Source organism: Mytilus galloprovincialis, chromosome 13 (genome assembly GCF_965363235.1).
Source record: "Mytilus galloprovincialis chromosome 13, xbMytGall1.hap1.1, whole genome shotgun sequence".
Lineage (NCBI taxonomy): Eukaryota > Metazoa > Mollusca > Bivalvia > Mytilida > Mytilidae > Mytilus > Mytilus galloprovincialis.
The window spans coordinates 63,628,097-63,700,185 of NC_134850.1; the positions used below are offsets into that span (position 1 = coordinate 63,628,097).

The window sequence follows — 72,089 nt, forward strand, 5'->3', positions numbered from 1 at the left end:
ACAGAGGTTGACATTTAATTCTTTTATCCCCATAGAAAGTAAAATCAAAAAGCTTTTTCTATTAGATTTTCATCAATATTACATTTCATGTTCAGCAAACAAATGCATTGTATTATAAAAACATCTTTTGTATTTACGACATATGTTCTGATCATATTTAGTTTTCATTATCACGCTTAATTCACACGTAGAATCAGAGTCCTTAATGTAAAAAAATAATGACAGTGAAGATATCCATCTGAATTTGAATTTGTGGTAAAACAAAACAAAAATAAAATATCTAAGGTGCATATCTTCAAAAAGGTTTTCATCATAAGACAACAGTCTATACACTATGTGGAGTTCAAAATTGCCGCAAGTCTAGAAGAATAAGGATAACATTTAATAGAGGGAAAATTGGTCTTCATATAAAACCAAAGAACAAAAATGATTGGACTCTAATGTTGCCCTTAAAATTGCAAAAATAGATTTTCACATGCATTCATCCTTTCAATATATTATGTTTAATCTTTTGTTCCAATAATTTCAATAAAAAATATAATCTCAACATGACGTTGCATAAATAACGTTTCAATGTTCCAATATAAAATCAAGAAGATGAAGTATGTTTACCAATGAGAATATTATCCACTAGAGACCAAATAACAAACACGAGTGTCATTCAGGATATCGAGAAAACCTAACGGTGGTCAAGTATTACGATTGGATCGTAAAAGCTCTGGTATATAGGATCGTGAAGCAAATATTAACGAGAAAACATATGCAAGGTCAATTACTAAAATCATTTTATGAACCTTACGGACATGTTTACCAAAAAAATAAAACTGCCTGTCAAAATGGTTATCCGACATGATGAGAAGTATCTATACAAATGAAAATTTAAAAGTAAACCTTTTTTTAAACTGCAAAAGGCAATTTTCCCCTCGACATTTCAATGGCGTTAAAGATGTAAATACACCAGATCTTGTGTAAAATTAGAATGACTAAATAACTTTTCTTTGAAAAATGACTTTCCTTTTTATTGATTAAAATGATTTGTGAAATTAGTTTATGTTAGCATGATGCGAAATTTTGAAACAAATGAATTATATACAAAAGAATATTGTTTGGATTATGAAAGATCTTGTACTACTTATTTAAGATGGTGATAAAGTTTGTGAAAGATTTGATGCTACTAAAACGTTCAAATCATTATCTAATTATAGGATAATTAATATTTTGACTTGATGCATAAAATACTGGGTTTGCATCACGCATTATGGTTCTCTTTTGTTTGGGAAAAGGCCTTATATCATTCAAATCCAATGCATCTGATTATCTTATAACACCACCGACTAAGTAGTGTATACCAAAATCAGTATGTTTGTCCGTCCATCATAAGTTTTGATTTCCTAAACAAATTAAGAGTACGAATAGAATCTAATCACCTAAATCGCAGTTCAAATATAAAAAAGAAGATGTGGTAATGAGACAACTGTCCACAAGAGACCAAAATGACACAGACATTAACAACTATAGGTCACCGTACGGCCTTCAACAATGAACAAAGCCCATACCGCATAGTCAGCTATTAAAGGTCCCGATATGACAATGTAAAAGACTTCAAACGAAAAAACTAACGGCCCTATCTATATCTAAAAAAAAATACCGAAAAACAAATATGTAACACATAAACAAACGACAACAACTGAATTACAGGCTCTTGACTTGGGACAGGCACATACATAAATACTGTGGCGGGGTTAAACATGTTAGTGGAATCTCAATACTCCCCCAAATCTGGGACAGAGGTATAACAGTTCAACACAAGAACGAACTATAAAAATCAGCTGAAAAAGGCTTAACTCATCAGATGGACAAAAATACAAGTGGACGTTGCCGGGTAATTGCATATCCCGACAACAGAAAGACACTAGGAACAGATCTGAGAGTACTCGCAGTTATCTGACAGCTTGTTTAAAGCCACTAACAACAAAAAATCATGCATCTAAGACTAAACTATCAATCCGTACACATCCAACATCCAATGGATTTAGTGTAAAGACGTCATAAACAGTCAGAGAAAAACATGACCTTGTGCAATGCCAATTTACAGGTATCGACAGATTGTAGATCCATGAATGTATATATGTATATAACATACCAGTAATAGTTAGTTTGCTTTTTAATTTACTGATAACAAAATCAATATTTATACCAATAAAAACAATATTCAATGATCGTATTACAGTGTTGAATTGGTAACCTTTTAGAATAAGTTTATGTAAAGGAGCGATAAGTTTACAAGGATCATTTCTAAATTTCCGGGAACGGTTAACAACATTTCCGTAAAAATGAGGATGTGTTATCCCGTTGCTGCATGCACTATCGATTGCGTTTTTCGATTTCCCCACTTAGTTACTACAATGAAGTATAGTTTTTTGTAAATGCTTATGAAACAATCAGTTAAAACTAATCTTATCTTGGTGCATTTTTGGTTATGTCAGCGCAGTCGCAATAAATAAACAACAAATTAGCCGATATTGTCATATGATGTACACAGGAAAAACATTACATATAACTGAGGATAACAACCATTACACGACAAAAAAATGTGCACACATGCATACATTTCTAAGGCGGATGCATTTAGTATTATAGATCTTTTATCTTGAAAATCTACTTATTAAATAAAGGCAATAGTAGTATACCGCTGTTCAAAACTCATAAATCTATCCTGACTTGGAACAGGACATTTTTAAAGAAAAAAATGGTGGGTTGAACCTGGTTTTGTGGCATGCCAAACCTCGCACTTTGATGGCATTGTTAAATATAACATTAAAATGACAACATAATAATACAGGACTACAATACAAATAAATGGAGAACGTATTAGGCAAAAAACACATGAATAATAGATAACAAAAGGCATCAGGTTTAAAATTCAATACGTCAAAAACGCGCCTCGTCCACACAAGACCTACCGGTGACGCCCAGATATAAAAGTTCGAAAGTCAAAAAAAGAGGGGTTACAAAGTTGTACAGCTCTGAGGTTCAAAAGTTGAAAAAGATTGTGCCAAATACGGCTTGGGTTTTCTGCTTGTGATAAGAACATCCTTATTATATAAGACCATCGCAGAAAATAGACACACCCGACTCAGTCCAGGCCTGAACGCAAAAAGTCATAACAATGACGTCACATACGAAGTGGTGAAAAGGCACAATAGTACGTCACGCAGACATTTGAATTTCTGAAAGAGCACAAAAATGACGTCATATTTGAAAAATTATATCTAAAAAATAAGATAGAAATAGGATTTATTTAAGATTATAATAGAACTAAATACTGATTTTACATTTAAACACAATGCACATTGCAACACTAATTAATAGCAATTAACTTTATTATATATGTCCGGTTTGTTTTGAATCTTACTTCAAACATAAAAATCGTACAGATTACGTTGAACAAAATCAAAACTAATAAATGAAGGCGGTTAATTGCTTTACCTTTAAGGAAAATTGTTGATAAAATGAAAATTATTAAAGCATTAATGTTCGTTCTCTTCATAATAATAACATTGAACTAAATACAAGTACTTATAACCAATATTTTTTCCGCGGATACCTTACTAGCCATTTGTATAGGATACCGTACAAATCTTTTAGTCCATTTCGCGGAAATTTAATTTCATGATTTTTAAAATTTTTTTAAGGTAGTTAAAAAAAGTAAAAATCCGAGTGAAATATTCACGACGATTGAATTTGCGCTATTTTTCTACTCGCAAAAATCAAGAAAAGAAACCGCTCGCAAAAATTATCAATTGGTAAAAGCTGAAAAGCATCAACCATTCCTCATAATGCTTGTGTCAGATGGAAACGACCACACTAAAAGAGGGTGAATGGGAGTAGATTATTTGTAATTATCATGACTCTTTCATAAAGGTACATCAGTCAGTTTGAAGTAAAATTTCGGTCTCAATTAATTTATCAATCTTATAAAAACTATTAATACTAACAAGAGGAATATAGTTGCCTATTCAAATCGATTTATAAAAAAGCTAGTTGAAGAATTTCGACCAAATGTTCCAACCATAAAAGTTTAGTTTCTCTATCGATGGTTTTCCCAGTAATTTAAACTATATTTTTTATAATATGTTTGGTTTACCGAATATTTTGTTTAATTTTGTCCTTTGTTCGGCAGATTCCATAACTTTTGTTACAGTTCTATAGATTAGAGATACAATTTATATAGGTTAAAAGGGTAAACGTAAGTGTAAATTTTATTCAGGTGTTTTAAAACGCAAATGTCCGTTAGATCTACAGGTTGCATTTCTGTAAATATTGACAATGCAATTTCCCATAGGAACTCCTTTTACGGCTAAAACTGTACCACTTTTACTATGAAGTTTTGAAAAAAATCTTATCCTAGAATTGAAAGTTCATATGCACCACATTTTTTTTCAAAGGTCAAAATATAGGGCTGTGCGGCATATTTTCAACGTTTATATGCCCTGAACTTCTCAGAGTTTAAACTTACACTAATTTTCTTAACTACCCCTACCTCGAATGAAAGGTTACCACAGATTTCAATGTAAACAATATGCACGTGTTTATTTACTGGTAACATTCCCAAGTTCTGTCTCTGCGATATGGAACACAGAGAGCATAACTGGGAACCAGTATGTAAACAAAATTAATTTTCTATGAATATTCTATTACTCCCCAAAACAGGCGTGTTTTGAGAAACAGCTGTATTTACAAAGCGCAACCTATACAGACATTTATTCAAATAGAAAACTCTCTAAAATCAGTTTTTCTCACATTAATACTCATTTATCAGAATTAAAGTCTTAAAGAAATCACTGTGTATACTCTAAGTTTTTCTTTACTATACATTTTATACCCCCTCCCCTGTTTCAATTTTTTAAAGAATTTGAAAACAAGACTTTAATTATTGCCAGCTTACCCTATTTGCATATTTTCTGATAAAAAATGCCTAGAACCTGTTAAAAACTGTTTTGATAACATATTGAAAGCATATCAGAATATCAGAAATGTAATGTTTAGCAATCAATCATTTCAACATTCAAGATTATATAAAGTATCCAATCCAACCTCTATCTCCAGTCCACATCTTACTGTATGCCTATTTGTCAATTAAAGAACACATTTTCTGCCTCAAATGGTCAATTTAGAATTCTTGTCACAACAGTATCATATGTAACCATATATCTGACACAATTTAGCTACTATATATATAGAAGTGTTCAAACAAAGCCATATTTGCAATAGTTGTATGTATGCAGATACCAGTCTGAGATATAAATTCACTTAAAATGTTGTATAGATGACTGCTAACATCTGATTTTTGCATAACTTCCAAGCATAGTTATTGTTTTCTATATCAAGAACTTTAAAATCATAAAATCATAGCATTTACAAGTTAAATTATTTGTTTTATGACCCAGGGGGTAGGCAATTTTCTATGTTTTTTTACCCTGGAGCCTCAAATTTCCTAAATCATTCTGCTATTTCTAGCAATTTGGAATATTTAGTACATATTCAGGATAGAACACACTATTGTAAGTTTTCTTGAGATATTTTTGTTTTTCTAGCTTGTATTTATTATGCCGTGGTGACAAAAATGCAGATTTAGGTGTTGCGGCTTACTTTTGGATTATCGAAAGGACACAAATACCCAATAAATAATATTCAGGAAGGATCTATGAGTTTCAATGACTGCGAAGAGTAAATATAAGCACTTCTTAACAATTTAGCTCACAAATATGCAAATATTATGATTTAATTTTGTATCCAGGACTTTAAGTAAACTATTCATACTGTAAACTGTGAATTTATGCTGAGTCATCATATTTAAGGCCCAGGATGCTATCAATCTTCATTAAATATTTATAAAACTTCTTATTTGAGTTAATTTCTTTAAAATCTGTGAAATAAAGCAAATTTGGTTTAATTCTGAATGTTCCCCTTTTTCACCCTATATAGGTTGCATTTCTGTAAATATTGACAATGCAATTTCCCATAGGAACTCCTTTTACGGCTAAAACTGTACCACTTTTACTATGAAGTTTTGAAAAAAATCTTATCCTAGAATTGAAAGTTCATATGCACCACAATTTTTTTCAAAGGTCAAAATATAGGGCTGTGCGGCATATTTTCAACGTTTATATGCCCTGAACTTCTCAGAGTTTAAACTTACACTAATTTTCTTAACTACCCCTACCTCGAATGAAAGGTTACCACAGATTTCAATGTAAACAATATGCACGTGTTTATTTACTGGTAACATTCCCAAGTTCTGTCTCTGCGATATGGAACACAGAGAGCATAACTGGGAACCAGTATGTAAACAAAATTAATTTTCTATGAATATTCTATTACTCCCCAAAACAGGCGTGTTTTGAGAAACAGCTGTATTTACAAAGCGCAACCTATAGGATAAAGAGCAAAAACGACCTGCATTTGTCTAGCCACGCCTTGTCTTTCACGATCTCGATGATGCGATACCTGATCTTCCTGGATCAATTGTGATAACAAAATTGTAGTAGTGACATTTTTACGACTATTGAATAATAGTAAAAGTATCTTTAAAGTATTTCAAATTGATTGTATTTATTATAAACGTTTAACTCTTGAATTTTGATAAAGGAATATTATTATTTAAATCCTAATCTACACTTAACTTTTTATAGTCAGTTCATCAATATTCATAAGGTTCTTACTTTAAATTACGTATCTGATTGGTCATTGTGAATTCGCGGTCAATTTATATTTTGTATTGCCAAGTTAGATTTGAACGAGATTGACAATTACAGTCGCATGATATTGTATCCCGAATTTATATTACCTGTATTATTGTTTTCATTCATTGTGGACACAACATATTACCTGGTTGATGTAAGTTAACTTCTTTGTTATATAATTAATATTTTCACATGTAAATTATAAATTTAGCAAAGTTTCTATGTTAGAAAAAAGTAAAATCACAAAAAATACTGAACTCAGAGGAAGATCAAATCGGAAAGTCCCTACTAATCATATGGCAAAATCAAATTACAAAACTGTCATATTCCTGACTTGGTACAGGCATTTTCAAATGTAGAAAATGGTGGATTAAACCTAGTTTTATAGGGCTAAACCTCTCACTTTGTTGACAGTCAACCAAATACATCTTTAGCGGGGGTTTCAAAGATAATTACTTTGTACTGATAAGAAAATGATTTGAAAGCTTTTTTCCAATATATTAAACATTAATGTTGCGTTTATGAAAAGCTAATGAATGCGTTATATCATTATTACGTGTCGTTTTTTATATATATTCAGAATAAGTCCTAATTTACGAAAATATATATGTAACGAGATGTGGAATGAACGTCTAGGACAACGCATTCTCACAAAGATAAAAACAAACTACATGTAAGGTATATATAGGTCTTTCGGTCTTCAACAATAAAGAGCATGTTTTGTTCTAAATTGCCTAGAGTCTGGCAATTTATGGTGTCATTGGGCAGTTTTTCTGTTCCTTTGCCAGGTTATCGTCTCCTTGACACATTCTCCGTTTCCATTCTCAATTCTGGTAAATGCATTTAATAGGGACTTTGGCAAATTTGACAAAGACAAATGAAGGAAGTATGATATGAATAACGATACTAAAACAATGAATGTAATCAGTTATCCATCCCTGTAACGTCATGTTTATTCTTTCTTCGTTAATTTTGATATAATGATATTATCTGAACAGTTTTGCCTAAATTGCAGTTTTCATAATGTTAATTTGTATTGCTTTAATTGAAAATGACAAACACGGTCTATTATCTAGAAATTGTACATAGAGTTTTTAAATGGCATATTCCATCCATAAAATTAAAGTTGCAGACATACATCCAGCAGAGGATATACGTTTGACTTACAATCTCCTAATTACTTATCCATTAACATGTCATGCATGTATATTGTCTAACTTCTTTAATATATATATTTATTTATGAATTTGTGGGTTCGGTATATGTTTGTTGGAACTCTTCCAAGTTTGCAGGCTGATAACATGTTACGCTATACGGGTTTTTTTTCTACACAACGGTGGAGGCCTGATGCATTTCAAATGTAATCAGGTAAATGAAATTTCAGGAATAGATTACCTTAGCCGTATTTGGCACAACTTTTTGGAATTTTGGATCCTTTATGCTCTTCAACTTTGTATTGTTTGGCTTTATAACTATTTTGATATGAGCGTCACTGATGAGTCTTATGTAGACGAAACGCGCGTCTTGCGTACTAAATTATAATCCTGGTACTTTTGATAACTATTTACACCACTGGGTCGATGCCACTGCTGGTGGACGTTTCGTCCCCGAGGATATCACCAGTCCAGTAGTCAGCACTTCGGTGTTGACATGAATATCAATTATGTGATCATTTTTATAAATTTCCTGATACAAAACTTTGAATGTTTTGAAGAACTAAGGATTTTCTTGTCTCAGGAATAGATTACCTTAGCCGTATTTGGAACAACTTTTTGGAATTTTGGATCCTTTATGCTCTTCAACTTTGTATTGTTTGGCTTTATAACTATTTTGATACGAGCGTCACTGATGAGTCTTATGTAGACGAAACGCGCGTTTGGCGTACTAAATTATAATCCTGGTACTTTTGATAACTATTTACATCACTGGGTCGATGCCACTGCTGGTGGACGTTTCGTCCCCGACGGTATCACCAGCCCAGTAGTCAGCACTTCGGTGTTCACATGAATATCAATTATGTGATCATTTTTATAAATTTCCTGATACAAAACTTTGAATTTTTTGAAAAACAAAGGATTTTCTTGTCCCAGGAGTAGATTACCTTAGCCGTATTTGGCACAACTTTTTGGAATTTTGGATCCTTTATGCTCTTCAACTTTGTATTGATTGGCTTTATAACTATTTTGATATGAGCGTCACTGATGAGTCTTATGAAGACGAAACGCGCGTCTGGCGTACTAAATTATAATCCTGGTACTTTTGATAACTATTTACACCACTGGGTCGATGCCACTGCTGGTGGACGTTTCGTCCCCGAGGATATCACCAGTCTAGTAGTCAGCACTTCGGTGTTGACATGAATATCAATTATGTTATCATTTTTATAAATTTCCTGATACAAAACTTTGAATGTTTTGAAAAACTAAGGATTTTCTTGTCTCAGGAATAGATTACTTTAGCCGTATTTGGCACAACTTTTTGGAATTTTGGATCCTTTATGCTCTTCAACTTTGTATTGTTTGGCTTTATAACTATTTTGATATGAGCGTCACTGATGAGTCTTATGTAGACAAAACGCGAGTCTGGCGTACTAAATTATAATCCTGGTACTTTTGATAACTATTGTAAATGACTTCAGATCCGATGATTTCAGGCGTCATTCCACCATTAATTTAGGGATGGTTATTAATTATATTGACTCTCAAAACATAAAATACAATTATCCAGATTGAAGGTCATAATATTTGCCGAGGACATGTCTACCGATGATTGAAATGTATTTCGCGACGAAGCCGGCCTTTCAGCTTCAAAACAATATAGTTTGAAATTCAATTTTGTAAATTTTTGCTCTATTTTCTATATTCTTAAAAAGATGTCTTTTCTAATGAAGGTTAACATGATCAACACGACGGGTGCCACATGTGGAGCAGGATCTGCTTATCCTGAGGGAGCACCTGAGATCACTCCTATTTGTTGGTGGGGTTTGTGTTGCTTGTTCTTTATTTTTCTATGATGTGTCATGTGTACTATTGTTTGCCTGTTTGTCTTTTTCATTTTTAGCCATGACGTTGTCAGTTTGTTTTCGATTTATGATTTATGCATATTTGCTGTAACAATTTACTAAGTTTACAGCGTGTAACTTAGTATCCCTCGTGTTAGTTTACCTAATAGTTTAGGGAAGCACTATTTGGTAAGATATAACTTATTCATAATATTAGTATCTATACTATAATTAATTTCACAATTATATATAATAAATAGTGTGAATACACATACAGATCTTTGTTCTCAGCTTTAGACTATAAGCTCAATATGTATCAATTACCTCTGACTATAAATGCTGTTACTATGCTTTATATTTTGAAACGGATATCATTGTTAGTATGTAGTTAAAATCAAAGTATGCTGAGTCTTCAATTGTGTACCCTATTACTAGATTTTCAAGACTTATAATGTTTTTGTCTATACCTAGGGAGTTCATTAATTTCATTGCTATATTTAGGAAGTCTGTATTACATAAGCAGTTGACAAAAGGTGTTCATAGTTATCTTTTTTTTTATACAATGCTTACATAAGTTGTCCTCAGTAATTTTTGACTTTTTTAATAGTTCATAACATGGCAGAATATAGTGAATAAGTTTCCATCTAAATATTTTTTTAATCTGTTAAGCCCCAGTCCCACTAGACCACTACGCTCATTGCGATCTAAAAAAATTCAGATCGTGGTGAGGTCGCGGTATAAGCGGCATGAAAATGTAAATTTTCATTGCTTTCACGATGCTACTACGTCCTCATTACGCTTCTACAACGATCCCGCTACGATTATATCACGTTCTCATCGCGCTTATTCTCCGACCTCACTACGCTTATCAAGATCTTTCTATGCTCATCACGTCCTCACTACGACCATACCTCGAGTTATCCGATTACAACACGATCTTACCACGCTTTTACTGCGATTATAGTACTTTCTTATCACGAGTATCCTACGTTCATACCGCGATCTTACTACGTTATCAGTAATAACGTCAACATCGTGTTCCATATCAATACAATTCCATTCCTTCTATTTCTGATTAAAACATAGATTTCACGGAAACAATACAATCATGCCACCAAACCTTCAAGATTACGTGGACGTGGTGGTAGGGGTTGATGTATAGGCAGAAGGGGCTCTGATAGTAATGAATCCTGATCAAGAAGAGATTTCGGACCAACCAATCCAACCTAAATTACAACCTTTTGCTGGTACATAAAGTTCAAATAACGATATTTTAGTGAACGATAGCAGAGATGACACAGGCAGATGTGTCAATAGATATAGGAAGATGTGGTATGAGCGCCAATGAGACAACTCTCCATCCAAGTAACAATTTATAAAAGTAAACCTTTTTAAGCAAAGGTACGGCCTTCAACACGGAGCCTTGGCTCACACCGAACAGCAAGATATACAGGGTCCCAAAAATTACTAGTGTAAAACCATTCAAACGGGAAAACCAACGCTCTAATCTACATAAACGAGAAGCATGGTTGAGCCGTTAGAGAAAATGGACAAGAGCTACACACAGACAAACAAAACCTGAATATATATAATATATTTTATGTGGAAATGACAATGAGAATGATGGTCGTAGTATAAACGTAGTCAGATCGTAAGAAGAGCGTGATGAGGACTGCAAGGGCGTGCTAGAATCGTGCTATGGTCTTGAACAGCGTGGCGTAAACGTTGTATAGTCATAGTGAAGGCGTAGTTGGGTCGCGGTGCCAACGTGATGGTCGTAGTGAGGTCGTAATAACGTCGCTGTGATACGACCTTACTGCGATCTACACGATCGTACTACGATTATCAACATTTGCATTTTTTTTCACAGATCGTAGTGCGATCATGGCCTAGTGGGACTAGAGTATTATCATTGAGATAGTCGAAAATAAAAAACAAAGTTATTTTTGAACTTGTAACTTAAGTTTTTGTCAAATAATTTTTCCCACATAAGAAAATCGTTTGGTTTTTCATGATTTTCTATTGATTTGAACATTTTATAAAGTTCTCTTGCGCTCATTAATGAAGTTATTGTTATGTATCTAATTTGTAAGTCGTTAACAACTTTAACTTTAGTTTTGATGGATTCTGCAGTACGAAGATTTCCAATTCATTGGTATAGCTTTTTTTAACATATATATTTGCTTTATCCAATTTTGTTTATATTTAAGTTTAGATAAGATAAAACTTAATAAAGCTCCTTGGCTTGATGGATTAAATGTTGAATTTTACAGAATATTTTGGGAAGAATTAAAAACTTTTATAGTCGCTACTTTTAATTATTGTTATGAAAAAGGAAAACTATCAAACATTCAGAAAGTAGGTTTAATGTCCTTGATTTATAAAAAAAATGACCCTCTTTCATTAGATAATTATAGACTTATAACTCCTTTAAATTATGATGCAAATTTATTCGTGTATGCATTAGCACAACGATTAAAACCCCTGCTACTAAAAAATCATACAAACTGACCAAAATGGATATGTAAAAAATAGGTATATTGGTTTAATATTCGACAAATACAAGATGTAATAGATTACTCTGAAACTTTTAGAATAGATAGGGCAATCTTATTCCTTGATTCCTTTACTTTACAAACACATTTGACTCGTAAGAATGGGAGTTCATGTATGAGACTTTAAAGCAATTTGGCTTTAAAAATAATTTTATTAGGTGGGTTCAGACAATGTACTCGGATATAAAAGGTTGCATTATTAATCATGGGTGGGTTTCTACGCGATTCAGTGCTTCTCGTGGAATCCGACAAGGATGTCCACTATCATCATTACTTTTTGTTCTAGCAGTAGAAATAATGGCAATTAAGATAAGGGAAAATAAAAAAATAATAGGAGTAGAAAGAAAACTATACGGTAAAAGTTATACTCTGAAAATTTGCCAACGTCTAGCTGATTACAAATGTATACTACTTTATTTCTTCAATCAAAAAAAGATGTCACTCTTGCAATTAATTTAATAGAACTTCTTAGTACTTTCTCAGGTTTAAAACTTGAATAAAACAAAAACTGACGGGATATGGCTAGGCCAATTGAAACACTGTCGTGATAAATGTGAAGATATAAATTGGTGCACTACACCTATTAAAAGTCCTGGAATTTATTTTGGTCACAATAAACAAGAATGTCAAAAATTAAATTTTGAAAACTTTTCAAATGTAACAAAATAATATCTGATTGGAGTAAAAGAAATCTCTCTAGTATATGAAAGATAGTCATCATCAAATCACTTGCTTTGCCAAACCTAACATATATTGCATCAAACACTATAACATGTATATGTATAATTCCTAAAAAAATGTTGCAAGATTTTAAAACTTTGATATATAATTTTATATGGAAAGGCAATAAAGACAAATAAAAAGATCCAAACTTTCAAAACATTTTTTGGTAGGTGGACTAATGATGACAGACATTGATGCTTACATAAAATCACTGCATATCAATTGGATTCTAAAATTAAGCGAAGATAGAAATGATAGTTAGACAATCGTTCCAAAATTTTATTTTAACAAATTAGGGAAAAATCTTCCTGTATTCAAAATGAATTAAAAGAGTATTAAATAAATTGATAAAAATAAGTTACATAATGTGCCAGAGTTTTACAAGCAACTAATTAAAGATTGGATTAGTGAAAAAGAAGGAAACACAAAATATCCAAAAAGTGTTTTTGAAATTAGAAAACAAGTTTTGTGGGGAAATGATAATATTAGGTTTAACAGAAAATGTCTAAACTTTGACGATTGGATAAAAAGCGATATTATTAATATAAATGATATCATTGATGAAGAGGGTAAAATCTCTGAAACTATTAAATTCTTTTTGTTGTGTCTTATATGTAATATAATTCAACTTTGGGATGTTTTATATAATACTGTTTTCTTTTCTTTGCCTTTTTTCCATGATTGTGTCAGTTGTTTTCCGTATGAGTTGTACATTTACGCATTGGCGAACTTGCAAGTTACTTACAATGTCATACTGTACCCCTATTTTCGACAGTTTCACTTATTATGCCTGTTTCTTTTTTTTTTTTTTTTTTTTTTGGTTCACACATCTTTGTCAATATAATGGTCACTCAAGTGAGAGGTTAGGGTAGATTTTAAATCAGGTTTAATCCATCATCTTCTCCATAAGAAGAGGCCTGTACTAAATTAGGAATAAGACAGTTGTAACTCACTCGTTTGATGTGTTTGATGTTTTGATTTTGCCATTCAATTAGGGACTTTTCGTTTTGAATTTTCCTAGCAGTTTTTTTGTGAATTTAGTTTTTAGAACTTCTTAAGCGGGTTTATAACTGGTTTTGACGTACAAGTTTTGTGTTAGTATTTGTTAATGTTATAATTTGCATAGACTCATCGGTGATGCACGAGACCAAAATTGACAAAACGTAAAGACAAAGCTGGGCAACGAATAAGAACTTTGCATGAAGAAGACAAATGTTTTATTTCTTTAAATATAAGCATATATTTAATACCCAAAAGCTTTCAAATGAAACATATTCATTATGTAGAGCTAGAGAATTAAACACATACATCTGCTTACCTGTTAAGTTCCTTTGAAAAAAGATAAACTTTGTTTATCATAAATATAAATAAAGGGTGATGTCGTGTTTGGCTCGTATCCAGGCTTTGGTGGAGAGTTTCGTAAAATGTGTTTTCCCGTGTTTAGTAGGGGTATTTAGGGGTTTTGTTTTAGTTTGAGGGAAGATGTTTTCAGTTTCTCTACAATTCATATGTTCAATGTTTTGTTTTTTGGTTTCCACACGAACTGCTAAATATTCACAACAAACATTTGTCTTTACAATATGTCAACTTTAAGTCGCCTATATTCTTGGCTCGTAGTTAATACATATAACCAGGTTGCAAGAGATAAAAATCAGAACCGTGTTTAAAAAAAAAGCATCAAGGTATGACGAGAGAAATAAATTACAATAATTTGATGTCGAAAAGAGACAAGACATGGATTTCAGATTTTGGTCTCAAAATTGTAATTCCATCTTTAGTGTGTTTAGATCTAACAAAACCCAACCATGTGCTTGGAGAGTTTCAAAAATGATATCTGATATATTCCTTGCGTCGCAACTACAATCCCCTTCCCTTTCATGAATGTGACAAACCGAATTAGACTATTTACCTGATTTGTTATCACATAAGCAACACGACGGATGCCACATGTGGTGCAGGATCTGCTTACCCTTCCGGAGCACCTGAGATCACCCCTAGTTTTTGGTGGGGTTCGTGTTGTTTATTCTTTAGTTTTCTATGTTGTGTCATGTGTACTATTGTTTGTTTGTTTGTCTTTTTCATTTTTAGCCATGGCGTTGTAAGTTTATTTTAGATTTATGAGTTTGACTGTCTCTTTGGTATATTTCGTCCCTCGTTTACTGGAATTCGTCAAACACACATATGTCGCAATAAACTAGTAAATAAATCCATGAATATTGTTCTAATTGGTAAAACTTTTCATTAATTGTCATTTACTTTAAACTACATGTAGCTGTCATTAACTGTGAGTATTCGTAGATCTGTAATTAATATATTTTTGTTTTATGGGGGATTTGTGCGTACCATTCCACGACCGCTTTGTATTTTTAGATTGTTAGGTAAGTACCCGTTCACGTCAACTACGTTTTTTTTAAATTATTTGCTGTATTTTCATTTGTCCCCATCTGATGAGTTAAGCTTTTTTTTTAACAATTTTTATAGTTTGTTTTTAGGTTGAACTGTTACACAAATGTTCCAGTTTAGGGGAGGGTGGAGCGCAACATTCTTTTTGTGCCTGTTCCAAGTAAGGAGCTTGTAGTTCAGAGGTTGTCGTTAGTTAACCGCTGTTAATTTGTTTTTCGTAAATTATTTAGTTATAAATCAGGCCGTTGGATATCTCAATTAAATTGTTTCATACTTTGCATATCAAGGCCTTTTACAGCAAAATGAAAAGGGCAAATAAAATTAAAAAAAATAACAGCATGAAACCTTTCACAAAATAGGGATTCAAAAGGCAAACTGTACGGTCTGTATACTAGGGAAACATTGATGATGCTAAACAGTGTTTTATCAATAACCATCATTAACATGTTAATTGTTTTCGGCTGCAATTATCTGTAGGCAAATAGAATTGCATCCTTTTATGTCAAATGTTTATTTCTGGAATCAATTATAAAAAATACAGTATCAAGAAAACCGAAATTATATGAAAATTCAAATCGGAAATGCCCTTATCAAATGGCATCTCATAAACTCAAACACATCAAACTAATGTAAAAAACAATTTGCAAATTCCTGACTTGGTGCGGGAATTTCCTTATGTAGAAAATGTGGGATTAAACCTGGTTTTATAGCTAGCTAAACTTCTCATTTGTATGACAGTCGCATGCAGTTCCTTCATATAATTATTGACAACAGCAATAAAGTGAGATATGTAAATGCGCAAATTTGTAAAATAAATATTTTTCTCTAATTCTTCGTCAATTTACCCCTTTCTGCACCCATTGTATAAAAAAAATTTAATCAACGTGCGGTTCGTTTGATCTCAGTTCTTCATTGGTTAAAATCCGATTATGATGTCGATTTTTTTTTTGCTTTCCTCTGTATTTCATATTGTGACCGCATGAAAAAGGCGACCATGCCTGATGACGTCAAATTGAAAGAACACATCTTTTTGTAGATCATTCGAAAATAAGAAATAAGTTTGCCTGTATATTGTTAGAAAATCATTAGAGAAACAGATTCCACCACCAAATCTCGTGTTATAGGATATGTATCCACTCTCGACAGTTAACAGTTAACTCGCGTTTGAAAATTTAACTGTCTCGAGTGGATAAATATCGTATCACACTCGATGCAGTGGTAGAATCTATATATATCTGTCATCGGAAACGATATATTTATTGTTCTCTACTCTAGAAAAAAAGAGATAATTATAAAAGTAATGGCGACCGAAGTTTACAAATCTCGCACATAGATCAGGAGAAACATAAATTAATATAATAAACCGATACTAAAAAATCATTTCAAACTAAAAAATAAGCTGTCTTGATAATACATATAACAGTCTTTTATATTTAATTTTACTATTACGCATATGATTTTGAAAGATGATTAACAATAGAATTGGTTCAATAACTCATAATTTAGATCTTAGAATTTAAAGAAAATTTCAACTGTGATAACGTTGTGTTTATTTGCTGGAAACATATTTGACAATTATTTCAATAAAAACTGAGGGAAAGAGATTTCCACCAATTGCGACGTTAGTGATGAATTTGTAACGTCATACAATGCTCCTCAACTTTGTACTTGTTTGGCTTTATAACTATTTTGATGTGAGCGTCACTGATGAGTTTTATGTAGACAAAACGCGCGTCTGGCGTTCCAATTTATAATCCTGGTACCTTTGATAACTATATACAAACTAGATTGTTAACATAATTTGACAAAATGTATTAAAATTTAATATTCTCTATGTCTATTTTCTTTCCTTTTCAACACCAAATTTTCTTTCGAGGGGTGGCGCCATGAATAAAATCATTTAAAAAAGGTGGAAAAAGGTTACAAATATCAAGAAAAATGGACGTGAATAAAATATATTCCTTTTTTGGGCTAATATATTTAAAGCAGATATACACATTTTGTTTATTATACTTTCAAAACCATACATTTAACAATACATACACTCTAGATTTAGTTAAACGAAAAAGAAAAACGTTTATTGTAATATAAACTAGCGTTAGTCCTTAAATTCAGTAATAATCAATAACATAGTTAATCATTGCTTTTAATTTTAATATAGATCATTAATTCTTATTTAAGTTTCTGTATTATTGACAACCAATATGTGTTCAGTGATGTAAAAAAAAATCCACATTAACTTCGAATATAAGTTAAATATGTAAAATATTGAAGGATAACAATCATGAGACAAACCCTATTTGTATCAATCAATATTGCAAAATCAATTAGTATGTTAAACTTTTTAATACAAACACAAATCATTATTATTCTATTTACAACGAATCATTTTTTGTTTTTATTATACATTTTATTAAGAGATAACGAGACAACAAATAACGAAATGTGTGTTTGTTTTTCCAGTAAAATATTTAATCATAGTAAAAAAGACAGATTTGTAATCGTGTATAAAGTGGTTATTTGACTAAACATATATTTTTTTTAAATTTTGGAAGTTAAATGGATGTATTTCTGTCCTTTTTTTGTTTTTATAAAACATGATTTATATTAGGTGTGGGTTTAAATTGCCACATACAAAAATACACCTCTATTTAGGGTTAGCTTACTAGGCGGTATGGGTTTTTCTCATTGTTGAAGGCCCTACGGTGACCTATAATTGTCATTGTGGTCTCTTGCAATGTACACTTAATTTAAAATTAAATACTATACGGTGTTTGCCAATGTGAACATCAAAATGTGACTATCACTTCACATTGATTTTTCTATATAGGTTGACACAGTCCAGACATATAATATATCCAACAACAAACACGATGACAATAATTCCTGTAGTGCCAATCACTTTGGACGAATATCTATCATCAGGTGCACTGATAAGGGTTCTTTTGTATTCTGAAAAGAAAATCAAACAAGAAAAACATTTGTTTTTCAAATGTAAACGTATGAGCAGTTACATGTTCATGAATTATTATCAGGGACTTACATCATACATCCTTACGACAATACATTTTGAATACCTCTCACTACAACCCATCAACTCAAGCACATAGAACATTTTCAAAGGTTGTTTATTTGATTCAATGATGAAATTAAGTGAACATTCAAACGCATAAGGTGTGAGAATTGACATTGCAAACCAAAATAACCAACGTAAAGACACACAAGTTCATGAAACAATAAACATAAAAAAAAAATTGAGATTTTGCAACATAAATTCCACCGACAAAATGATTAAGATGAAGATAACCTAGTGACCAAAGTACAACAAAATATTCAGAAGAAGAATAACAACAAATTTTATCCACTGGATTGACGAGAAAACCAGTTTATAACAATAAGAAGAAACGAAGCATAACATATAGGTGTGTCCTAATGGTGTGACAAATAGATGTTCGAATAAATCAAATGGCAATGTTTACAAAAGCAATTGACGTCGTTTTTATATTGTTTTCATTATAACTTATCCAACATATCCAAAGTTGTAAATATAATGTATTTGAATTCAAATCTTACTGCTTGTATGTTTGTGGTTGATAGTAAGAAGCTGTGTGATTGCACTGGCAGTTGCTCGCAGGGTCGTCATATCCGTTGAAAGCTCTGGTATAGTAGTTTGTACTGTAGACGGTACGTGCTGAGTCGTGGGAAGCGTTGTGGCAGATTCAGTAGTGTCTGTCTGGGAAGATGAATATCCAGTGGTTGTGATTTCTGGGCATGGATCATAGCAGAACTTTGCATCGTAGAGCTGAATGGGATGTGAACAAACTGGGAGAGATCGGCAAACTCTTGTTTGAACTGTGAAAAATATGTTTAATTCATGTCAATAATACTTGCATAACGAAATAATATTTTCGTAAAAAGCCTTTGACTGTTATAACGAAACAATTACAAAACCGTCTGGTATACAGTAAATTTAGATATGTGAGTGTGAGAATTGTTGCGGTTTCAACTAGAATAGTGGCATGGCTCTCCAGAATTTTGTTTACAACTCGAAAAGAATGAAAGGTTTAGTTAGTGAACGGTTTGATATTCGCTTGCTTTAAGTCGTTCTTATGTTTAGATCCTCTCAAAGTTTTGATGATACATGAATTTGAGTTTCTGTATGATATGTATAGATTATTGCATGGCATTTTTCATATCAGACCCTTTATCGGCCCAAGGTTATGATATCAGCCCAAGAGCCGCAGGCTCGAGGGCTAATATCATACACGAGGGCCGATAAAGGGTCTGATTTGGAGAAAAAAATGACATGTAATTATCTTTTTATCATATACTTCAGCAAAAGAAATACAGACAAGAACTATTAAAATTTAATATTGTTTGCCTTTGCAATTTCAGATGCCATTTAGAGACAACAACAAAAAATTTAAGCTTTAATTGTTTTTATTGATATTACAAGCATTTTATTTATCTTCTCACAACAATTATTATGTTCTTCAATAATAGTGTCAACTTATTTATGTCTTTCAAAACATGTTTAACTTAATTCATTTAATGCTCCTCAACCGTTTTATGAAAAGTTTTATCACTTGCCGTTTTCCGCAGTCAGTTGCCATTTTCAAACAATTTTCCGGAAATGCACGAAGTTGCATGTGGTAAACGTCACGGAAATTAACGGAAAGGCATGTGATAACATTCCGGAAGCAGTCAATAAAGGTACCTTTATCAGCCCGCTATGGAAATTCTTATGAATCTGGTGAATAAACCTTGTAATCCTTTCATAGATTTTTGATATTTTCAAATGTTATTGAACAGTTAAATTTTAATAATATTTTATACAAGTATATGATAAAATAATAACTCTCTGCAAGTATGTTTAGTGGATATATTTACTTAAGTTATTTTTTCTATAATTATTAAAGCAATTTGTTATTAAAGACGACATATTTCTATTTTCCATCTAATCTACATAGTAAAAACAGTTATCGACAACATTACATGATACTAGTATTTACCTAATGTAAGTACTTACATTTTACGAAAATTGCTAAACTATCTGCTAGAATTTCGTCCATATTAGCTATGATATATATAAAAAGGCATCATTACAAACTTAATATTGGAATAATCGGTAAAAAGCAAATATAAATACTTACAAAGAAATACTTATGGAGCCACATTTGAAAGAGGATATGTTTACCCTTCCGGATCACATGAGATCAATCCCTTGGTTTTTTTTTGTGGTGTTCGTGTTGCTGTCCTAATTTTTTATGTTGTGTATTGGCAATCAAATGCACCTGGTTATTTTAACTTCCATTGGTCTTTATTCTTAAAGAGAGCCGATTGATCTAAAAGAATATTCAAACACATATGTCGAAAAGCGTAATGACAATGCAATGACGAAAAACTGCAAAAATGACAAACAACAGTTAACAAATAATAAATATTCACCAAAGAAAAAGGTTCAATGAAGCTGCATTTATCAGTACATGTGAGGCTTTCATCAATGCTTACATCTTTACAACACGACCCAGGATAACAGAAAGGGAACCGAAAATTAAACGAGAAAAACAACGACCTTATCTTAGCTTATATATATCATTCAACAAAAAACTCACTGTGACAAATAGAAACTTATGACACAGAAATTGTGGTTCTTTTATATAGCATCTAGCTAAGAACATGAGAATGCTATGCGCCATTTGTCTTTAATTAATAGTTATGTTATTGTAAATCATATCGCATTATCTGACTGTACAGTCTTTTGGGGTTCCATGTGAGATTAATGTTAAAAAAATATCTGCTGCATTATAGTTGCTGATATTCGACAAAGAGGAATGCTTCAATGTTTCATGCTTTGTATTTTCCGGTCTAAGGCTGGTAATTGTACAGTTGAAAAGGTTTCTGCACACCTACATATTGTATACCAAATGGAAAACTTGGCTTCTATGATTAGTTGTTACAATCATTTAGTATGTCGATGTCACAACTGGTAGATGTTTCGTCTACGAGGTGTATACAGCCTAGAACTTTTGTTTTGATACTTTATGTAAATTTACTGTTTATCGTCACGAGTGAGTAGACGATACGCGCGTGTAAGTATATCAAATTTTAAACCTGATATACTGGATTTTGGTCCAAATAATTGCCAAATTAAGGAAAGATGAATGAGAATTACAACGAGCAAAGGAATCAAAAAGAAAAAAAAAGAACTGAGCAAAAACAGATGTGTTTTATTTTTGTTTTAATTTTGTTCGGATATCTTAATTTACATATGTACAAAAACGACTTACCAAATTCAGATACAGATAAATTTACGGAAATAAACCACATGGCACACTAAATAAAGACACGTAGAAGTCATAAAACATTTACAATATATACCCTTGTATCAATATAACAAGGACTGGAATCATCTCCAATCTTGCCAATCAGTAAATAAATTGAATAAGGACTAAATTAGTTTACTTAAACTCGAATGCGTTATTGGTCAATACCTTTGTACGTTATTTTATATATTTAATTCTGACAAAATATTACTTTGGTGCTTGAATATACCTATTAATTGTGAGAATTTGATAATGATGTTTTTTCTGTCATTAACCAACTTTTGTATGTATGTGTAACGTACCTTCACCAAACTTAATCTGTGTAGAAAACGGACTAAAGAGAATGAATGGTTTTTGAGAAAGATGGTTTGTCTCGTACTGGCAATCGCCGGTGGATAAAACATCCGACACCATTAGCCATCCCGAATCCAGACAGTGTCCGCTTGTATCCCATGCAGCATTCACATAAAAACGTCGATAATTTACATTGTTGGTATCTTCAAGGCTGTAACCATCAACAATTGAAACAATAGTATAATGTCTTGGGAGATAACAAATGCTCTATGTAATCACATATAACTTGGGGATATGTTCGTTAAACAGAATGTGAATTGCCAATTATGGACATTATTTCTCAGTAACTAGTTTTAAATTTCAACATATCAAACGGACAAATATGATTGTTTAGACCTTAAAATTACTTTCAGTAGAAACAAATATGTGCCGTGTAAGGCCTTATATCAATTATATATACAAAGGTAAGATGTATTTCGTATTAGTATAAAACTGATCAACTGATTTTAACTCAGACAATCAACGATTTTAACTTCGACAATCAAAGATTTAATGTATTTTAATATATTGCTCAAATTCAGTGCAGATTCCTTCTTATTGGACTATTTTTTAGAGCGAGTAAAGCTTGTTTATATGTACTGTATTACTAACCCTTGTAAGTCGAAATAAAAACCTATTTTGTTTGTATCAGCTCCTTTCAAATCAGAATAAGAACTTGATAAAAGTTTATCTAATGAAAACCAGCTAGTGCTTGTTGATCCAATGCCGTCAAAGATCAAGAATGCTTTAACTAATCCATTTTTGTAGATGAGAACTTTAACCTAAAATAGAATCGATGTCGTTAATTATTTTTAAAGTAAGACATCTTTAATGATTATTTTTTCGAACTTTCTCTGTAAATGGGATTCAATAACATTAAGTCATTGTATTAAGGAGTAAATACAGATACAAACAATTATACACAGAAATGGAGGAAAGAGTGAGAGAGAGGGTTCCTAATGCATCATTTTAGTTCTTTTTGTCATACAGACATGTGTATCTACAAACGTTAAAAGCTGTTTCTGTATGATTGCGATGCTATAGAATACAAAAAAATATAATAAATTTGTTATAGTGTCAATAAAATATATTCTATAGTACGTGAATGTAGAAAATGTAAAATAAAATCCAATCATAAAACTGAATTCATTTTGTTAAATTCTTAAATAAATAATTACTTGTTCAATTCCAACAGAATTCCAGTTGTTCATAATGACCGATTTAAAGTGTTTAGAAGTTGATGTAAATAAACGTGCTTCGGGATCATCAATATTTTGTGTCTGGCTATTGGTGAATAAATCATAAATGCCACCAGAACCTAAAATTCAAATATTCTCTTTGATACAAAGCTTTACTCAAGATAACAAAGTCTATTACTAAACATACTTTATATCTAGCAAAGCACTTCTATAATTTTAATTAGAAACTGTATAGTTCATGTGACATTTCTTTTTGGTCAACTACTACGGTCTTCATTATAACATTAGCAGTATTGTGTTGCCTCAATCGTGACTAACTGTAGCTAGAACTTTATATGTTGCTTTCTTTGCAATATGCATACATGGTTTAATATGCTACGCTTTGAGTTCAGATGCTAATTTATCCTACCTTTATCACTTCCTTCATGTCTCATTTGCAAAGGTTTTTAAAACCATATGATGTACTAAACCCGCGTTTGCCTTACCAAATGATATGCCTAGTATCTTTGATGACTTTTACCTTATTTTTTTTTAATTTAGATATAACACAAAAAAATTTCCCTTTCATCAGGTGTCAATGTATCCTATATACAATAAGCTTAGATAGAGCAAAAATCTGATCCCTTACTTCACGTATAACTTGACCCTAGATATATAATAATCTTAAAGATAACAAATCTTATATTTTACTGTCATGTTTTTTCTAGATGAACTGATGTTAAATTGAACACCCTTTTCTATCATCTATTCACATTAAATAACCTTAGATGAATTTACAATGTATCTTACAACCTTATAATAGCACCGTCCTAAAACATGTCTTGTTATTTGTAGTATCCGGTACCAGGCAATATGCGGTATGGACTTGCTCATTGTTGAAGGCCGTACGGTGACCTATAGGTGTTAATGTCTGTGTCATTTTTGTCTGTTGTGGACAGTTGTCTCATTGGCAATCATACCACATCTTCTTTTTTATAATAACTAATTTGTTTTTGTTATAGACAATGTTACCTCCAGTAGCTATTTTGAAGACAAGATTCCATTCACTGCTTGCATTGGTTTGAACTGTAAACAACAGTATAATCTTTAGTATTACTGAAACGAGAAATAGAACATCAAACATAAACACCTTATTTTAAAAATGAATACATTTTGGTGCTTCATACACTGAATAATAGATGCTAGGTTATGATAACAGTTCTTTACTGATGTTCAACTTCTAAACCTCAATCAATAGAGAAAACCCAAGATAAACACACATGCTTGTATTTTAGTATTCAATTTTCGCTAATGTGCTTGTGTATATGCCTTTTTGTGCTTCTTTATTACATATATTTTTTTTTTATATAGATTTAGAGTAGCACACAATGTTGACTACTGTACCCATATTTTTTTACACTTTTACCTTTAAAGTCCGTTTGTTTTGTTCAATTATCGTTGTCAATATAATGAAAAGTTTAATGCGACTGTCATACAAGTGTGAGATTTAGCTAGCTACAATGTATCAAACCAGGTTTAATCAACTATTTTCTACAAAGAAAAATTTCTGTACCAAGTCAGGAATAACGGAATGTGACAGTTGTTATTATAATCCTGGTACCTTTGATAACTATTTACACCACTGGGTTGATGCCACTGCTGGTGGACGTTTCTTCCCCGAGGGTATCACCAGCCCAGTAGTTGACATGAATATCAATTATGTGATCATTTTTATAAATTTTCTTTTACAAAATTTTGAATTTTTTGAAAAAACTAAGGATTTTCTTATCCAAGGAATAGATAACCTTAGCCGTATTTGGCACAACGTTTTGGAATTTAGGGTCCTCAATGCTCTTCAACTTTGTACTTGTTTGGCTTTACAACTTTTTTGATCTGAGCGTCATTGATGAGTCTTATGTAGACGAAACGCGCGTCTGGCGTAATAAATTATAATCCTGGTACTTTTGATAACTATTATCATAGTTTGATATGTTTAAGATTTTGATTTTACCATTGAACTAGGGACTTACCGTTTTGAATTTTCCTCGAAGTTCAGTATTTTTTCTTATATTACTTTTTCCAATAGATCAAACCCTTTTCAACATGAAGTAACAAATAATTAGAACTCATATTTATTTGGATCAATATCTTAAAGTAATGCCTCACGGGTGATCTATTACATTATTGGGTTACTATTTGTTTGTGAATCAGCTGAACAACATCAACTAGTAGAATAACCATGGTTCAATAGTCAAATATTTTGTGTATATTTCGGTTAAAAACCAAATTTTACGACAAAAGAGATGAGTTCAGCTTACCAATTCTGAACTTTCCATTTCTAAGTAGCAACATATAAGCAATAAACAGTTAGGAAAAAATTCAAATGTATTGCCCTAATAAATTTTACCATCCCCCTATTCATTGCTTTCTTGCACTATTTAGCTTGCTGTTTGTGTCATATGTGCATGTGTATGTAATCAGAAACTTCCATAGATTTAATATTCAGTATATCAAATGGTAAAATATCATTTCTTTTGGGTGAATCCATGGCAACAATCTGCATTTATTTGCTATAAAATATTGCAAAAAAGGGGGAAAAAGATGTCACATATTTTCCCAAAGTTTGACTAAAAATAGAATTTCAATCGCTTGAAGTAATAACTTATCTGAAACAGTTTACATATATCTTTCAGAAAATCCGATGTCTTTCATCTCTTTTTTTTTTGTAAAATTGCGTCAAAAACGTCGTGTAGAAAAAAAAATGTTTGTAAACAATACATTTATTTCTTTACCATTGGCCGGTCTGGCTATGCAAATACGGAGAGTCAAACAGAAAATAGCCCATAAAACATGTAAAAAATAATAAGCTTATGAACCATCTTTGAAGGCTTAATTAGTACTCAGTTGTCTAAAAATGAATTTTATTACACAATAACTTTCATATTTGAAAAATCCACTGGGCTCAAAATGCGAAACCAAACATATAACTGTGTATTGCTACCTAAGCAGCACCTGTATACGGGGTATATATCTCCCAATTGATACGATATACCCGTGCTTGTTTTTCCCAGCATGATTTTCTTGATAGAGGTTGCTGCTCACAAGATAGCTACTAAACTAAGAGTTCCAAATGGTGAAGTTGAAATCATCCATTGGTAATTTTTACGGACGCCATCATAAGTTGGTTGACCGTTATGGAATGACTGTTTCACAGAAAATATCGGATATGTTCCTTACGTCGTAACTACAATTCCCTTCCTTTTCATGAAAGTGACCTTCCGAATAATACTTTTTACCGGATTTGTTATAACATGAGCAACACGACGAGTGAAACATGGAGAACAAGATTTGCTTATCCTTCTGGAGCACCTGCAATTACCCCTAGTTTTTGGTGGGGTTCGTGTTGCTTATTCTGTAGTTTTCAATATTGTGTCATGTGTACTATAGTTTGTATTTTTCATTTTTAGCCATGGCGTTGTTAGTTTATTTTCGATTTATAAGTTTGATTGTTCCTTTGGTATCTTTCGTCCCTTTTTTACATTTTCCCCAAAACTTATATAACATTTACACTGCATCTTCCTATTACAGTATTTAGCAAAGCAGTGGGTAAAATAAATATTTCCTGCTTGAATAGTTTAACACTTTTTTAGGGTACATTATAGCTTGCTGTTCGGTGTGAGGTAATGCTCCGTGTTGAAGACCGTAGTTTTATCTCAAATTGTTTATTTTTTCAACTGGTGACGTAGATAGAGAGTTGTCTCATTGATACTCCTAACACATATACTTATATTTATGCAAGGTTTTTTGTGTCGTCCTTTATGTATCCATGTAATCTTAATTTTGTGTCAAATTTAAATGACATGTGGTGTTGTCTTGTGAAAGTCCTATTTTACAAGTTGTTGTGATTATAATTTTGTTTAGAAAACTAGTTTTGACCACTTTGATATGAATTATATCCAACATTTTCCGCATTTTTTGTTTCTCTTTAAAAAAAAATCTAGCGGTTACTCATACAAAAGAATGACAAAGACATAAGGTCAACTTCCACTGATCTGTTTATTTACAAGTTTACATTAAAAGTTGTTTAGTTCTACTGAAATGGATTTTTTAATGTCGTTTTAAAAAAAAATCCCTGCAATTTAACATCGTCATCACTAAAATTGATTAAACTTAAGTCTATAAAATAAAGACAATGAATGATGTAAGCAAATTACAATTTAGATACTAGTAGATAAAAACTGACCAAACTAGAAATAACAATTATGAATTGTTCTAGGGTGAACATGTCAAATTTGATCTGTCGAACAGCTGGTGGACTTCATACGATAGCTGGTTTTTTGTTCAGATTGTTGTCTCTTTGAGATATTCCCCATTCCATTTTCAATTGCATTGGTATACTGGAATCTCTTAAAGAGTACAAAAGGTAAAACTGAACTCTGAGGAAAATTCAAAACAGATAGTCCCTAATAAAATGGCTTAATAAAACGCTCAAACACATCAAACGAATGAACAACAACTGTCATATTTCTTGACTTCGAAAAGGCATTTTCTTATGTAGACAATATTGGATTAGACTTGTCAAATTTTTTTATGTTTAGAAATGTCCAAAACCTTTTAAAGTTAGAACTGTCTAAAACTATTTTGAGGTAGAACTTTGCCCGTTAGAAACTGTTCGTAATGTGTCAGGAGAACAGTTCAACAACTTTTTCTGTAAATCTATAATACATCTCATAATAGTTTAGTAGATTTTTAAGAGATACAAATAGACGAACGAACATAAAGATTAACAATGTATAAACAGCTTACAATTCCTCTTATTTTCTTATAATTATCAATTGTTTTAAACTATTGTCTTTGGTTTAATTTATCGCATGTTTTCAATTGCTTTATCATTTCAAGGTGAAACATACCATACATTTAAAGTGTAGTAGTATAATATAGGGCGGCTTACCTGTAATTCTTGCCATTTCCTAGGTTTTTGAAATTATTTCGAAACAAACTCCGACATATTTTACACTATAAGTAAGATGGGAAGAAAGGCTTACTGCACATACATGTAACTATTTGAAAAAGAGACTTTCTTCTTGTTTGGTTGTAGTAAGAAACTAAAATTCTACACTTAAAACATACTGAAAACATTTTTAAACTTTGTTTTCATACTCAACACACTAGAGGATAATAATGAAATCTCGAACACAAGATGAACTTATTTCTGTAGAACAATATTTTCTGATTGATTTTCTATGTAGATTTATCAGGTAAATCATTTTGTCGGTCAAATCAAAGTACCTATGTTGTTTTATGTAAAGTCAAATATAACAGATTCATATCATTCTAAAAGCGACATTATAAAGTTCGTTGTAAATGCGAGAAGACTCAATTCATTTGCCACTTTAAATTGTGTAAATATTTTTCCCAGGCGTAGTAACAATAGATATCTCATATTTTAGGATATTATATTGGATTTTCAAGTATTCATTTCCTGACACAGAACATAAAGTGCAAACAACCATTTTAATAAGTTAATGCATTTTTACATTGTAACCGATTTGAGTTTCCATAACTCTATTTCTATGTTCTTACATCAGGAGCTTGTAATGTTGATGTTGTCGTTTGTTGCTGAGTGAAATATTTGTTTTTCGTGTATTTCTCTGTGCATTAATTAGGCCGTTAGTTTCTGTTGTTTGAATTAATTTCCAGGACCTCTTATATGTGACTATATAATATGTGGTTGCTTATCATCGAAGGTCATACGTTGACCTTTAGTTGTGAATTTCTGTGTCATCTTGGTCTCTTGTGAAGAATTGTTTTATAGGCAATCATACCACATCTTCTTTTTTAGCTCACCTGGCCCGAAGGGCCAAGTGAGCTTTTCTCATCACTTGGCGTCCGTCGTCCGTCGTCGTCGTAATCTTTTTACATTTTGAACTTCTTCTAGAGAACCACGGAATGGAATAAAATCAAACATGGCATGAATGTTCCTTATGAGGTGCTGACCAAGTGTTGTTACTTTGTAGCCGATCCATCATCCAAGATGGCCGCCATCGGGGGACTTAGTTTAACATAGGACTCTATGGGAAATGCATACAAATGACTTCTTTTAGAGAACCACTAAATGGAATAAAACCAAACATGGCACGAATGTTCCTTATGAGGTGCTGATCAAGTGCTGTTACTTTGTAGCCGATCCATCATCCAAGATGGCCGCCAGTGAGGACCTAGTTTAACATTGGACCCAATGGGAAATGCATACAAATGACTTCTTTTAGAGAACCACTGAATGGAATGAAACCAAAAATGACATGAATGTTCCTTATACGGTGTTGACCAAGTGTTGTTACTTTGTAGCCGATCCATCATCCAAAATGGCCGCCAGTGGAGGACTTAGTTTAACATAGGACCCTATGGGAAATGCATTCAAATGACTTCTTTTAGAGAACCACTGAATGGAATAAAACCAAACATGGCACGAATGTTTCCTATGAGGTGCTGACCAAGTGTTGTTACTTTGTAGCCGATTCATCATCCAAGATGGCCGCCAGCGGGGACTTAGTTTAACATGGGACCCAATGGGAAATGCATACAAATGACTTCTTTTCGAGAACCACTGATTTGAATGAAACCAAACATGGCAGGAATGTACCTCATAAGGTGTTGACCAAGTGTTGTTACTTTGTAGCCAATCCATAATCCAAGATGGTCGCCAGCGGGGGACTTAGTTTAACATTGGACCCAATGGATAATGCATACAAATGACTTCTTTTATTGAACCACTGAATGAAATGAAACCAAACATGACATGAATATTCCTTATAAGGTGCTCACCAAGTGTTGTTACTTTGTAGCCGATCCATTATTCAAGATGGCCACCAGCAGGGGACTTAGTTTAACATAGGACCCAATGGGAAATGCATACAAATGACTTCTTTTAGAGAACCACTGAATGGAATGAAACCAAACATGGCATGAATGTTCCTTATAAGGTGTTGACCAAGTGTTGTTACTTTTTCGCCGATCCATCATTCAAGATGGCCACCAGCGGGGGACTTAGTTTAACATAGGAACCTATTGAAAATGCATACACATGACTTCTTTTAGAGAACCACTGAATTGAATAAAACCAAACATGGCATGAATGTTCCCTATGAGGTGCTGACCAAGTGTTGTTACTTTGTAGCTAATCAATCAACCAAGGTGGCTTCCAGCAGGGGACTTGGTTTAACATAAGACCCTATGGGAAATACATACAAATGTCTTCTTTTAGAGACCCACTGAATTGAATGAAAGCAAACATAGCATAAATGTTCCTTTCTTAATGAGGTGCTGGTCAAGTGTTGTTACTTTGTAGCCAAATTTTATCTTTTTATATGATTTCAAAAACCCAAGTAGAATCAGGGGAGCGATACAGGCTCTTGAGAGCCTCTAGTTTTATTCAGCAGTAAATAAGTAAATAAAGTATTACATGTCGCTACTGATTGGCATATACAAATATTCATCCTCGTCATCTGTCAAATCATACAAGTCTGGTTCACTAATTTAGATAGTATTCAATAACATATAAGCAAATGAATAAATAATAAAAGAAAATAAATAACAAAAATAAAAACATGATTTACGAGTTGCTCATTTGAGCTAAGTCAAGGCTACTTTTTTTTTAAATTTCAATTGATTTAATTCGTAATAAAAAAGACATTATACGTGTAACAGAAAGACAGATTCATATATATTGGCTTTCAAATACTCGTTTTTTAGCGTTCCTGGTGTAGTTGAATCGATAATGCGCCTCTGACATGTCCGACGTATGCAATTTATAACTTGTTGCTGCCTTTTGTCATTATCGAGGCAATATTTGTGCTGGTGAAATATCAGTCTCTGTGGATTTTATCAGTTTATTTAGTATTCATTACTTCGGTTATGGCATGATTAATAACAAATCTTTATAAATATTTCGTATATAAATTATTTATAAAATCGACGAATTGTTTACAACGCACAACGTCCGGAATCCCACCCGTGTATATTCAAGTATAAGCATCTACGAATACATGTAGCTTGCATTTCAAATTGTAGATATCATCAATATTTAATGTCCAAGTATAACAGTCCATTGTACATGCCAGGCCTTAAGCAATGTTAAAAAAAGAACTCATAAACAGCATCATTAAACCAACGACGTCTAAAAAGCTTGTAGAAATTCTAATGTTAAATAAGTATAAGAAAAAGTCATATAGCCTTTATTTGGTTTCATTAAAGCTTTATTGATAATTTTATTATGCAATTTTTTTTTTAATTTTAAAATCTGATTTCATACATAAAAAAGAGGTAAATAAATGGAGAATCTGCACCTCATGCTTTATTAACAAACATTTTTTTTTTCAGATATAGAAATAAACGTTTTGAATATAACCATTCAAAAAATTAAACTATGTGTATTCAATTAGATATTTTGAACAATACTGTGTGTTATCGAAAACACAATATATTCTAGGCTTAGTAACATTATCAACACAGCTATCAAAGAAAAGATTTGGATTGTTTGTATCTTGTAGTGGCGGTCTAACATAGTCATCTCTTCCACAACAAGTTTTACCCGCCAAAACTGAATACACAAACATAAATTTATGTCCGTTAGAATCAGATTGAGCATATCCATCAGAATACTTGGCATCTTTGGCAAAATAAGTTCCTTTGCCTAATAATGTACCAACTCTTGTGCCTGCCAAACGACAATCTAAATTCTGTTCCACAATCAAGTCTACCTTGTCAGGGAGTGTACCATGAAACAAATTCTGTTCGTTTGCACAACCGATTCCGTATTGTTTCTCAAGTTTTTTCTTCTTCCTGAAAATCGAATTTTGTATTTCATTTTATGAGCGCATTTTTTTTTCGTCTTATTCATATAACAAAGTTTTCAACAAAATTTTCGAGTTTATACGTGTAGAACGCCACATGCAGGGTGTGTGCAATGTTTGAAACGTGGTGGCGGTTTTGAAGCGAAGAAAAAGGATAAAGGTAACTGAAAATATCAAAATTTCTTTTTTGAGAATTGTTAAAACAAAATAATGAAATGCATGGAATGAACCGAGCCAAAATAAATTTCAAGCAAGCAGACATTTACAGTGCTCTGGTTTCTTATACACCTCTCCCTAGTTTTCTGTGCTGCATGTTGCGTTCTACACGATGGGTTTTTTGGCTTATGGGTGAACTATCCTAATTGACCTGTGATTTTCGATGGAAGCGTGCCATAAGGCATTGTGACGTAAAGATTTTTCCTTCGTGACGTCAAATGTATCGAGAAATCTTATCAATTGGAAGATCTTGTACAAAAAACATTCCCTTCAAGCATTTATTTATAAATATATGAGAAACAATTAAGTTCAAAGCACAATTACCTGTCGTTTATTTGTTGTAAGGGCAATTTATTTTCATTTATTGCATTTACTCTAAAAATACAATACAATCTAGTAAGCTATGACAATATACAAAAATAACCCATATTTGGAAAGACAAAAACTAAAATATAATACATACACTTGGTACATTTCCCAATTGAATTTGTCTTGGATTCTTTGTATTGACACGATTCTGGCCTGTGGTAATGTATTATCAAACATCTGTTTCACATCCTTCCACTGTTGTTTCATTAGATCAGTTTTCGAAGGTTCTATATTTACTCTCAAAATGGTTTCCTCACCCATATCATCCCAGTCCGCTGGAAAAGTAAATCCTGATTTTGTTTTTGCAAATGACTTTTCTATGACTTTTTTGGCAAGTCTGAAAAAAAGATGTTTTCAGTGTCATTAACTGTTAAATGTAATGAATATCAAGTGAATATACATTAATTTAATGTAAGTATACATATCTACTTTAACTTCAATAATTGTTTTTGATAACGTTAATTGCCTTATTTTTCTCTACATGTACTGAAGTATGTCCAGTGCACGATGTTTTGTCGATATTGTTAACATCGCAATGTCAACTTTATAGTGTCGTTATTGTGTAAACATTGTATCCTATCTTTATGTTCTGTACCTTTGTGTTTACATTGTCCAAATCGTATATTCGTGATGTTAACAATGTCGTGTCAACATCTTGTTTATGTTGTATATCGACTCTTCTGTTTACATCGTATACATGGTGATGTTGACAATATCGTTTTTACATTTTTAACATTGTATAGATGTTGTGAACCAAGTCTTTACTTTTGTGTTTTCATCGTTCACATCGTATACATCGTGATGCTGACAATATCGTTTTTACATCGTCAACATCGTAAAGATGTTGTGAACCAAGTCTTTACCTTTGTGTTTACATTGTTCACATCGTAAACATCGCAACATTGTCAATATCGTGTCAACATCGTGTTTATGGTGAATATAGAGTCCATATCTTTCTGTTTACATCGTTCACATCGTATACATCATGATGTTGACAATATCCTTTTTACATCGCCAACATCGTATGGATGTTGTGAACCAAGTCTTACCTTTGTGTTTACATCGTTCACATCGTATACATCGCAATGTTGTCAATATCGTGTCAACATCGTGTTTATGTTGTATATCGAATCTAAAACTTTCTGTTTACATTGTTAACATCGTGATGTTGATAATATCGTTTATACATCATTTTCATAGTCATAATCGTATAAATAATGTGTACCAAATCTATACCTTTGTATTTACATCGTTCACATCGTATACATTGTGATGTTGACAATATCAAAAAAGCTTTTTTATTCATTTATATAATAATTATTCAATGAAGTTTGTCGATAACATGTATACAGTTTGCATTATTATGGGGTTTTTTTAACAGCAAATCATTAAAAAAAATGTGATGTTATAGCTCTAATTTGACACAAAATAGTGTCAACATAGTTTATATGGCGATGTAAATAATGTAAACACAAAATCGTTTTAACATTGTACACGATGTTTATGATGTCAAAAATTTAAACAATATATAAGAGTTAAGATAATGTAAACGATGTTGACGCAACATAGTGTTAACATTGCACACATCGCGATGTTTACGATGTCAACGATGTAAACAATATATAAGGGTTAAAACAATATATACGATGTTGACACAACATCGTGTTAACATTTTATACATGCGATGTTAACGATGTCAATGATGTAAACAATATATAAGGGTTCAAACAATGTATAGGACGTTGACACAACATCGTGTTAACATTGTATACATCGCGCTCTTAACAATGTGAACGATGTAAACAATATATAAGGGTCCAAACAATGTATACGATGTTGACGCAACATCGTGTTAACATTGTATACATCGCGATGTTAACGATGTGAACGATGTAAACAATATATAAGGGTTGAAACAATGTACACGATGCTGACACAAGATCGTTTTAACATTGTATACATCGCGATGTAAACAATGTAAACACAATATATTTTCTAGATTGTATACATCGCGATGTTAACGATGTCAACAATATATAAGGGTTCAAACAATGTAAACAATGTTGACACAATATCGTGTTAACATTGTAGATATTGCGATGTCTACAATATTGATTAATCATCGTGCACTGCATGAACGCATTCACTTTAACTTACGTTTTTATTAAAAGTTTCTCCGTTTCATCTTTAGTTAAGTCTATAGGTGTTTTACCATTCTTATTTTGTATCAGTACGTTAGCTCCATTCTCAAGAAGGAAGCAAAGCACCTGAGTATCATCAGCCCCTCGCCTTTTCCGCATCATCTACATACAAATGATTCATAGATTAAATATATAGTGAATGTTTTCCGGAACTTTTATTAACTTATATGTGTGCTTCATTATATCATTATAGAACGAAATTCAAAACAGAGTGGCTGTGGTCATTGATTGACACATTAAATTCATCCATTGACTGGGACAATTTACGTGAACGTTTGTCTGTAACGACCACTGTTCACGACGTACCTACGATAGACATTTAAACTGTGGGGTCACCAAAGGTTTCTTAACGCCTTTAATTATAAAATAATTCGAAAAATTAATCAGGAATAACCTTTATGTTTTGATTTAAAATAATTGATATAAATCAAAACATCGTGTTATTTCTGATTAATTTTTCGAATTACTTTATTAAGGTGTTGAGAACCTTTGGTGAGCCCATAGTTTAAGTGTCTTTAAAAAGAACAAAGTGAGCAGTGGTCGTTACATACAAACGTTCACCTAAATTGTCCCAGTCAATGGATGAATTTAATGTGTCAATCAATGGCCACAGCCACACTGTTTTGAATTTCATTCTACAATGTTTACAGTGTACCAAGTTAAAAGAAAAAAAAGGTTTTACGACTCACTGTCCAATTTCAAACTCTGTCTAGGTGCTGTGATTTTTATCAGTATGTAAAAAAATCATAAAACTTGGATGAGAAAAACTTAAGTTCGAGTGTGGAAACGAAAAAAAAATATGTATACCAATTTTAAACGAAGCATAATTCTATAACGGTAAATTCGAACTTTGTCTGTGATTTGTGGTGTATTAGCCTTGTGTATGAGTCCATTGAAGGTAGCAATACACAGTTACTTGTTTTGTTTCGCTATTTTGGCCCCGCTGGATTTTTCTAATATGAAAGTTATTGTGTAATACAATTCATTTTTAGACAGCTGAGTACAAATTTAGCCTTCGAATCTATAATACTAAAATTACGAGGTCCAATTTGTCAGCCGTCATCACGTAAAAACGACGAATCAAAGAATTCAACTTTATATACAACTAATATAGTACAAAGGTGTAGATTAAAAATTACACCACTCCAGGCCCTTTTGTTTTCCACGTAATTAATATTGCCAATAATTAGGAAGTTCCGGGTCGAGTCCGATACCGATACCAATAGTATAATCACCTGTTACCTATTACCTTATCTGTACGTTCCGCATCGGACAGGCGCACCACCAAACGGTGTAATCAGGATTAATATGCTACATACACGGGTCATAATCACAGGGTTGACACTACTAAATTGTCAAATTGTTACCTATTGTAGTATTTTAATCCGTAAGACTTTCTAAGATAACAATACGAATACTAAAAATCTGGACTAAAAATAAGTTTCAATTTGTTAGCGGGCATGACGTAAAACAGCGAATCAAAGAATTCAACTTTATTTATAACTAATATAGGACAATGCTGTTGATTAAAAAAATACTCCATTCCAGGACCTTTTGTTTTCCAAATAATTAATATTACCCATAATTGATAAGTTCCAGTTCGACGGGTTCAAACAGAAAGATTTGAAAGCAGAGAAAATTGTGTATCTTATAATCGGCATGACTGTATCAGGTGATAGTACTAATACTAAAATAAGGCTTGCGCATAGTTATATACTTTAATTCAGTCACGGACCCGCGATATCACGGGTGTGTTCTAGTGGTTTATAAGAACATCAAGATTATTTTTTACATATTTATTGTCTATTTTCTGTTTGACTCTCCGCATTATCATAGCTAGATCGCCCATCGATCTAGAAATTAAAGTAATACTTACAAACACTTTTTGACGCGATTTACAAAAAATTTTCATTGGATTTACTGAAAGATATATGTAAACAGTTTCAGAAAATGAATTACTTCAAGCGATTGAAATTCTACTTTAGCCACATTTTGGGGAAATTTGTGACATCTTTTCCCCCTTTTTGCAATATTTAATAGCAAATAAATGCAGATTATTGCCAAGGATACACCCATAGAAATGATATTTTACCATTTTATATACTAGATATAAAATGTATGGAAGATTCTTAGTACATACATATGCACATATATATGACACAAACAATAAGCTTAATATTGCAAGAAAGCAATGAAAAGGGCCCGGGGATGGTAAAATTTATGAGAGTAAATTTTTGTTTTTTGTCCTAACTTTTAATTACTACCTAAATTTGCATGAGGAAAATTTCCGTTCGACTGTGGAAACGACACGGACGAAGAGACAAAGTAAAACATATTTTAATGCAACATCGTTTGTAACGTTCATTTTAATTGGACAACATCACCACTTTCCATGGCGCCAATTCACAATTGATGCTATGTAAACGTATGCGCAAGCTCATACGATGTATAAAAATGTAGAATTTAAGATTTAACGTTGTTTTCTATCAGTTTAAATAAAGGCAACCATATTGTTTTTAAGGTCCAAAGGAATCAATTGGCGATTTGATAGACGCAAATACTCGTTTACTAGCACCGCTAACGCTTCGCCAGCAAACTTAAGTTTCGACCATCAAATCACCAAATGATGTCGTCTGAGCTAAAGTTACAGTAAGGGACGACTTCAAAAGATCGATGTAGGATACAAAACTTAAATCAAATAGTTTGGGGGTGGGGGGAGGGGTTAATATTCTGCAAGTTTTGTATATCTAAAATCGATTTTTACATATATCCCTATTGGTAAATCAATTTTTCCCAAATTAAGTTAAGAGGGGGGGTGGGGGTCAGTGAAAAAACTATGTGAATTAAGTTTTTTTATCCTACATTGAACTTTTGATGTCATCCCTAAAGCTTTAAGTGCCCCCACTGACTATTGAGGAGACAAAATAGTTTGCCAAAGCTGATCCTGAAATCACCCTAATTTTGAGGGGGTCTCTCATGATTTTTATACTATTTTTTTTTTATTGTTTCTTTTCAATTTTATTATTTTTCTTCACTTATTCATTGTAAAAGTATCGATTGTTCTATTGGTGTTATCTATAATTGATTTTCAATATCATACGCTTTGTATTTATTCAGGATATAAACACAAACACATATACTATATAGACGCTTGTCATACAACGTAAATTGATTTCGGAATATCTATTTAGATTTGTTTTGTAGTTGGGTGTACCACACGTCCAGTTTAGTTCAATCTGATACCTACACTAGAACTTTTCTGTGTCTGAAGAATATGCAATGCTGTGTCGCCGCTGTTGTCCTGCGCATTTACCGAACACTCTGTAAACAAATGTTATTACATAAATATATATATATATATATATATATATATATATATATATATATATATATATATATGAGTCTGAAAGATTGTGTAACAATACCGATAAATAGATGGAAAACAAAACACTAAAAAGTGTTGAATATCATTGCACAAAGATGGAAAAACTGAACAGATGATATAAATTATACAATAATTGCAAATATTTCGGCTCAACAAATGGCCTTCTTCGGTGACAAAAGTTTTAACAATAATGAGATATAATGTATAAGGTGTAAACATAGATCACTAATAATACAGGTAAGTTTTGGTCGATTGATTTTAATCCAAAATCCTGAATATAATAATATTAACACTAGACTGTAAATTTAATTATTTCTTTCTATTGATTCCATCTGGATGGAGGACACCCAGTGTTTTTATCCAAAACCTCTCCCGATTTTGGATAAAAACACTGGGTGTCCTCCATCCAGATGGAATCAATAGAAAGAAATAATTAAATTTACAGTCGGTTTTGGATAAAAACACTGGGTGTCCTCCATCCAGATGGAATCAATAGAAAGAAATAATTAAATTTACAGTCTAGTGTTAATATTATTATATTCAGGATTTTGGATTAAAATCAATCGACCAAAACTTACCTGTATTATTAGTGATCTATGTTTACACCTTATACATTATATCTCATTATTGTTAAAACTTTTGTCACCGAAGAAGGCCATTTGTTGAGCCGAAATATTTGCAATTATTGTATAATTTATATCATCTGTTCAGTTTTTCCATCTTTGTGCAATGATATTCAACACTTTTTAGTGTTTTGTTTTCCATCTATTTATCGGTATATATATATATATATATATATATATATATATATGTTTTTCAATAAGAACATTTGAAATGATTGCCTATCAGACAACTCTCCTTCAGAGACAAAATAATATAGACGATAACATTTGAAGATCTTAAAAATATATATATTTAAAAGAAAGACACATTGATTGCCTGTAACCCCCATTGGATATTTGTTTTGTAATCTGGCTTAATTACTTATGTCTGCTAGATAGTTTATATTCCATATACACAGTTTTGTCCTTCATTGAATATTTTAAATCAAGTTTTTTGCATTGAATTTCCCCTTTCGAATTTTTAATATTAGATTTTTGTCCTATTATAAATTGCTAAGCAAGCTACATATACATTACCAAACTTAATTAGTTGTTCTACTGATTTTAACGTTCCACCACTATACACTGCACTCATAAGAGGAGTTCTTCCTTTGTTATCCTTGACATTAATATCTGCTTTTCCGGTCTACAAATGGAATGTAAACAATAGTAGGAGACTGATCAAATATAAATCAGATGGTGATGTCATTTATCAATATGTTTAATAGTTGATTGCATATGAATAGCTTTACGTTTTCAACCATGTACTCTTACAATATTCCATCAATATCCATCATTTGGAACTGATGTATGTATATTCTGTACAAAATGTAATAAGAATTGACATTCTTCAGCAATGAGAGACATAATGTTGGTTTGGGGAATAAGTTTTTTTTTAAGTTTCTAACTGTATTTTAATATTTCTTCAATAGCATATTCTTAAATTACTTAAAAGTTTTTGTTTACTTACATACCATTGTTAATATACTTTTACATTTGTTTTATCACAAAAATTCAAGAATATTAATGTAGGATAGATTATAAACTTTATAAAATAGAAATCTGATACCACACGTGAAGATACATACTGTAATTAGACAATGTGATATCTCTACTTTGTTGGTTGCAGCTGCAAGATGAAGTGCTGTACGACCATCACTCATCTTATCACTTGTACATTTCTTATTAAGTCTGACCATCAGGTCCACTACGCTAAAACATAATTTAATCATTCGTTAACATTTACTTTTTTCTCATAGCAATAGTTTATGTGTACAGTATGTGTTTACTAAAATCTTATATTGTTATAAAAATAGTAGTTTTGAAAGTAATTAGAGTAAGCTTAAATACACAACAGGTGGATTATGACTATCATAGAGAGTTGTCGCAATGACAATCATACAATGCATTCAACTTATTGCTCTGCCTTTTATCAAATATACATTATGAAAATCAGAAAAGAAGATATAACATTCAAATATGATACATCTGGCCAAACAGTTGACTTGAGTATATAAATATGGTCTCCCTTTGCAGTTCTCCCGTTCGTTAAGTCCAATCCTTCGTGCATGTTACTGTAGCATTGTTGTAAATTTGCACACACAGTTATGTCTGGTCGAAAGGCGGGCGTTTAAAATTCCGATGCCATGTTTAGACTGAACAGAGTGCCCTTGAAGATAAACTTTTTGGTGCATCTAATATTTTCCGATGGACATATAATAAAATCAATCAATGTTGTAACTATGAACTTGCAAATCCTTAAATTATATGAAAACTAAACCATAGGGAAAATAAAATAAGACGTTTGCTGTTTTCTCATTCATTTTTCTATTAAGTGGGTTGTCTTTTATGCTGTTTTCAATTCTAGACATAATGTTGTTTTGGTCCCCTTTTATATAGGTAGATTAATAAACAAATAAATAAAAGCTTTCTCATTTAGATGCAAGTTCAATAAATTCAATATATAGACTGCCTTGTCTTTTAATATAAGCGACACTCTTTCGACTTTACTCAAGTACAATACCAGTCAAACTTATTACTTGCTTTGCGAAATCATTGTTATAGGCCGTACGGTGATCTATAGATTTCATGTTGGTCTCTTGTCTTATTGGTAATCATTCAGCATGTGCCTTTTTATATTATAATGAATTTATGGTGTGTAGTGGACATATATTGTTTAGCTGAGATTTTCATATAATAACAATATCTATCAAGTTGCGTTGCTTGCTGAAAATGTTATAATTTTTTGCGAAGTATTTTATAACTCACACTATAAATGTAATGCCACTTCTCACGGCGTTTATATTAGGAAACGACCATTCAGTTTAGATATTCTCCCTTAAAAATTAAAAGTCGTTCCCTTAAGACTTTATCCTATTGATGACAAGTGTACGCCAATATCATGCGGTTAGCTTTAACTCATCTGATTTTTTGTTTATTTTCTAATTGTGAACATGTAGCATGTCCATTGCTATTCACTAAAATATTGACTAAAATGCATACTATTTATTATTCTTCATCACAGCGAAACACAATACAGGATATCCATTTCCGTTTACTGCTGAAAACTTCGCCTTCTTTGATCTAAATATAGATTTGAGTGTATCATGTGGGCAATCTTTCTGTGATACAACAAAGTGCATGACTGTGTCCTTTTTAGCGTCCTAAAATGAGAATAGAAAGTCAGAAAAATTTAAGAGTCTTCCAAAGATAGATGTGATTGAATTCTAAAGTGAACACTTTGCAAAATTAAGCAGTATTCTGTCTAAAACATTCTTTTGCTGAAGAACACCGTTATTTAAGATTTACTTCATTTGTTCCCTTTTTTATTTAAAAAAAAACAAAATCATCATCTCTAAATAAATGAAATCGGGTGAAGAAAAGGAAAAAGTTTCCCTACAAGGAATGAAAAAAAAAACAGAAACATTAAATATGACTCAATTTAGTATAACATGTTTCAAATCAAGTACTAATTTTACCTGTAAACTAGGATCAGCCCCTTTATCTATCAAAACGTTACTGCCTTTCCAATTGCTTTTGTTGACAGTAATGTGTAATGCTGTTTGCTGTTTTACATTACTGATGTTGACGTTAGCACCATTGTCAGCAAGATGTTTCATAATGCCAGATTCATTTCTATAAATTTAAGTAAAACAGCTCTCATCAACAAAGAAGATGGAAACTATACATAATGTTTGGATGATTGTTTTTACCCGACAAACTTTTTAACACCTCAGGTTTGTCATCTATTTACAAATTTCAAGTTTTCTAGAAAGCACACGAGTTCAAGAAAAAACTTTTAAGTTTTACACATTAATTCTTTTATGTTTCTACTGTTTTCAATATGACACCTACTGGTATAAATTATTGTTTTTAAATTATCATGTTTCCTTCTCGGTACCTTTATTAATTTGTTTTAGAGAATACAGTATCTATATCTATCTATCTATCTTTAAACTTATTATTCTAACTTGTATATTCATATAAATATTTATATGTATGAATGCATGGTTTCTGTAGCTTATAAATTACTACTAGTACCCATTTGCAGCAAGATGAAGGGCAGTATCCCCGGCTTTGTCCTGAAGATTTACAGATGCACCATGTTGTACAAGAAACACCACAGTATCATACTTTCCTTCGTAACATGAAACTTGCAGTGCAGTTTGGTCCTTAAATGTTTCATCAATCTGTATAAACCATATTAAAGTCAGTAATAGAGATTCAAAGTATACGTTTAGATTAAATACATAAAAACACTTATGTTAAATTATAAAAGGTAGACGAAATATCTCATTTTGGCTTTCTTCTGTGTTGACATGCATATGAATTTCCTAGTAGTCAAATATTAAGAAGCAATACAACAGTGTTTGTCACACCGTTTAAATCATTTTAATTTAGTTTGAGTGTTGATATTACATTTTCTGAACCAGTTTTAATGTACTGGAGGTACAATTCGACAAGTGAAATATCTGGTAAACGTCTACTTACATCTTTTAATATATGAACTATTGACTCTGTGTTCAATTGGTGACAGTTTTTCAATTTTTAGTTTAACATTTGTGAATTCAAAAAGCTTACATTATAGATTATACCATTGGTTTTTGAGTTTAAATTGTTTTAAACGTTGTTATTTTAGGATATGTTTGTAGCTTGGTGTTCGGTGTGGATCAAGGCCCTATGTTGAAGATCGTACTTTAACCTGTAATTGTCAACTTTTTACATATTTTAACTTGGGTGGAGAGTTGTCTCATGTGACTCTCATGCCATATCTTCTTATTTCTTTTTAAAAATAAAACATGAATAAAAATGAGACCTTATTAGGATAACGATTGATCAATCTTCGAATAGTTTCCAAATCTCCCTTTGAGGCAGCGTCAACGAGTGAAACATTGACGTCAGCGGATGTTTGTTCCTCTTGTAGCAAGTCATAGAAAAAGTCTGCCAGGTTTTCTGAAACCTCTGGATTATAAACAAAAACAACAATAAATGCGTTTTTGAAAGAAACATTTTTTTACATTGTTTCATTATCACAATATTTTATTTTTTATCAAAATTGAAAAATACACAAAGACATTTTAAAGGCGTATCTCTTTGATAAATTACAAAAGGGAGGCGATACATTATTTCGAAATGACCAAGTTCGTTTCATTCTATAGTAAAAGTGAACAAACCATAACAAATACGATTTTTATAAGATAACTGTATCATTGCTGTTAACCGAACATTTCAATTACGTTAACGTTACATTCAGTAAATATTGAATCAAAACCGATGTTAACCCAACAAGTAAATATTATAAAAAAAGGAAATATAAGATAAGATCAGATAAGTTGTGGTTGATCATTCTAATTACTATGCCAAGCGGCCAATTTTGAGCTATAGATAGAACAGTGAATCATCTCATTTTGGTTACACATGTAGTATTTTTACGCGAAACGACCATCCTCCTTATAACTACATGTAAGATGCAGTACTTAAGTAGTTGTCGTCAAAAATCGGGTCGAATTTACACCTAATAACGGTAACTAATATGTGGTACCTGTATAGTTGTCGTCGACACTGTCATCTGTATCATCAGAATCATCGTTGTCGTTATCTGTACAGGCAGCTAGAGCTTGCTTTGTTAAACGATCGCCCTCTATGGGTGTGATACACGTTGGATTAAATATCCATTTTTTGTTTTCTATTTGTACCATCATATCGCCTTCGTTGTCCAATCGTACTATATGTCCATTCTTTCCTAGCGCCTAAAACAATTAAAATTAATTTCGAATATAAATATATTGGTGATTGGTTCACCGAGTAATTACAGAATCGTCAAGTTTCAATTATATGAATATTTTTTATTTATCTATTTTTCAAAAAAACGCAGCGTATCGTTCATAGTTTATCTATCTATTAAGTTTCAATACTCTAAAATTATCGTTTTAATTTTTTTGGATTTTTTTCTAATATAATGACTCAAGAGCATTTAAGATTGGGTGTGTATTTTGTAAAATCAACAATGGATAGACACCAATGTTCAGAGTTGGTGATGACTTAAGGAATTCAAAATGATTTTTAAAAAAAGGTGAATGACACTGGCCTTTCAAATGATCCAAAATGCAAAACATATATTCAAATATAATGACACAAGGATCGACACCTGTTCCAATGCGATGATGACTTCAAGAAATAAAAATATTCCATAATTCAACATTTACAATCAAATAAACCAAGAAATAAGTATCATTCTAATATGACGTGCTTCTTTCGCTTTGTGGACAAATCCATGCTATAAAGCCAATAAAATGTGATTGCACATGCGTATATTGACTTTTCCAGAATAATGAATTTTATTAAATTATCATGCAATTAATATATTTTCTTAACTTTAAAACACTTTCAAACTCTTAAATGGTGCACATGATGTTACTAATTCATTTATTATGACTGTAATGTGTTGCATTCCCAAATTGACATATTTGACCTGTTCAAACTCCTCCCTCTGAAAAATCACAGTGCCAGCCGTTTGCCTCTTTACAAACAAAAGAGGTAGGTTCATGGAAGAGCCTACACAAACGCTTTCACATTTATACTTATCGGACACAGAAGCTACCTTATTGTCCTATTCAAAATCGAAATAATTGATGCAAGCTATACTTTATTGTAGTTTTAACATGAGTAGGCATTATATTCGTATTATTTTAGCCTTCACTATCGCTCGGGCAAAAGTAATCACGAATATAATGGTGTCACATGTTTAAACTACAATAAAGTATAGAATACATCAATTATTTCTTAAGTAATATCAACTAGTTTTTAATCAATACATGCATATGCGTTGGCATAAAGACACAAATAATGACCAAATCAACTGTTAAGATATGGTGATTTTGTTTCTTTCCATCTTATTTGAACTCTTACATGTTTCATTTCATCGTTCCATCCTCCGTGTCCTTTTTGTAACTCCTTCACAACTTTGTAGTCTTTGTGTACTTTTACAGGATCACCGAGACTAAACGTATGTTTCTATTAAAAAACATAATCATAACTATACTTTTGTAAAAGATGCAAATACAAAAGTGTTGTCTTAAAGGTATTTTCAAAGTTTATATAGATATATTTATTATATACTTAGTAGTAAATACATTTAACTTGTATGTGTAATACAATCATTGGTAAGCGTGCTGTATCAGCCACCCGTGATGATATCGATATCAGCACGGTTGCAAAAGCTTTATCACACCTTTAATCTGTATGACATCACGTCACCGATTGCAGTCAATCAAAACCCTAATCTGTATGACGTCAAATCAAACCTATAATCTGTATGACGTCATTTCAAACCTCCTTATCTGTATGACGTCATGTCACATAAAAAATATCTACTATATAAAATTGAGAATGGAAATGGGGAATGTATCAAAGAGACAACAACCCGACCATAGAAAAAGAAGGTCACCAACAGGTCTTCAATGTAACGAGAAATTCCCGCACCCGGAGGCGTCCTTCAGCTAGCCCCTAAACAAATATATACTAGTTCAGTGATAACGAACGCCATACTAATTGTATATAATAAAGTGTTAATGATATGGCGTTTTCAATATCACAAACCGGATCAACCCTCAACCAATATAATCCCTCGAGCAGAGCTCTTGGGATTTATTGGTGTCTCGAGTTGATACGGATGCGATATTGAAAACGCCATATGATATTCTCTATATATTATGTGTTTTTTTTTCGAATTATAAAACTATATCTAATAGTATATTTGTGTATATTTTGACAACAACGACACGCCAAAAGTGGAATCAAATGGACAGAATCTAGTAAAGAACTTGACTTTTGTCTTTAAACTTTGATTTTTGCTAGTCATTGCAAGGCTGTAACTAGGCATCTTATTTTAGTGAGGCAAAATAATTGAGCCGAGCGAAGCGAGACAAAATTTTTTTTTGGAGAGTATGAAATGAATGGTGCAAAATCCGGCATTCTAGGCATTTTTAGAGAGTTTGATAATGTTTTGAATTTGGACACTTTTTATATAAATTTTTCATATTTTAAGACTTTTACTAACACCAAATTTTTAACAACTTTATTTAAATTTATATGTAAGATAATCATCCAAATATCACTGATTTGAGTCTGCTGCCAGAACATAGAACATACATCGATTCAGTAGAGTTTTCAAAATTTTTCTATGGACGGTTCAATCAAATCGTTTCAGAATCATAATTTGGTCTGCTGATATCCTTATCGCGATGAACATGGAGCATGACAAGACCGCACAATCTCTCGCCACTCATGCATGCTCTTTTCTAAGTTTTCAGTTGTTCCAGGGCAGTCTGTGTTTCTAAAGGTAGCACATCATCATCAACACAATGATCAATGTCTTCTTCCAATTCCTTCTCCATCAGCAATTCGGTAGCAGCATCGGTAGTAACAGTTTTGTTTGCAAAAGGGAATTGAGCTTTCCTGTAAGCACCATCATACGTGGTATTTTGGTTCCAGAATCTATAAATTTAGGGGTTAGGGTTTGGGGGTGTCCGATTCCGAAACCCCGAATATAAAGAAATGAAATTCCGTAGTCCCGAATAAGTAAAGACAAAATCCTGTGTTAAAGGTTCATCGATTCCTCAATAATATCAAATTGGAATATGGGATATTCTTTCAACTTTTAAGGTTAAAGAAACATGGATAAAAACTAATCCTTGCATTCATGTTTCATATTATTTATATTTCATTTATCTGTAAAGAGAAAGTTTAAAGTTCGTGAAATGAATACGCAGACAGGATTTGCCCCCTTGCGATGCCCAGTACTTGATTTGTCAAAAGTTGGTGAAATGGAGAAATGAATACGCAGACAGGACTGCCCCCTTCCGAAGACCAGTACTTTATTTGTCAGTCTACTTATCGTTTTTTTATTGTTCTAATGAAGTTATATGCAATACTCAGACTCTGTTCACAAAAAAACTAGTTTACTAGAATTATTCCTTCTCTACCTTCCTTTTTCTGCAAGAGCCTGTTTTTAACTAAAGATCCATGATGATTATCGTTCCTAGGTTAATGTAATCGAGAAACACCACCCGTTGAGATGCTGAATTATGTACAGGAAGAATAGTTTAAAAGGAATGATGACAAGTTATAGAAATTAAGGTTGAGACAGAACAACAAATGACTATTATATTTATATATCTATGTATTAAAAAAAATAATCATTGTCGAAATTTTAGTGAGGCAATTGCCTCCCTTGCCTCAATGGTAGTTACGGCCTTGCATTGCTTTTTTAATATCAAATTTGAATTCACCGCAGACGACCGGCGCCCAGTAATGTTAATAGTCAAATGGTCTTCAAATATGCGGTTTAATAAACAACGCAGTTAGACAAAGACATAAACTATCCATTCTCAATTTTAATAAAGCAATCAGGCGTTTTGAAGAAACAATGACATCATAAAATACTGTGCTTCGAGTTATGCTACTATTTACACTTACTCTAAATAGAGCCATCCTGTTCACAAGCCATGTTCTACTATCTTCATATTGTAATCTGGCACTCTTTCCACCATACAGAAAACTGGTTATTGTTCCCGTTTCCTTTAGACACTGTAATAATCAAAAATGTTCCTTCACATTATGGTTAAAACGCATAATTGCACTCCAACAAAGGCTTCACTGTGTAGCTCTATTTGATCTCGATATCATTTTCATTCATTGTCGTCACTTTGAAAGCATAACTGTTTTATCAGCTAGCTTACTATTGCATTTTACACAATATGTTTTATCAGTCTTACGTTGTTTATAATATTCATCTGCTCGACCAGATTTGATTTGTGGCATTATAGATGAAGCAGATCTTTTTCAAATGATATTTACACTGTGCAGTTATGTTGGATTGTTCACCATTGTCCCAGAGCTAAATTAGGTGTATGGTTGTGTGCTCGTATACAGGTGTAGCCCCACCACATGATCGATGTATCATATGTGCCTATACCAAGTCAGGAGCCATGTTATTTTGTGGATATTGTAAGTTTCTATCTATCATATATGTTTTTGTTTTGAACTCAAATTATGGAAGTTGTTTTTTCTTGTTTGAATCATTACACATTTTGTTATCTTTTCGTTTCAATGACATTTATCTTTATAATTACCTCTTTTTATTATACAAAATATTGTCTATTTTTATTAACAAACAATTCACTTAATGTACGGTTACAACATTTCATTAATATTTTCCTGATGTATAAAGATACCTTAATTGGTATAATACAGGATTTTGACGTTCATAATGAAAACTAACCTGACCCAAGCCATCGTCCCAACCACCGTATATCGGATCCTTCTGCATCTCAATAAAGTTTTTTAGTGGAAGGTTTACTGTTACTTTGTCACCAATTTTTAAAGCAATTTTTTCAGGATCGACAACATCTGCAGTTAGATATCATATACATTGTATATAAAGATAAAGAGAAGTGGTAGATTGGCAATGAGTCAACTTTCCACCAAAGTGCAAATGAAGTGGATATAAGCATTTGTAGATAACCGTTTAGCCTTCAACGATGAGAAAATCCCATACCGTTAAGTCGGCTATAAATGGGCCGACATGAAAAATAGGAAACAATTCAATTTAGATAAACTTAAATCTTGATTTATAGCAAAACTAAACGAAAAACACGAACTAACCACACCCACTTAACTACTACTTCTGAATTTGGACGGGCGCATAAAGAACGAGGCGCCGTTAAACATGTTAATGAGCGTCGACCCCCCCCCCCCTTTTCCCACCATAACCTGGGACCTCATCTGCTTCAACAAAATAAGACCATCTTAGAGTACTCAAAGATATTGATAGCTTGTTCAAGTCAATACCAACTAATAAAACAAATCTTCGACAAAAATGTCAATCAGTTCATACCCTAATTCTTCCTATAGATTCAGTGTAAAGACGTCAGTCTTCAAAAATCGGGAGAAAAATATTACCTTCCGCAATTCCAAAAAGTAGGCATCGACAGATTTTAGTATCGTGACAGTACATAGACAAAATATTTACTTACTGACAACGGGTAGATGATCACAGTAATAGTTTCCACCAGTGTTAGTATCTGTCTTATCAACACAAATCACATCAATACAACCTTCCGCCCCAACACGATAGTTCTTTACTGATCTATCTGACTTCCATACTACTTTAACGCCTCCACGATATCCATTCGTTCCCCATGTACATAACTCTTTGATGACACCGATACCGGACTCACCACCTTGATTCGAAGACAAATGTGTGTTTTCATCAAAGTTGTACAATAATGACGAACATTTTTTTACCTTGGAATTAGTGGTTTCTGAATATACTAAGAATAATTTTGTTTTACTATCAACCAATCATCAGTCTATATTATAAACAGGTAATTTACATATTTTTGTTTGGTTCATGAATGAATAGATCGTTGTTTAACGTCCAGTTGAACCATTACTTGCATATCAGGACGCCGAAATGTTAAAATTTTATATGAATATTTATTATTTTTTTATAAGGACGACATAAAGAGTCTGACAGAGTTTTATCTTTCTGATTTAAATGGTAACAATTTGTAGGGCAACATTTCGCCATATCGGGACACGTAACTCATTACCTGGACTGACCTTTTTTACCGCCTTGACATTAGATACCACATGTTCAACGGAGAAGCAACAAATACTAATTTACAAGGCTTTAGCTTGTACGGTCGATGGTCTAACTCTAGAAATTTGCATTATGCCAATTTAGTTCAAAATTCATTACCTGATATGTGTGAACTAACGAGTAAATATTAGATTGTTGGTCAAATATATTGCACGGTTTATACTTATAGATATCTCACTTACATATTAAACACAAGTCCGTTATGCCTTTCTTTCATTAACTTTACGACAAATTCAAATACATTTATTATTGAATTATGTAAAGGAATAATGCACGCTTTAATCAAAGAATAGACAAGGCATCCTATAATTCTGACACTGAGCCGAACAGTATTTACTCTTAGTCATAAATACCTTGTACTTATCCAAGGTCTACTGTATTCGATTTGTTCAAAGATTTTTGATTTTGTTTGAATCAATCATATTTTAGCAAACGCATTAGATCTCAATAATGGTAAGCATTTGCCCCATCCAATATTGACCCGATAAATTTTGGTTTAGTACAATGCCCTGTGTAACGAATATATCATGATTTTGTTATCACACGAATTCTTTTGTCTTTTTTCATGATAAATTCCGTATCAGAAGAATTGTTTAACGAATTTAAAATGTTTTTAAAGACACCACTCGTTTCATGCATACGTCATAAACACAGGGTAGCAACACAAAAAAATCTGGTTTTTTTTTTTTAATTCAGACTTAAGTGAATGGTGTAAGGGAGATTATTGGATTTGACTTGAAAAAAAAAATGCACTGAATTTGTTAGGATAATATCAAGTAAATAAATTGCGAGAAATTACTCTAAATCAGGATTATTGTTTTTGTCCTGTTTTTTTTTTTATATAAATATGTGTCGTACCGTCGTCATTTTTCCATTTCCAGTGAGGTCCTCTCATTACTTGTACATTAGGGAATAAACCACGTGCTGTACTCCGTGAAAACTTGTTGTCCGCTCTAGGTGGTACGTTTACACTAATGAAGAACAAAACTATTGATGGTTTACATGTACATGTAACGTATAGTAGTCAATTATTTCACTGATTTGAAAATAATACTTGGACGAACACATTGTAGTTCTAAAGTGCTATATTAACGTAAAATATTTATGTTTAAGTATATAAATGTAATAGAGTTACATGTATGTCGTTGCAGCACTGCGCACTACTTGACATTGTTTGTCTTTTTTTTTTTAATTTGAGGATAAATTTTGAAGATACACTATCGCACATTCGGTTAACAACAGTACTGCAGACAAACTGATCTGTGAATGTGCAAAATTTGCTTTTAGTACTAAAAAGTAAATGGAATGTCGGTTCCATCCTAAATAAAACTGATTCGGGTAAGTTTCACTGGTTTGACGTTCATACCACGACTTTTTGTATCTGTCTTTTTGTATTATCTGCTTTCAGAAATGTTTCAGTTTAGATATTTCCATTTTTGTTGTTTTCCGTTGTGGTATGATTGCGAATAAAACACATATCAACCATATATTAAATGTTGACGATGTACGGCCTTTAACAATGAGAAGATCCATGCCAAATAGTCAGCTATTTACGACCCTCATATAAATTATGGGAAAAACCTTTAAAACGAGAAAACAAACGACGTACTAAGTAACAATATAATTTACGAAAAACTAATATGACCGAACGAATCAATGCCAACTAAAATAAAAGTTCTTGATTTGGTACAGGCTTATAAATAAAGTGAACAAATTTGTTAGCAGTCAATTCCCCCTAACCTCGGACTGAGGTCTAGTCTATAGAATAGTTGATTGTTTTTTATGAGTTTTTTTTTTTTTGTTTATTTGCTATGGTTGATTTTTTGTTTTTTAGTTACGATTTTTTTTTTAACCATATATGTTAATTATATAACGTGTTATGGCTTTTTTCATGAAGACTGATGGTGTAGAATACATTTCTTTTTTGGCAAATTGTTTGCGAAAGTAATGTTCGCACTTACGTTTATTAAAATTGTCTGCAAAATGTGTTTAAAGAATCTTATAAGCATATCAAGTCCGCATACAGACCAAAAACGTCTGCATCTCTAAATTTAAAATATACCGGGCAACTACACTTGTACGTGTACCAGACATGAATATATTTAATTTGTATTATACAACACGAAATCGAGGAACTACATGTAACCTCTTTTAAATATCAATTATAATTTTTTTGTGTATAATATGATAGTAACAATCCCATTTATGTTTTTATTTTCATCAATTTGGAACCCTAATGACACTGCATCTTTAAGCAAATAAGATTTATGCAAAACCAACTAAACATGATTACTTACGCTGACGACTGCGGCGAGTCAATCCTTTCAAATGAATGATGTATGTCATGCTTGTCTGTCATGTAACATGATGAACACATATTGTATTGTCCACAGTCACAACATTTCCATCTGGCTCCACGAATATCATTCTCTTTACAACTATCACAATTTATACTAGTGTGGATGACTCCTAATATAACAATAAGAATATGTGGTATTATGGCCAATTAGACAACTATTCCGACCAAAGTTCATAGGAATTAAGTGAATGTAAGTAATTATAAGCAACCGCACGGCCTTCAACGTTACAGCCTGAACATGCATTTTTTTTTACCAGAAACCCAAAGGATAAAAGAAAGACTAAAATCAAAACAAGAGTGCACACACTGAAATGTCTCGCCTTCTATACTAATCATTGATATTATGTTGATAGTCCTAAGTATAAAGCTAAGCTTTATTACAACTGTCACATTAACTTAACATTAACCAAGATAACTAAACAAAGACCAATGAACCTTGAAAATGAGGTCAAGGTCAGATGAACCATGCCAGGCAGACATGTACAACTAACAATGCTTCTATACAACATATATAGTTGACCCATTACTTATAGTTTAAGAAAAATAGCCCAAAACACAAAAACTTAACACTGTACAATGAACTGTGAAAATGAGGTCAAGGTCAAATAAAACCTGGGCGACTGACATAAAGATCATAAAATATTTCCATACACTAAATATAGTTGACCTATGGCATATAGTATTAGATAAAAAGACCAAAACTCAAAAACTTAACTTTCACCACTGAACCATGAAAATGAGGTCAAGGTCACATGACATCTGCCCGCTAGACATGTACACTTACAATCACTCCATACAACAAATATAGTAGACCTATTGCATATAGTATGAGAAAAACAGACCAAAACACAAAAATTTAACTATAACCACTGAACCATGAAAATGAGGTCAAGTTCAGATGACACCTGCCAGTTGGACATGTACACCTTACAGTCCTTCCATACACCGAATATACTAGCCCTATTGCTTATAGCATCTGAGATATTGACTTGACCACCAAAACTTAACCTTGTTCACTGATCCATGAAATGAGGTCGAGGTCAAGTGAAAACTGTCTGACAGACATACGGACCTTGCAAAGTACGCACACATCAAATATAGTTATCCTATTACTTATAATAAGAGAGAATTCAACATTACAAAAAATTTGAACTTTTTTTCCAAGTGGTCACTTAACCATGAAAATGAGGTCAAGGACATTGGAAATGTGACTGACAGAAACTTCGTAACATGAAGCATCCAGGTCTTCCACCTTCTAAAATATAAAGCTTTTAAGAAGTGAGCTAACACCGCCGCCGCCGCCGCCGCCGCCGCCGCCGGATCACTATCCCTATGTCGAGCTTTCTGCAACAAAAGTTGCAGGCTCGACAAAAAATAGACCAAAAACACAAAAACTTAACACTGCAATGAACCGTGAAAATGAGGTCACGGTCAAATAAAACCTGCACAACTGACATAAAGATCATAAAATATCTCCATACACCAAATATAGTTGACCTATGGCATATAGAATTAGATAAAAAGTCCAAAACTCAAAAACTTAACTTTGACCACTGAACCATGAAAATGAGATCAAGGTCACATGCCATCTGCCCGCTAGACATGTACACCTTACAATCATTCCATACAACAAATGTAGTAGACCTATTGCATATAGTATGAGAAAAACAGACCAAAACACAAAAATTTAACTATAACCACTGAACCATGAAAATGAGGTCAAGGTCAGATGACACCTGCTAGTTGGACATGTTCACCTTACAGTCCTTCCATACACCGAATATACTAGCCCTATTGCTTATAGTATCTGAGATATGGACTTGACCACCAAAACTTAACCTTGTTCACTGATCCATGAAATTAGGTCGAGGTCAAGTGAAAACTGTCTGACAGACATGAGGACCTTGCAAGGTACGCACATATCAAATATAGTTATCCTATTACTTATCTATAATACTAAAATGACGAGGTCCAATTTGTCAGCCGTCATCACGTAAAAACGACGAATCAAAGAATTCAACTTTATATATAACTAATATAGTACAAAGATGTAGATTAAAAATTACACCACTTCAGGCCCTTTTGTTTTCCACGTAATTAATATTGTCAAAAATTAAGAAGTTCCGGGTCGAGTCCGATACCGATACCAATAGTATATTCACCTGTTACCTATTAGCTTATCTGTACGTTCCGCATCTGACAGGCGCACCACCAAACGGTGTATTCAGGATTCATATGCTATATACACGTGTCATAATCAGCGGGTTGACAATACTAAATAGTCAAATTGTTACCTATTGTAGTATTTTAATCAGTAAGACTCTCTACCTTATCTGTACGTTCCGCATCTGACAGGCGCACCACCAAACGGTGTATTCAGGATTAATCAATATGCTATATACACGGGTCATAATCACAGGGTTGACACTACTAAATTGTCAAATTGTTACCTATTGTAGTATTTTAATCAGTAAGACTTTCTAAGATTACAATACGAATACTAAAAATCTGGACTAAAAATAAGGCGTATAGGTACAGTTTTCAATTTGTTAGCAGCCACGACGTAAAAGAGCGAATCAAATAATTCAACTTTATCTATAACTAATATAGGACAATGCTGTTGATTAAAAAATACTCCATTCCAGGACCTTTTGTTTTCCAAATAATTAATATTACCAATAATAATTATTAATAAGTTCCAGTTCGACGGGTATAAACAGAAAGATTTGAAAGCAGAGAAAACTGTGTATCTTATAATCGGTATGACTTTATCAGATGACAATACTAATAATAAAATAAGGCTTGCGCATAGTTATATACTTTAACATGTTTAATTCAGTCACGGATCCGCGATATCACGGGTGTGTTCTAGTAATAAGAGAGAATTCAACATTACAAAAAATCTGAACTTTTTTTCAAGTGGTCACTGAACCATGAAAATGAGGTCAAGGACATTGGACATGTGACTGATGGAAACTTCGTAGCATGAGGCATTTATATACAAAGTATGAAGCATCCATATCTTCCACCTTCTAAAATATAAAGTTTTTAAGAAGTTAGCTAACGCCGCCGACGCCGGATCACTATCCCTATGTCGAGCTTTCTGCAACAAAAGTTGCAGGCTCGACAAAAATTACGATTGCTCTCTTATTCTTTTCCCGGATTCTTTGATTTCGGAAACGGTAACAGCCAATCTAATCTCCCACGCGACATATCAGTAAACAGGAGCGATGAGAGATCGGTTTTTAATTAGATTGGGTAACAGTATTTGTTGATTGTTATGTGTTAGCTTCTTCTTGTTTAATTGTTTTTATAATATCTTCTGCAAAGACACAGAGACAAAATACATAACAAAATAAATTGAGAATGGAAAGATGGAATGTGTCAAAGAGACAATAGCCCGACCAAAGAGCAGATAACAGCCGAAGATCACCAATGGGTATATAAAATCTATGCACGCATTTATTCAAATGAGGAGAAAGACAAAACATGCCGCACTGTTCAATATACAAGTAGGAATGAATTCAATGTTTATTGTATTTAAATTGCGTACCTTTTCTTATACACATTGAAAGGAAAATAGTTATATGTTTGCTACTTAAAGTCATTTTTTTTTAGATTTTCAAGCAGTCATTATCAGTTTTTTTTTGATTGGACTGAACCATTATATATTAACCTTTAAAACTGTAAAATTGAAAATCCTTCACAATTGCAATTTAATAGAAAATAAGTCAAGACGTACAATGCTCTAATTCTCTATAACTAAGTTTGAGAAACTACAAATAAGGTTTGAAAAAAACATTATTATGGTCAACAGCAAAATTAATATAAAGTTTACATAAGAAAACTTTACCTGCAGGTGCCGAATCAAAGACTCTAAGATCATATTTTCCATGTTGACCAGCACGGTACCTCAACTCTCGCCCAGAATCCCAAATGACCGTGACTTTCTTATCATCCGATCCTTCTTTAGGCACATACACAATAGTACCGAGAAATCCTTCACCATTATCTTGTCTTTGATTATTCCAATCAGGTCCACGTACGACCCGAAACCCCGTTTTTATCCGCTGAAAGTGCGAGTGATACAATGTATATCAATAATTTGCATGTACCGGAATCATTAAAAACTGAGATTTCTGGGGTGTTTTATTTTACATTGTCTCGTATTTCTGTCAAAATTACTTATGTTTCAGGAATTAATGTAATGTTTTTTTTTTTCTTTCTATGAAAAATATTTAAAAGTATGCACGATATTTTTTATGTTATTTCAAAACAGACAAAACATCACAATACGGTCTTTATATTCAATTCTTAGTTCCAACTTTTGTGAGTAAATCCTGAAAAACGTTGATGACGTCACGGTAAAGTGACAAAATTATGTGTATGAACTTAAAACCCAAAATGTTAAGCCTGAAGATATGTTACATCGATATATCATGTAAACCATCATGTTGGTGTTACAATATGTTTTCGGATATTTACGAAAAATAATACTTGTATGATGTGTCTAATTATGATATTCATTTTCATCTCATACAAGGCTGGCTGAGTCTATTTCGAGTGGATTTGGCGCAAGAAAAGTTTTATTTGCGATTTATCAAAAATCAGGTCATGCATTTACACGGGGAGGGGGGGGGGGGGGGGGGGACTGAGTATACTTTGCATCATTCCTTGAGCACGATTATATACATGTATGTCCAACTGTTACTAGGCAGAAACATGCATTATTATACGTTTTGACCACCCAAATCCAATACTATCAGATGGTCGTCCAATAATCTGTAGTAGCGATGTGGGAAGACACTTTTAATAACAATGTATATAAAGTACTAAATTATTCGACTGTATTTAGTTATCTGAAAGCAGTGAGTTATCGATTCTGTTTACGTTTGCGACATTTTCATATATACATGTGTATATATAGTCTTTATAACGACAAAAACTAATATCAATTCATACATGTAATAATTTTTATAAAAACCAAAACAGAAGAGGGTCTGAAATTCACCTTAATGAAACTAATTATTATATGAAATATCAATTCATACTAGTAAAATATATATGTACGTACCATTTATTCAGCCAAAGTGGTAAAATTTCATTTACTTGTCATGTATTTCTTACACATTCTTTACTGTGACCGTTTATATAACATCCGGGTTGACATGCCGATATATTTATAAATACATGAACATAGTCAATGCGTTCAATAAATAAGCATTGTGGGTACTTAAACAGGTAAATGTATTTAAATACATTTATTTTCATCCGCGAAGAAAGGATTGTTTTCTTTTTATTCCAAACCAGATCTACATATAGACGTCAAATATGTGTTATTTTATAAGCTGATTAGTGCCTTATTATATTAAAATCTGAAGTCTTTTTATGAGATAAATTACGGGGTGAAAAGTTGGTATGAAGTGTTTTACAGAAGACTGTATTGATAAGTCTACTGTATTCATTTTTAGCTCACCTGTCCCAAAGGGCCAAGTGAGCTCAAAGGGCCAAGTGAGCTTTTCTCATCACTTGGCGCCCGTCAGTCCGTCGTCTGTCGTCTGTCGTCGTTAATTTTACAAAAATCTTCTCCCCTGAAACTACTGGGTTAAATTTAACCATACTTGGCCACAATCATCATTTGGGTATCTAGATTAAAAAAAAATGTGTCCCGTGACACGCCCAACTAAAAAAGAACATAGGGGTAAAATGTATATTTTGGCTTATATAACTCTGAAACCAAAGCATTTAGAGCAAATCTGACATGGGGGTTAAATTGATTATCAAGTCAAGATCTATCTGCCTTCAATTTTCAGATGAATCGAACAACCGGTTTGTTGGGTTGCTGCAGCTGAATTGGTAATTTTAAGGAAATTTTGACGTTTTCGTTTATTATCTTGAATATTATAATAGATAGAGATAAACTGTAAACGGCAATAACGTTCAGCCATGTAAGATCTGCAAATAAGTCAACATGACCAAAATGGTCAGATGATCCCTTAAGGAGTTATTGCCCTTTAAAGTCATTTTTTATCAATTTTTCGTAAATTTTTGTAATCTTCTACACAAATCTTCTTTTATGCAACTACAGGGCCAAATTTAACCAAACTTATAATAGCCACAATCATTATTAGGATATCTAGTTTTACAAATGTGTGCGGTGACCCAGCCAACCAAACAAGACGGCCGCCATACTAGGCAGAAGCTAGCGAACAATAAGCCAGCGAACAATAAGGCGGTATATCGAGAAACCAAATAACAGAATAAGACAACAACGGCCGTTAAATAGAAAAAAATATTCAAAAAGGCAGAAAATCCGTCAGAATATATCTATTTTAACTCAATTTTGAAATGGTTTTTATCCCATCAATTGATAAAACAAGTCAAATCTCTTTTTATGCTAATATTCAGTACAACAGTAACTCTGCATCTATCAACGGATTATTTGTAGGTGTAGGACCACTATTTAATGCAACCACTTCAATTTAGAACGTATGTAAAAGTAGTCCTACCCTGTAAAATATAGCACCTTTGATGTCATTGTTTAATTAAACTAACATACACATATGTAGAAGCGGGCTCGGCCTATTCCAGGGCTTCTAGAGAAAAATAAGGAGGGGTGTCACGGGGTATGACTATATAGGTCTTGTAGAAGAGAAACAGGCGCTTCTTTTGCGCTAGGTATCGAAGGGCGCTATGTTTAAAAATCTGAAACTAACGCTCAAAATTTGAAAAAAAATGGCAAAAAACAGGGGGGTCGGCCTATTATAGGGCTTCTAGAGAAAAATAATGAAGGGTGTCACGGGGGTATGACTATATAGGTCTTGTAGAAGAGAAACAGGCGCTTCTTTTGCGCTAGGTATCGAAGGGCGCTATGTTGAAAAATCTGAAACTAACGCTCAAAATTTGAAAAAAATGGCAAAAAAAGGGAGGATCGGCCTATTCAAGGGCTTCTAGAGAAAAATAATGAGGGTGTCACGGGGTATGACTATATAGGTCTTGTAGAGGAGAAACAGGCGCTTCCTTTGCGCTAGGTATCGAAGGGCGCTATGTTTAAAAATCAGAAACTAACGCTCAAAATTTGAAAAAAAATGGCAAAAAACAGGGGATCGGCCTATTATAGGGCTTCTAGAGAAAAATAATGAAGGGTGTCACGGGGTATGACTATATAGGTCTTGCAGAAGAGAAACAGGCGCTTCTTTTGCGCTAGGTATCGAAGGGCGCTATGTTTAAAAATCTGAAACTAACGCTCAAAATTTGAAAAAAAATGGCAAAAAACAGGGGGGTCGGCCTATTATAGGGCTTCTAGAGAAAAATAATGAAGGGTGTCACGGGGTATGACTATATAGGTCTTGCAGAGGAGAAACCGGCACTTCTTTTGCGCTAGGTATCGAAGGGCGCTATGTTCAAAAATCTGAAACTAACGCTTAAAATTTGAAAAAAATGGCAAAAAACAGGGAGGCCGGCCTATTCAAGGGCTTCTAGAGAAAAATAATGAGGGGTGTCACGGGGTATGACTATATAGGTCTTGTAGAAGAGAAACCGGCGCTTCTTTTGTGCTAGGTATCGAAGGGCGCTATGTTCAAAGCCATAGCTAAAAATAGAACATAGGGGTAAAATGTAGATTTTGGTTTATAACTCTGAAACCAAAGCATTTAGAGCAAATCTGACATGGTGTTGAATCAATTCAATATCTATCTGCCCTGAAATTTTCAAATAAATTGGACAATTTGTTGTTGGGTTGCTGCAACTAAAGGGCCAAGTTTATTACAGATAGAGAAAATTGTAAGTTGCAAGAATGTTCAGTAAAGTAAGATCTACAAACACATCACCATCACCAAAACATTTTTTTTTCATGAATCCATCTGTGTCCTTTGTTTAATATGCACATAGACCAAGGTAAGCGACACAGGCTCTTAAGAGCCTCTAGTTTCTCGTATCCATCGTCATGCATGTATACTCCTTGTAATTATATTTTCAGAGGGAAAATGACAATTCAGATCATATACATCTTTTAAAAGACTAAAGCGTTCTTATAAAATGTAAAAGTACACTACAGCAAGGTAAATGTGAGAAACTAGGGCATGGGTAACATTTAAAGCGCGATTAAATATGTATCTATAATACTAAAATAACGAGGTCCAATTTATCAGCCGCCATCGGGTAAAAACGACAAATCAAAGAATTCAACTTTATATATAGCTAATATAGGACAATGGTGTCGATTAAAAATTACACCACTCCAGACCCTTTTGTTCTCCATTTAATTAATATTGCCAATAATTAACAAGTTCCGGGTCGAATCCGATACCGTTACCAATAGTATATTCACCTGTTACCTATTACCTTATCTGTACGTTCCGCATTTGACAGGCGCACCACCAAACGGTGTATTTAGAATTTTGATATATACACGGGTCATAATCAAAGGGTTGACACTACTAAATTCAATCATTGTCACATTTCTCCCTATTGTAGTATTTTAGTCAGTATGACTTTCTAAGATGACAATACGAATACTAAAAATCTGGACTTAAAATAAGGCGTATAGTATAAAAAAAAAGAAGATGTACAATTTTCAATTATTTGTTAGCCGGCATGACGTAAAACAGCGAATCAAAGAATTCAACTTTATTTATAACTTATATTGAACAATGCTATTGATTAAAAAATACTCCATTCCAGGCCCTTTTGTTTTCAATTAGTACTAGAACACACCCGCGAAATCGCGGGCATTCAGAGCGTAGTTTAAAGTATGTAAAGTGTTGTTTGAAGAATTTTGTGAAATATTGAATGACTGGAGAATTTCAGCAAAAGTATCATAAATCATAGGTTATTGGGGACAGGAAAATGGTTTTTTTAATCGCTCCTCCTTTATTTCCAAAATTCCCAATTTGTGGTTTTCTATCAATTTCAATATGAATATACATTTAGTATGTTATGAACATTTAAGTAAGGAGCCTGTAATTCAGTGGTTGTCGTTTGTTTATGTGTTACATATTTGTTTTTCGTTCATTTTTTGTACATAAATAAGGCCGCTAGTCTTCTCGTTTGAATTGTTTTACATTGTCATTTCGGTGCCTTTTAAAGCTGAGTATGCGGTATGGTATTTGCTCGTTGTTGAAGGCCGTACGATGACCTATATAGTTCAGTGTTAATTTCTGTGTCATTTTGTTCTCTTGTGGAGAGTTGTCAACATGGCAATCATACCAGATCTTCTTTTTTTGTAATCAATGAATTTTGTAAAAGATTTAATGATTGGAGAATTTCAGAAAAGGTATCAAAAGTGCACATGAATAATTTTAGTGCTTATCTGTATCTATCATATAAATAAAGTGTATTTACTTTCAATTCTAAGTTTTCTAATCGATCCATGGTGGTCATTGATATAGTATACAGACCCTCTCTATTTAATAAACTCTGTGACCACCGTGGATAGTAAACTTGAAAATGATAGCAGATAGAATTCTGAAAATACACTTTATTCGTAGTATATGTATGTTCAAAGTATACAGAAAAACGCAAACCGGAAGTATAATCTGACTTAAAATTTTGTCCAATGACGGGACAATATCCGGATGCCCTTTTTCTCGTTTTTCTCCCAAAATAACTCAATCTGAATAATCATATGAATGGATGACAAATGCGACTATGCACTGCACCTATAGGACACAGAGGCGTGTTGATTAATTTATTGTGGAAAGAAGAGAGGCGACACCCAAAATGAGGTCTTCTCGTTTAATAGTATAGATTACCAATAACTGATGGGTTCCAGGTTGTCGGGTTCAATTCGAAAGATTTTGAAAGCAGATAAAACTGGGCATCTTATAATCGGCATGACTTTATCAGATGACAATACCAATACTAAAATAAGGCATACGCATAGTTGTATACTTGAATTCAGTCACGGAACCTCGATATCACGGGTGTGTTCTAGTATGTATTATTTTGTGAACTTTTCTTTTCGTCGTCTTTGTTTTTGCCATGGTGCTGTCAGTTTCTCGATGAGGTCTGTGGTATCTTCCGACTCTTTGTTTACATATCGAATGACATCAAAAGTATCTTATAATAATAGAAGTCACTAAACTCATAAACAATGTATTTATCTTATCAAAATCATTTATAAGGGGCTTATAAACATATGTTCAGTAGTTGTCGTTTGGTTCATATGTGTCTTTCGTTACTCTTTTTTTTTCAAATAGATTTTATTTTCCCGTTTGAATGATTTTACACTAGTGTTGGGCCCTTTATAGCTTGCTGTTCGATGTGAGCCCAGGCTCCGTGTTGAAGGCCATACATTGAATGACCTTAAATTTATAAATTGTGACTTGGATGGAGAGTTGTCTCATTGGCACTCATACCATATCTTCCTATATCTATGACATATATATTCTGAAAATTCTGACAAATGCAGCAATAAAACAAAATTATCTGTATGGTATGAAATATTGAACAATGCTAATGACGACTAAAATTGAAGAATAACAACACACGTAAGATTTAGGACAAACAGTCTTTGAGTGTCAATATGCAAAAGTAGACTGAAATTACCAAAACAATAAATAACTCTTTTACAATTTGTGGATGTTCCAACCTTATAGCTTGTCACTTGGTCCCGAAAATTGTTACTTCCGAATCCATCAAGTCCTGGTCAACGATACACATAATAATACAATATCAATAATTATGATATGTTACAGAAACATATGGTATAATATGTGTAATACAACGTGTCATTGTTCTAAAAAAAATATAGCTAAACTTTCATCTAAATCAAACTGGTGTTTACAGTACACAATGTATGGTCACCAACTTGGAAATAAAAGCTTTCCAACAAACGTGTTTAAACAATCCAAAAATGGTGCCCGAAACAGGGGTTTAACGGTCCGTGTAACACTTATCAGTTCAAAATATTAAAAAGTTTTCAAATTTCAGATTTTTTAAATTTTGATCAAAGATTTAAAATATCAAAATTCCAAACATTTTAAAAATTTAAAAATTTTGAAATTTCCACCAAATAGTTAAAATTTCAAAATTCTAAATTACGCTTTTATATTTGATAGTAAGAATATTTGATCAAACTTTAAAAGTACTAAACTTAACATGCAGTTTTGATTATTTCGCTTTTTGAAAGTATGTTTTTTTAAATATTTGATTAAAATATTAAAAATAGAAAAGGGGCGAATAGAGGTGGTACATGTAAACTATAAAACGGAATAAAAGCGAAACGAAACGAATACTTTTGAACTATTTGGTTTTCCCAGCGGCCATCATGTAGGAGTAACAGTGAATACTGATGAACTCGCAGTTAGCGATTTTGCAATTTTGGCCATACACCAATGTTACTGTCGAAAAACCAGGACATATACACGCTGATTTTTAAGTTGAGCATTTACCTGCGGAACGCTGAAAACCAATTATTTGAAAGTCTAGTAAATATAAGAACCGAAACTATTGAAACAGTTTATAGTCGTACGATAACTTAAAAATCCTTTAAAAACAAATACGGAACTATCCCTTCATATAAAAAAAATCCTGTGTCCTTTAATTTGCTATTTGTAAACAGTGGCGGATTTAGGATCCCTAATAGAGCTACATATATGATAAATGCATATACTTTTTACAAATATCAGCCCAAACGTAGTCTAAGTCAGCAACCATTGACCTTCAAAAAGGGGGTACTATTTTTGTCGATGTAAGAATATTGTTATCTCGCTAACAATTTCTTTTAGTTCTGTAATGCTATCAATCAAATTATTTGGTTCAAAATTTAAAACTATAAGGTATTGGAAAAATCCGGATTTTGTTTTGTCATCTGCTTGAACAGAATATTTCTTTCATCAAATTGGAGATCAAATATTTTTTGGGGGAAAAATCATACCACTTCACCCGACGTTTTGCAGTTAAATGGCCGTTTCCTAACTAGGACTCCACCTTTTCAAATTCATTGATTCGCACCTGAAAAATTCACCTATATTGAAGCCCTTCGTGGAAGTATCCAAGTCAAATTATGTGTCACCTTATCGACAATATTTATATTTCCGATGCCCAAATAGATTACCACTTATCGTTGATATAAACTTTCAAAAAATTCGATTTTCAAAATGCCGACACCTTAAAATGGATAAATGGCGGCTTAATGTACAGCGGCAACTATTACATTACTATGCAGGGTGAAAATATTGTTTATATGGTATAAGTTATATATGATATGAATGTATAATTCAGCTTTTACAAAACCAGAACGATGCGTTGAATGTTAAAGTTTACTTTATTTTGCGTTTTTAATCATATCTCACTTGATTTTGCCTTTTTTATTTAATTTGATTCGAGTGTCACTGATGAGTCTTTTGTAGACTGACGTCTGGCGCAAATACAAAATTTACATCCTGGTATCTATGATGAGTTTATTTAGATACCTTATAACAGTTTCTTAGCTCCAAGCTACTTATATTTTATCTTATTCTTAAATTTGCGTGTATAGAAGGTAGCAGTGTAAAATAGATATCAACAACCTCACACAGTCGCGGCTAGCGCAAAGTTCATTGCGACACCAAGCATTCAGTATTCCTACCGTACTAATATTTTGAACTGATGACCTTTATAACTTGCTGTACGATGTGAGCCAAGACTCCGTGTTGAAGACCGGACTTTGACCTATAATGGTTAACTTTAATAAATTATGACTTGGATGGAGAGTTGTTTCATTGGCATCCATACCACATCTTCTTGTATGTACAATATACTATGATCGTCATGCAATCGACATAAAATGAAAACAAAGCGTTAAAACGTGCATGCGTCCGATCGCTTTTCTATCCCTATCTTCATCAGTAACGATCCAAGTTGATTATTAGAAGGCCAAAAATTTATAAAGAAATAGTTGATTAAAACTTAAAAATGATCGTTCAAAATGTACATTGAATGACTTCATCTGCCGGCATGATTGCAGATAGTAAGAAGTCGTTAAGCAAAACAAAAAATAATACACGTGTATATTGAGCCATTTTATTGCTTAAAGTTCAGTAGAAATATATACATACTCACCCCTACCGTACTATTTGGCTAGCTGCGAGTTCATCAGTATTCACTGCTATTCCTAAATGATTGCCGCTGGGAAAACCAAATAGTTCTGAAGTATTCGTTTCGTTTCGCTTTTATTCCGTTTCGTAATTTACAGGTACCCCTCTATTCACCCCTTTTCTATTTTTGATATTTTAATCAAAACTTTAAAAATCAAACTTTCAAAAAGCGAAATAATCAAAACTGCACGCTAAGTTTAGTACTTTTAAAGTTTGGTCAAATATCTGAGCAAAATTTCAAAAATCTAAAATTTGATTTTTTTTTTTAATATTTTGAATTGATAAGTGTTACACGGACCTTTAACACGATATTAAGTACACTGCATACAATGACAGTCAAACAACCTCACTTATTATGAAAGCTTTTGGTCATAGTTATGTACTCAGTGATGATTGCACACAACCCTTCCTATCAAAGACAGTATGGAACATATTAATAATCAACGTAATCACTTGAATGTATGAAATTGAACTTAATTGTACTGCTCAAATTATTGGACGTCATAATTGACAATAAAAAGCTTTGTATTGTATTAAATTGTATTTGTGTAAACAATCAAAATGGTTAATCTCTTACATAAAGATACCCCTATTAACCAAATGCCTGTCTTTGTAGTGCCCTTTGTCCCGCTGTAATAACAAATATGCATTTGAACCACAATAAAACGCACCTCTCATTTAATAAATGTTTCCCTGTCCTACGAGTGACTTTTTACATAAAGCGTTAGACTTTCGCATAGAGCTTTGACTGTAATGTTCACAAAGTGTTACCGATAGACGGACAAAATATATCACAACTTCACTTCGTCAAGGTACGAAAAGAAACAAATAAAGTTGTCACGATTTCGAATCTTGTGTCGAGAAACTAGTTAAACAAAAAATATACAATGTATTATATATAATTTACTTTTTCGTTAATTGTCAATTAGAAATAAGTGAGCCGGTAATCGGTTCCGTTTATGTATACTTTAGAAGCCACCATCATCCGTGTGTAGGGTATGCTATAATTGGGTCGTTCATTGCAAGGACGAACCATGAAATTGTAAGTCGATTAACATACTGCTCTTTTGCTATGATGATTTGTTTCTCGTGATGTATAAGTTTTATGTCCTATTTACATCACTTGATATCCACTTTCGTCAGCTATAGAGAAAACAAATATTTGTCCTATCTGATCAAACCGTACACTGTCTATATCTATAATCACCACTTTTGCCTTATATTTATTTAAGTTTGATTGCAAAATATACATGATATATGTTGGTTGTTTTATTATTTTTATTTTTTGTTTTTGTTTTTGTTTGTCTTAAATCCTTTGCGCAGTTATTTTCTAAGTAATCATATTTATCTTAGATTACACGTATCGAACACTAACCACAACTTAAATGGTCCTCTAGAGGGTTTCTATACACTAAAAAGCTAGACATCTAAACAGTGAAAACATAATTGTCACAAACATGTCGACGGATTATTCCCTACGCACTGTCAGATATACAATTCCGTTTAAAGTTCCAGCTGCAACTCCTGCAAACATATGCACATACCGCACTACCAATGGTGGTTCTCCAAATGATATCCAAAGCCCCTCAACAACACTTCCACCGAACTGAATTACATTGACCACTATATAAAGTGACAGTCTCAAGGCAAGCCTCTTAGTGTTGACGGCCGATGCCTGTTTGAGAGTTGTACTTATTATAGTAGTCTGCCTCAGGACATTTATCCACATGGTAAGGTAGATAACTGCGATGATGACAACGGACAGTAAGATGACAAGGAAGTAAATTATAAAGTGCCAGGTTAGAAAGCCTCGTTCTTCTCTGAGACCACAGCTGAAAAAAAAATTTTGCATTTGGTAAAAACAATGATAATAAAAAAAAATTAAAACAGCATCTAAAATCAACGAAATGACTGTTGCGTTATTTAATAAGCAATCTGATGTGAATCGTAAAAAAAAATAGATTCAAAAATGTAACACCCGCTGTATAGTTATAAAATGTAACACCCGCTGTATAGTTATAAAATGTAACACCCGCTGTATAGTTATAAAACTTAGCAATAAGTATGTTAAGCCACAAGAAATGATTTACCAAACGGTGTCCCATTATGATAAATGATAAATACCATAAACGTTGGATACGAAGTGATGATTTGTGTATGATTCCTACTCACAGAGTCTCTGAATCTTTCTTTTTTATGATATGTTAATTTTAACCTGCATTATATTTTACCTAGCATCTTTTTTACAAAATAGAACATTTGTATACTTTTAAATGTATTGCTAAGGACACATAATGTGTATGCTCGTTGTATGACATGTTGATTACAATAATGCATTCCAAAAATATTTGACCGATTTATTTTTACTGAATATATGAAAATATAATAAAATCAGCTAATCAAAGACGGAAAGGATATTTAATAAAAAATAAAACATGGCGAATGATGATAGTTTAAGAATGATTTGCTATTCATTAAGACTGCGGATACATTATTTCTAACAAAACGGTATCTCTTATTACTAGTTTAAACATAATATGTAATTGTTCAAAATGATAAATGGATCAGACACAAGTTTTACAACTTAGTAACGTCTTCTCTTATCATTCCATTTAACTTTGTATGTTACAACACTTACAGTGGAACTTTTTGAATTGTAACCTAAATAACTAGAACGAAAAAATAGGCAAAAAATACTAGAGGGTCATTCAAAGTCATAAATCGAAAATAAATTGACAACGCCATGGTTAAAAAGTAAAAGACAAATAGACAAACAGACAAACCATAGTCACCAAAACACACAACATAGAAAACTAAAGACTTAGCAACACGAACTCTACCAAAAGAGGGACGGAAGATACCAGAGGGACAGTAAAACTCATAAATCGAAAATAAACTGACAACGTCTGGCTAAAAATGAAAGAAGACAAACAGACACACAATAGAATACATGACACAACATAGCAAACTAAAGAATAAGCAACACGAACCCCACAAAAAAACTAGAGGTGATCTTAGGTGATCCGGAAAGGTAAGCAGATCCTGCTTCACATGTGCCACCCGTCGTGTTGCTTATGTGATAACAAATCCGGTAAATAGTCTAATTCGGTAGGTCACATTCATGAAAGGGAATGGGATTGTAGTTACGACGTAAGGAACATATTCGATATCATTTGTGAAACGGTTATTCCATAACGGTCAACCAACTCGTGATGGCGATTGTAAAATTTACGAAGGGATGATTTCAACTTCACCATATGGAACTCTTGGTTTAATAATTTCTTTGTGAACAGCAACCCTTTATCAAGAAAATCATGATAGGAAATGCAAGCACGGGAATATCGTATCAATTGGGAGATATATACCCCGTATGCAGGTGCTGCTGGAATGTTGCTACTTAGAAATGGAAAATTCACAATTGGAAAACTGAAATCATCTCTTTTGTCGTAAAGTTTTGTTTTCAACCAACCCTCATTGTCAATTTCTAGATGTAGGTCAAGATATGAGGCCGACTTAACTGTATCTGTAGTATCCTAGTAATTAGTTCGATGGGATAGATGCGTTCCACATAGTCACCAAATTTTGAATTATTTAATAAAAGAACATCACCTATATAGCGGAAAGTAGAGTTTAAGGATATAGCTAACTTCTTATCTTTCTTCCTAAGAAGATCCTGTATGAAGTCAGCCTCATAATGATAAAGAAACAAGTCGGCAAGTAGAGGGGCACAATTTGTTCCCATTGGAATGCCGCCAGTCTGTTGAAAAACACGTCCTCCGAACGTAACAAATATGTTGTCAATCAAGAAATCAAACATCTTGGTAATGTCAGTTTCAGAGAATTTTTTGTTTGAATCAGAGTGATCCTTTACAAAGAAGGAATTATCCCTCCCTAAGACAAGATACTTGTAACTACGTTGGCCATTCTTTTTTTATGAAACAAAGCAATACCAACTCTTTCAATTGGTCTTTTAGTTTAGAATGTGGAATACTTGTGTTGAGTGTGGAAATGTCAAATGTTTTAATACTATTACAAGATGAAAGAGAGTTAGATTGTATGTACTCTAAAAGATCTTTGGAATTTTTTAGTATCTACATCTGATTCACGCCACCTCTAGAATATGCAGTATCACAATAACTTTATGTATTTACGTCTTATGTAACCATAACATAATGTGAAGAGATATAAAAACAAAGTCACCACAAGACAAAATAAAAGACAAGAGAACACAACACAGAATTAACGATTAAAAATGAAAACACCATCAAAATCAGGATTACTTCATGGAAATACTGTTATATGACAAAAACAATGGCTTAAATATATATTTCCAGTATGAGAGAAATACAGTGTCATTACAATATTCAAAACACATAAAACATAATCCTTCATCATTATCTATTAAGAAAAGATTTATCTTAGTTTTATAAATAAAAACATAAGTAGTATTCGGCTGTTCAAAGTCATAAATCGATTAAGCGAAAACACATCCGAGTTTAAACGAAAACACAGAGAAGCACATTAACTTTAGGAGGACATTATTAACATACATAAAAAACGAACTATTTGAAAACAACTGCCATATACCTGACTTCCTGTAGAACATTTTATGATAAGTTGATGAGTAAACCCTCGTTTTTCTGTGAAGCATCCCTTCTATGTTACACAACTACTAATATCGCAAAGATTGCACCATTATGTGACAGAAATACAATACAATACAAAAAACAGAAGAACACTTAGAACAGAAAAATTCATGAATAAATAATATAAAAGTACATAACAACCTGTAAATAACACAATAAAAACGGCCATCTCCCACGAATTTACGACAGTACACCAGGACACCACAAACGAAGTATAAAAAGCGTATGAGACGAAAGTATAAGTTTCATATTTTTTGGTAAAGTTTATATTATCACAAAAACATTTCTTAAAATAAAGTAGAATTAAATTATTATAGATACGAATGAAAATGTAAAATTGTGATTGAGTTTGTAGTGTTTTTTGTTTTTTCTAGCCATGACAGGAATACCAAAATGGAATGGTGTTATTATTATATTTTCTAACCATGCAGGTTTATCTTCTCAATCACAACAAAAAAAAAATGTGAGTATACAGTTGCCTTAAACATAGATCAATAGATCATATGAAAGACATAACTGATATATAAGCGGGACCATGTCAGAACAAAAGTGGGTTGTGATGTTACACTATTGTTTTAGATAAGGGTGAAGGTTGGTACCTATCAAAACGTTTAAACCGACTGCATTTGTTCGCACTGGTCCTTACTCAGGAATCTGAAAGTAGTTGTCTTTTGTTGATATGGTTCATAAGTGTTTCCCGTTTTAAGTTTTTTATATAGATTATACCGTTGGTTTTCCGGTTTGAATGGTTTCACACTAGTCATTTTGGGTGTTCCCTATAGGTTGCTGTTCGGCTTTGTGTTGAAGACCGTACTTTGACCTATAATGGTTTACTTTTACAAATTGTGACTTGGATGAGGAGTTGTCTCATTGGCACTCATACCACATCTTCTTACATATACTAAAATAATGGCAACATTGACAAAGGAAATTCACAACTGAAATTATTTATTTGTCGAAAATATTTGTTCTCGCTCCTTGTTCAAGATTAGATGCAAGTAAAGATATGTAGCATACTTAACTTGTCTCTAGTATCTGTTATTTTAGATTCGATGTGATAGATGCATTGAATAAGGTAATCATATTGAAAAACACCATCTTTATAACGGAACATGAATCTAAAGTACTGTATAATCCTCTTTATTCTCATCGCGACGCAATATCATTATATTATCGAGTGAATACATAGGCACGGGACACAGGGTCTTAATGTTTATTCATTTTAATTCTTGGTTTTCTCGTAATTTATAATAGAATTCTAAGGATTTACAATGACAATTTTGACCCGTTAACCTTTTCTTTTGTGTTGACAAAGAAAAGGAAAAAAATATTAGTGTTTTTTTTTTCAAATTATCAATTCTATATTAATATATTGATATTCACACAGTAATTAAATATATGCATGAGTGTCAAGTTACTTACTATGTTGTATTTTGTACTACTTGGCCAAATAATGCTGCAGTTACAAGTATCACAAAAGGGATTCCAAACGAAGGACAGATCAACTTCATATCAAACCTGCCGAGTGATATATGCCGACTTTTAGATATCAGATTGAATACATATACGGTCATGATCACGCTGAAGATGAGCTGACAGAACCCAAACTCTAATATCAATACACCGTGAACTTTACACGACAATCTGGAAACACTAGAATTGTATGTCTCTTTCTGTATAGTGGCATGCACAATAAATGCAACAAGAGCACCATAGAACAGTAAATCACATATCACCGTGTACATGGTAAATCTATCGAACGGCTTCCATTTGAAAAAGTTATCATTGTTCTTTCTTAATAGTAAAACAATAATTACAATAGAAAACACAATACTACAAATTGCTACTGCACTACTTGAAATTCCAATTATTCGCGGTACACTAAATGGTACAGCTATATCACTAGAATTGTAGTTGAAAAAAGTTGTGTTCATTTTAGTCTTGTTTTTGC

General features: G+C 32.6%; 2 protein-coding genes across 2 annotated transcripts; both read right to left on the minus strand.

Annotated features, from left to right (window-relative positions):
* Positions 1–17,576: 17,576 nt before the first annotated feature.
* LOC143056491 (uncharacterized) lies at positions 17,577–28,511 on the minus strand. The gene is made up of 8 exons (XM_076229565.1): positions 28,217–28,511; positions 24,298–24,381; positions 23,266–23,405; positions 22,700–22,869; positions 22,057–22,259; positions 20,458–20,505; positions 19,002–19,280; positions 17,577–18,380 (listed from the first exon to the last, which is right to left on the minus strand). Exons 1-8 carry the CDS (start codon positions 28,230–28,232, stop codon positions 18,232–18,234), a joined length of 1,089 nt encoding a protein of 362 aa, XP_076085680.1. The 5' UTR covers positions 28,233–28,511; the 3' UTR covers positions 17,577–18,231.
* A 2,972-nt stretch (positions 28,512–31,483) lies between these two features.
* LOC143057710 (E3 ubiquitin-protein ligase mib1-like) lies at positions 31,484–57,620 on the minus strand. The gene is made up of 19 exons (XM_076231078.1): positions 57,488–57,620; positions 56,267–56,483; positions 52,352–52,523; positions 50,913–51,025; positions 49,426–49,632; positions 48,672–48,799; positions 47,867–47,977; positions 45,299–45,403; positions 43,932–44,139; positions 43,206–43,351; positions 42,431–42,579; positions 41,869–42,025; positions 41,393–41,553; positions 39,979–40,102; positions 39,428–39,536; positions 38,151–38,224; positions 34,860–35,005; positions 32,797–33,039; positions 31,484–32,106 (listed from the first exon to the last, which is right to left on the minus strand). The coding sequence occupies exons 1-19, from the start codon at positions 57,488–57,490 to the stop codon at positions 31,689–31,691; spliced, it is 2,991 nt and encodes a 996-aa protein (XP_076087193.1). The 5' UTR covers positions 57,491–57,620; the 3' UTR covers positions 31,484–31,688.
* Between the last annotated feature and the right edge of the window lie 14,469 nt (positions 57,621–72,089).

Coding starts and splice junctions, on each gene's coding strand:
- LOC143056491 (XM_076229565.1), bottom strand. Junction 23,406..24,297: donor CTTCAAAATAGCTACTGGAG/GTAACATTGTCT, acceptor TTTGAATTTTAG/GTTCTGGTGGCATTTATGAT. Junction 20,506..22,056: donor ACAGATTAAGTTTGGTGAAG/GTACGTTACACA, acceptor TATATATCATAG/CTAATATGGACGAAATTCTA.
- LOC143057710 (XM_076231078.1), bottom strand. Junction 42,580..43,205: donor TCAATCGTTATCCTAATAAG/GTCTCATTTTTA, acceptor TGGTTTATACAG/ATTGATGAAACATTTAAGGA. Junction 32,107..32,796: donor AATTGGGAAATGTACCAAGT/GTATGTATTATA, acceptor TTCGATTTTCAG/GAAGAAGAAAAAACTTGAGA.